At 39.9% G+C, this 70,064-nt stretch overlaps 1 protein-coding gene and 1 long non-coding RNA gene across 4 annotated transcripts; one reads left to right on the top strand and one right to left on the bottom strand.

Moving 5' to 3' along the window:
* Nucleotides 1–22,243: 22,243 nt before the first annotated feature.
* On the top strand, nt 22,244–56,959 carry LOC126994277 (acetylcholine receptor subunit alpha-L1-like). 2 transcript variants are annotated; one of them, XR_007748963.1, is made up of 9 exons: nt 22,244–22,284; nt 31,553–31,662; nt 41,922–42,102; nt 42,605–42,761; nt 45,508–45,851; nt 48,270–48,429; nt 49,202–49,506; nt 55,234–56,391; nt 56,511–56,959. XR_007748963.1 is itself a non-coding variant. In XM_050853567.1 (8 exons), the coding sequence occupies exons 1-8, from the start codon at nt 22,258–22,260 to the stop codon at nt 55,426–55,428; spliced, it is 1,479 nt and encodes a 492-aa protein (XP_050709524.1). In that variant the 5' UTR covers nt 22,244–22,257; the 3' UTR covers nt 55,429–56,959. The 2 variants fall into 2 exon arrangements, 1 of the variants encoding a protein (XP_050709524.1); XM_050853567.1 differs by having other exon boundaries at nt 55,234–56,959.
* On the bottom strand, nt 55,756–59,457 carry LOC126994289 (uncharacterized). Of its 2 annotated transcripts, none has more exons than XR_007748965.1 (3): nt 59,437–59,457; nt 59,069–59,114; nt 55,756–58,884 (listed from the first exon to the last, which is right to left on the bottom strand). It is a non-coding gene; the product is annotated as an uncharacterized LOC126994289 (long non-coding RNA). The 2 variants fall into 2 exon arrangements; XR_007748966.1 differs by having other exon boundaries at nt 55,756–58,838; nt 59,437–59,456.
* Between the last annotated feature and the right edge of the window lie 10,607 nt (nt 59,458–70,064).

The raw sequence follows: 70,064 nt of genomic DNA, 5'->3' as shown, positions 1-70,064 counted from the left end.
TTAGTGATGGATTACCTGAGTTCCATTACGTGATTCGCTGGCTGTTAATTAACCTGCCCTAAATATTACTACCTGTTGACCATGATAACAAGCAAGGTGAAAAAATGACAGGTACACAAATACACCTGGGTCTTTTCTTTGTTTTTGTTTGTCCGTTTGTTTTCCTTTCTATTTCCTTTTTTTTCTCTTTTCTTTCCTTTTTTTTAGTATAATTCATGATTCTGTTTAGTTTGAAATGTGTGCTTAAAATATGTTAGGCCTTTATTTGGAGAGAGAGAAATTGCTCTTGTATTAAATATAGTTTAGTTAATAGTTTCTCTTTATTACTAACTACCTTCATGATTCTTTGTGGCTTGAAATATGTGCTAAAAAGGTTATATATGGGAAGAATGGACGTTTGTTTTGTGTTATCATATTACGTAGAAGAGATGAATTACAGTATTTATGATTTAGATAGAGTCCAGTTAATTGATTTTAGTGTATTCATTTTGCTTCTCTGTCGTTTGAAATGTGTGCGAGAAATGTTATATATGGGAAGAATGGACGTTTGTTTTGTGTTATAATATTAGAAGAGATGAATTTCTGTATTTGTGATTTAGATAGAGTTCAGTTAATAGGTTTGTGTGTTCTTTATTTTGCTTCTCTGTCGTTTGAAATGTGTGCGAGAAATGTTATATATGGGAAGAATTGATGTTTGTTTTTTGTTAGAATATTAAGAAGAGATGAATTTCTGTATTTGTGATTTAGATAGAGTCCAGTTAATAGGTTTGTGTGTTCTTTATTTTGCTTCTCTGTCGTTTGAAATGTGTGGGAAAAATGTTATAAATGGGAAGAATGGACGTTTGTTTTGTGTTATAATATTAGAAGAGATGAATTACGGTATTTGTTATTAAGATAGAGTTCAGTTAATAGATTTGTGTGTTTTTTATTTTGCTTCTCTCTTGTTTGAAATATGTGCGAGAAATGTTATACATGGGAAGAATGGACGTTTGTTTTGTGTTATAATATTAGAAGAGATGAATTACGGTATTTGTTATTAAGATAGAGTTCAGTTAATAGTATTTTGTGTATTCATTTTCATTTTGCTTCTCTGTTGTTTGAAGTCTGTGCTGAAAAAGTTATATATGGGAAGAGTAGCCGTTTGTTTTGCTTCTTTTTTTTTTTTTTTTTGCTTACTTCCTTTTACATCTTCCCTTTTATTTATTTTTCTCCATTTTATTTTAAGGATATATGTGGGAAGAGTTGGCGTTTGTTTTGCTTTTTTTTTAATCCTTTTCACATGTTCCCTTTCATTTCTTTTCTATTTTTTCTTTTTTTCTACATGTTTTACATGATTCTTCTATTCCAGCTTTCTTTCTACATCCTCCTCCTTCTGCTCCGTCATTTTTCTCATTTTATATTAGAAGATAGATTACTTTATTCGTTATTTACATAGACCTCCGTTAATAGTTTTGTGTTATATATGGGAGGGAAGGATGTTTGTTTTGTTTTTCGTTATTCAGATTTTGTTCAGTTAATAGTTTTGTGTTATATATGGGAAGGAAGGATGTTTGTTTTATTATTTGTTATTCATTTTTGTTTAATAGTTTTGTGTTATATATGGGAGGGAAGGATTTTTGTTTTATTATTCGTTATTCAGATTTTGTTCAGTTAATAGTTTTGTGTTATATATGGGAGGGAAGGATGTTTGTTTTATTATTCGTTATTCAGATATAGTTCAGTTAATAGTTTTGTGTTATATATGGGAGGGAAGGATGTTTGTTTTATTATTTGTTATTCAGATTTTGTTCAGTTAATAGTTTTGTGTTATATATGGGAAGGAAGGATGTTTGTTTTATTATTTGTTATTCAGATTTTGTTCAGTTAATAGTTTTGTGTTATATATGGGAAGGAAGGATGTTTGTTTTATTATTTGTTATTCAGATTTTGTTCAGTTAATAGTTTTGTGTTATATATGGGAGGGAAGGATGTTTTTTTTGTTTTTCGTTATTCAGATTTTGTTCAGTTAATAGTTTTGTGTTATATATGGGAGGGAAGGATGTTTGTTTTGTTTTTCGTTATTCAGAGATAGTTCAGTTAATAGTTTTGTGTTATATATAGGAAGAATGGACGTTTGTTTTGCGTTATTAAATTAAAGGAGGTGTATTACTTCATTTGTTATTTAGATACAGTTCAGTTCATAGTTTTGTGTTTTCATTTCGTGTATAAACTTGTTAGTAAAAGTTATTCATATTAAAAGGGTTGTGTATCTTTTTTAACTGAGTGTGTAAAGAGCAGAAAATAAAAATCTCAATCTGTTTTTGTATTTTATTATTTTTTTTTATTAGAATCGAGTGAGGTAGAGAGGGAGAAGAGCGGACACTTATTTATTTTCATTGTCTTATATTTACTTATTGAGAACATTGTAATGCATTTTCTTCTTCTTCATCCAAAATTGATCTCCTTATTGAACTCTCTTTTATTTTTATTTTACGCGTTATCTTCCTCTACTCCATCTTGCTTCTTCTCAGTCTTTTTTTCAACTACATCTTTTTTTTTTCTCTCTCTTTTTCGTTTTACATTTTTTCCCTTTTTTTCCTTTTTTTTCCCTTTTATCTTTCTTGTTTTCATGTAACCTTTTTCTTCTTCATCTTTCTTCTACGCATCTTTCTTTCTACTCCTTATTTTCATTTTCATATCATTTTTTCTGTTTCCTTTTTTTCCTTTTTCCTTTTTTTCTTTTTTTATATGTTATCCTTTTCTGCTCCATCTTTCTTCTATTCCATCATTCTTTCTACTCCATCATTTTCCCTTTTATATGTTATCTTCTTATACTTCATCTTTTTTTTCACTTTTTCCTCTTTTAATCTTTTTCTGACCTTTTACTTTCTTTTGTTAACGTGGGAGATGTGAAGATGTTTAAACTCCCTTCCCTTACAGAGTCTTTCTAATTTGAAGTCTTTTGTTTACTCTTAATCACATCCTTGTTAGCTTATGAATAGACTTTGTGCCTTAGTTTAATCAGGAAAAGGGTCTGGACTCTCTTTGCCTTCTACTTTCTTTCATTTCCTTCCTTTCCTTTCCCTTCCTTCCCTTTCCTTTCTGCTTCTTTTCATTCCCTTCCTTTCCTCTCCTTTCCTTTGCTCTACATTCCTTTCCTTTCCTCACCTTTCCTCTCCTTTCCTTTCCCTTCCTTCCCTTTCCTTTCTGCTTCCTTTCATTCCCTTCCTTTCCTCTCCTTTCCTTTGCTCTACATTCCTTTCCTTTACTTTCCTCACCTTTCCTCTCCTTTCCTTTCCCTTCCTTCCCTTTCCTTTCTGCTTCCTTTCATTCCCTTCCTTTCCTCTCCTTTCCTTTGCTCTACATTCCTTTCCTTTCCTTTCCTTACCTTTCCTCTCCTTTCCTTTCCTTTCCTTTTCTTTTCTTTCCTTTCCTTTCTGTATACTTTTGTCTTCATATTTTCCTTTCAAACACACTTTCTTGCATCTCTCTCTCTCTCTCTCTCTCTCTCTCTCTCTCTCTCTCTCTCTCTCTCTCTCTCTCTCTCTCTCTCTCTCTCTCTCTCTCTCTCTCTCTCTCTCTCTCTATCTCTCTCTCTCTCTCTCTCTCTCTCTCTCTCTCTCTCTCTCTCTCTCTCTCTCTCTCTCTCTCTCTCTCTCTCTCTCTCTCTCTCTCTCTCTCTCTCTCTCTCTCTCTCTCTCTCTCTCTCTCCTGGATTACCTAAAGTCAGGGTCAGGAATCAAAACAATAACATGCAAATCTCAGTTTCATCTTCTCTTCTCTTCGCTTCGAGTCTTTTTCTATCAAGTTTTCTTCTATATTTAACTTTTGTGAGTGTGTGTGTGGGAGGGAGGGAGGCAGGGGGGGGTTGTGTGTAGGGGGGAGGGGGGAGGGAGGGTTATGTGTGTGTGTGGGGGGGTGTATATATGTGTGTGTGTGTGTGTGTGTGTGTGTGTGTGTGTGTGTGTGTGTGTGTGTGTTACATCTCTCCTCCTTCCTCCTTCTCTTCCTCCTCCTTCATTTTCCTTCTACTCCTCCTCCTCATTCTCATTCCTTGTTCTTCTTCTCTTCTTGTTTTATTCCCTCTCTTCCATTTATATTCTTTTGCTTATTGTTTTTCTTCTTGTTTTTGTTCCAGTTCTTCTTTCTCCTCCTCCTCCTCCTCCTCCTCCTCCTCCTCCTCCTCCTCCTCATCCTAGACCTCCTTTTTCTTCTAACTCTTTTCTTTTCCTCCTCTTCTTTTTCTTCCACTTTCAACACCACCACTACCCCCTTCCCCTCCTCCTCCTCCTCCTCCTCCTCCACCTCCTCCTCCTCCTCCTCCTCCTCCTCCTCCTCCTCCTCCTCCTCCTGCCACATGCGGGCGTACTGCAGTGTCAGGGAAGTTGCCAGTCGTGTGATGCTGCGACACTCATCTCCTCCTCATCTCCCTCTTCCTCCTCCTCCTCCTCCTCCTCCTCCTCTTCTTCATCTCTTCCACCTGTTCCCTCATTAGATCGTGATGGGAGGAAAGGTGAGGAAGGGAGGAATGGAGGAAGGGAGGAGAGGAGAGAAGGATGCAGAGGAGGGAGGGAGAGAGAGAGAGAGAGAGAGAGAGAGAGAGAGAGAGAGAGGGAGAGAGGGAGGGAGAGGACAGAGGAGGGATCAATGTAAGGCTGCCCGGGACTGATATCTTGTTGTCGTTGTTTGTTGTTGTTTTTGGGGTGGGTCTTTTTTTTATTTATGTTTGTTTTTTCTTTATTTTCTGCTCTTTGTTATCTATTTTGTTTTCTTTTCTTTTTTCTTCCTTTTATTTTCTTCCTTTTTTATATGTGTTGATTTTCCTCCTTTTTTTCTTCCTTTTTTATGTGTTGATTTTTCTCCTCTTTCTTCCTTACTCTGCCTCAGTTTTCCTTTATTTCCTCTTTTCCTCTTTTCTTTTCCTCTTTTTTTCTTCTTTTTGCTTATTTGTTGCGATCATAATTTTCTTTTTTCTTCGTTATTTTGTTTTTTCTTCTTTTTCTTGTCCTTTTTTTCTTTTCTTTCTTTTCTTTCTTCTTCCTTTTCCTTTTTCCTTCATCCCTTTTTCTCACGCTTCGCTTCCCAAGGTAGGATGGTTCACCTCTCTCTCTCTCTCTCTCTCTCTCTCTCTCTCTCTCTCTCTCTCTCTCTCTCTCTCTCTCTCTCTCTCTCTCTCTCTCTCTCTCTCTCTCTCTCTCTCTCTCTCTCTCTCTCTCTCTCTCTCTCTCTCTCTCTCTCTCTCTCTCTCTCTCTCTCTCTCTCTCTCTCTCTATATCTCTCTCTCTCTCTCTCTCTCTCTCTCTCTCTCTCTCTCTCTCTCTCTCTCTCTCTCTCTCTCTCTCTCTCTCTCTCTCTCTCTCCTGCTTATCCCTCAGCGCACCTTTAAACGCACACACAGTACACATGTCAAGGTACACACACGCACACACACACACACACGTACACGCACACGCACGCACGCACAAACATTAGCCAAATTTAGTTAGACACACGAACTCAAAAAAAGTAGATTGAGAGAGAGAGAGAGAGGTAATACTTTCCAATAGGTAACTTTCTCTAACTTTCCACTCAGCTACTTTCGCGACTGTCCTTCCTGCTAACTTTTCCAGTATTTTTCAGTCTTTTTTTTTTCCTCGTGACCTCTCGGGGAAAAAAAAGATCAGAGGGAAAATCGCAGGACATTAATTTTCCTTTGCTTGAGTTAAAAATTTTCCTCAGTTTTTCAAGTTCTTTTCCTTTTTTTTCATTTACAAACGTTGGATTTTCGAAGTCGTTGGTTACTGTCTTTTTTTTATGATCGTTTTTCCTAGTTTTATTTTTTTTCTAATAGTGGATTACAATAGTTTCTTTCATGCTTCTTATTTCCTATTTTCCTAATTTCTATTATATTCAGTTCCTACCTATAACTATTTTCCCATTTTCCTATTTTTTTATTTATTCCTTGTTCTATATCATTTTTTTCTACTAATCTCCTTTCTCCTATTTTCTCTCCTGTACTTTGTGGTCATTTTCCTCTTCTATTCTACCTCTACATTTTCAACTCTCCTTTTTCTTCTATATTATTTTCAACCTTTATTCTTCTTATTAAATATCATTCCTCCTCCTCCTCCTCCTCCTCCTCATCATCATCATCATCATCATCATCATCATCTCCTTCGTTTTCGGTCTTTCATACTTTCATTCTTCTACCTTTCTTTATCCTCTCCCTAACTCTCTCTCCTTATCTCTCACCTTTCTTATCATCTACTTCATCTCTGTCCACTATCTCTTATCCCTCTCTTATCTCTATCTTCTATCCCTATCTCTATTCCAATCCTTTCCTTAACTCACTCTACTTCTCCTGTCTTTCACAATTCTCGTCTAACTTAACTTTCTCTCTCCTTTCCTTCTCCTTTCATCTTTCTTCGTGCAATTTGCGGCCGGAATAATTTATCACCAGGCCTGTTCTCTGTCCAATTGTGATGCAGTTTAATTTAGTTCAGCTCTTGAAGGATTTGTGTATATTAAGTTACCGGAGTACAGAGAGAGAGAGAGAGAGAGAGAGAGAGAGAGAGAGAGAGAGAGAGAGAGAGAGGTAAATAATAAACAAAGAAAAACAATGATAATAGAAATAATGATGAAAACAATAATGGCGATTCTACTACTACTACTACTACTACTACTACTACTACTACTACTACGTTTTTCCTTGATACTCACTTGCTTTACTTTTCTGCTCATATTTTCTTTGTTTTCCTCTTTTCCTATTGTTAATTTTTCTTTCTTCATTTTTTCCTCATTTTTCTTTTGTTTTCTACTTTTTATCAATTGTTTTTTTCCTTTTTTAACTTTTTTCTCGATCTCTATGACTACTACTACTACTACTACTACTACTATTATTAATACAACAACAACAAATACAGTAATAACAACAATAACTCCTCCTAACATCTGCCATTACGGAACTCGATCGTAAAGTCACCCACCAGAACGTAACCTTTCGCAGCCTCGCCTCATAAAACCGGGTCGTGTAACGGAGAGAGAGAGAGAGAGAGGAGAGATGTAAAAGTGAACGGATTGATATATTGTTTAAAGAGAATGATAATGATAAGGAAGAGGAAATAAAAGAAAATAAGAAGAGAAAAGAAGAGAAGAGAAGAAGAAAGAAAGAAAGATAGAGAGATAGTAAGGAAAGTTAAAGATGAAATAGTAGATAAGGAACATAAGGAATAAAGAGAGTAGCAGAGAGAGAGAGAGAGAGAGAGACTTGTTTTCTTTCGATCAATGAAGGAAAATATCGAATCTTTGGGTTCCTTTGAAATACTATTTGGGGAATGTCTTCAAGAACAAATAAATTCTCTCTCTCTCTCTCTCTCTCTCTCTCTCTCTCTCTCTCTCTCTCTCTCTCTCTCTCTCTCTCTCTCTCTCTCTCTCTCTCTCTCTCTCTCTCTCTCTCTCTCTCTCTCTCTTATGCTGTTTATCTTCTTTTTTTCGTTCTTTAACTTCTTTATCTCTTTATCAATCTTCTTTCTTCTTTTCTCTTTTCTTCTTCTTCTTCTTCTTCTTCTTCTTCTTCTTCTTCTTCTTCTTCTTCTTCATCATCATCATCGTCATTCTCTTAAACCAATTCGTCGACCACTCAATCCCTCCTCTCCGGCCTCTCTCCCATGCCTCTCTCCTCCTCCTCCTCCTCCCCCTCCTCCTCCTCCTCCTCCTCCTCTAAATGATTCTCCGCTAAATGGTCCAGAGAGTCACCGTTTGCCATCATTTCCCCTCGCAGGAAGGACACAAGTGGAGCCTCCTTCCTCTTCCTCCTCCTCCCTCTCCTCTTCCTCCTCCTCCCTCTCCTCTTCCTCCTCCTCCGTAGACAGAGAGACGAACAAGGGAAGGAAGAGAAGCGAGAATGTGTTGGAATTAATAGTTTCCTAATATCCGAGGAGGAGGAGGAGGAGGAGGAGGAGGAGGAGGAGGAGGAGTGCCAGGTGGTTAGTGTAATGGAAAGGCAATTAGAGGAAGGAGTGGGAAGCGTGATTTAAGGAGATAAAAGAAGATTAATTAGAGTAGTAGTAGAAGTAGTAGTAGTAGTAGTAGTAGTAGTAGTAGTAGTAGTAGTAGTAGTATTTGTAGTAGTAGTAGTAGTAGTAGTAGAGGTCAAGAAAAGTAAAAAAAAATAAGGAAAGCAATGAAAGAAAAGGAGAAAACAAATGAAAAGTGAGAAAAGTAACCTGAATAAAAGAAAATAAACAATAAGAAAAGAGAAAAAGAAAGAAAATATGACAATAAAAACTTAAATCAGTAAAAAAAGAAGAAAAAGAAAAAGAAGAAGTAAGAGAAGCAGACGAAAAAGAAAAAGAAAAAAAGTAAGAGAAGCAGAAGAAGAAGAAGAAGAAGAAGAAGAAGAAGAAGAAGAAGAAGTTACCAGTGTGTTACCTGTCTATGGTTAATTAATGAGGGGAGAAAACACCTGTGGAAGACCTTTTTAGGGGCGTGGGAAGATAATCTGGAAGGGAGAAGGTGAGCTGAGGGAGAAGGGGGGGGTGTAGATCTCTCTCTCTCTCTCTCTCTCTCTCTCTCTCTCTCTCTCTCTCTCTCTCTCTCTCTCTCTCTCTCTCTCTCTCTCTCTCTCTCTCTCTCTCTCTCTCTCTCTCTCTCTCTCTCTCTCTCTCTCTCGCTCTCAATACTTATCTCTCTTCTTTACCTGTTGAAGAGTACGTTAATTAGCAAGTCCATGACCCCCCTTTCCCCCCTTCCTCCCCCCCCTCCCCCTCCCCCTCCCCCTCCCTCTCCCCTACCCCCCCACAGGGATCAATAGGCCGACAAAGGTAAGTGTCTACACCTCTTTGCACCTTAATGACTGACTCTCTCTCTCTCTCTCTCTCTCTCTCTCTCTCTCTCTCTCTCTCTCTCTCTCTCTCTCTCTCTCTCTCTCTCTCTCTCTCTCTCTCTCTCTCTCTCTCTCTCTCTCTCTCTCTCTCTCTCTCTCTCTCTCTCTCTCTCTCTCTCTCTCTCTCGTTCTCGTTCTCTCTCTCTCTTCTGTCACTCCTCTTGTCCTTCTATCCTCTTCTTTTCTCCTCCTCCTCCTTCTCCTCCATCTCCTCCTCCTCCTCCTTCTCCTCCTCCTCCTCCTCCTCCTCCTCCTCCTCCTCCTCCAATCAGGTTGCAGATCGGTTCTTGTTTGCCCTCGACGCCTGACCAATCACGTTCAAGGTTCGGTTCCCTTGGTGATGAGATTTTAGTGTTGATAGAACCTTTTATTTTTTTTTTTTTTGTATTTGCTTTTCAGAGATGTGCTTCTATTTCTTCTTCTTTTTTTCTTTGCTCTATTGAATGTTTTTTTCAGTCTTTTTATTCACTTATTTTATTTCTTCGTTTGGTTTCTTGTTTTCTTGATTGTTTTTTTTTCGGTTTTGTTTTTGTTGTTGTTTTTCTATTGCGTTTTTTTTGTTGTTGTTGTTTCTTATTTTATCTCTTGTTGTGTCTTATGGTTTGATGTATTTTATTTTTCTTATTATTTTTGTTTATTTGTGTTTATTTTCTTACATTGGGTTTTCTTTTTTTTCTTTTATTTTCTTTCGGATGGCTCAGTTTTCTCTTCTCTTTCTCTTTCTCTCTTTTTTTCCTCAAATTTCCCCTTCTACTTATTCCTGAAACTTAATTATTTTCCTATATTTTTTTTTTCATTTTTCTCTTCATTCTATTTTTTTTTCTATTTTTTACTTAATTATGCTTATTTTCATTCATTGTTTTCTTTTTTCTTATTTTTTTCCGTATTTTTTTTCGGGTGGATCATCTTCCTCTTCTTTTTTTCTTTTTTTGGGGGGACGGGTCAGATGATGTTTTTCTTTATCTTCTTGTTCTTCATTTTCTCGCCTATTTTCTTTCATTGTTTTCTTTTTTTCTTCATTTTTTCCTTATTTTTTTTCTTTCGTGTGGATTATCTTCCTCTTCTTTTTATCTTTTTTTTTTTTTTGAGTGGGAGAGATGATGTTTTTATTTATCTTCTTATTCCCAATTTTCTCGCTTATTTTCTTTTATTGTTTTCTTTTTTTCTTCATTTTTTCCGTGTTTTTTCTTTCGAGTGGTTTATCTTCCTCTTCTTTTTTTTTCTTTTTTCTTTTTTGAGTGGGGCAGATGATGTTTTTCTTTATCTTCCTATTCTCAATTTTCTCGCTTATTTTCTTTTATTGTTTTCTTTTTTTCTTCATTTTTTCCGTATTTTTCTTTCGGGTGGTTCATCTTCCTCTTCTTTTTATTCTTTTTTTTTTTTGAGTGGGAGAGATGATGTTTTTTATTTATCTTCTTATTCTCAATTTTCTCGCTTATTTTCTTTTATTGTTTTCTTTTTTCTTCATTTTTTCCGTGTTTTTTCTTTCGGGTGGTTCATCTTCCTCTTCTTTTTATTCTTTTTTTGGGAGGACGGGGCAGATATTTTTATTTATCTTCTTGTTCTTCATTTTCTCGCTTATTTTCTTTTATTTTTTCTTTTTTTCTTCATTTTTCACGTATTTTTCTGTCGGGTGGTTCATCTTCCTCTTCTTTTTATTCTTTTTTTGGGAGGACGGGGCAGATATTTTTATTTATCTTCTTGTTCTCCATTTTCTCATTTATTTATATCTTCCAATACCTCTTCTTATCTCTCCGGCTTCCTCTCCTCTTCCCTCCCTTCCTCCCTCCTCCTTGCTTCTCTTCTCTTCCTCTTCCTCATTTTTCTTCATTTCTTCCGTCCATCAGATTTCTTCTCACTTCATTTCACCCTTTCCATCCATCCCTCCTTCCTCCTCCTCTTCCTCCTCCTCCTCCTCCTCCTCCTCCTCCTCCTCCTCCTCCTCCTCCTCCTCCTCCTCCTCCTCCTCCTCCTCCTCGTCTTACTGAAGTGAAGATTAATGATGGAGAGAATTAACGAGAGTAGAAACAGGTGGTTGAGAGAGAGAGAGAGAGAGAGAGAGAGAGAGAGAGAGAGAGAGAGAGTAATCCACCACAAAACAGGTGAAACATACAAGGATTCTCCCACAAGAGGGACAAGAAAGAAGAAGAAGAAGAAGAAGAAGAAGAAGAAGAAGAAGAAGAAGAAGAAGAAGAAAAAGAAGTAAGGGGAAGGGGATGGTAGAAAGGGCAGAAGGGGTGACGAGAGAGAGAGAGAGAGAGAGAGAGAGAGAGAGAGATTACCTGCATGTCACCTGGTCCCCGATGCGGCCCTTCACCACCTGGATTAAACATGACAAATCCCTGAAGCTCATCTCCCACACCTGTCCTCCTCCTCCTCCTCCTCCTCCTCCTCCTCCTCCTCCTCCTCCTCTTCCTGCTGCTGCTTCTTCTCTACCTTGTTTTATTTTTTCTCCTTTTTTTTCTTTCATGTTCTTTTTCTTGTAATTCTCGTTTTCATTTCTTTTTATTTTTCTTATTTTTTTGTAATCTTTTCTTGTTATTTTCCTTCTTTATTTCATTTTTCCTTTCTTGTTCTTGTTTTTTATATCTATTTTTTCTTTTTTTTATCTTTTCCTCTTAATCTTCCTCTTCTTTTTCTCTCATTCTTCTTCTCCTCTTCTTTATCTTCCTCTTTTTCTCCTCTTTTCTCCACGTTTCATTCTCTTCCTATTCCTTTTCATCCTCTTCTCTTCCTTTTGCTCTTTATACCTCTCTTCTCCCTCCTCTTCGTCTCCATCCTCCTTCTCTTCTTCCTTCCGCCTGCAAGTCCGCCTGTAAGAAAGCCAATACAATGCTTGGGTTCATCGAGAAACTGAGACGCCAGGGAAGATATTCGTTATGTTATGTTGTATTCGCCCGCCACCTGGAATACATGTGCTGGTCTGGTCTCCTAATTTTCTGGTCTCATACAAATTAATTGACAGAAGGTACAGCGAGAGTACAGCGCCGCCCATCACCTGAGACCCAGCGCTATGAAGAAAGCGCAATCAAGCACAGCGAAAAGCTTCACGTTGGAAAAAGAGAGACATGATACAAGGGAGACGTACCCTGTCTTTAGTCAGCGAACAAGCTCAGCCAATTTGATCACGCTACCAATAACGCAAAACAAAAACAACGGAAAACAGACACAACAAAAAAAAAAACAAAGCAAGACATCGGAATAAGTTATTCGTCGAATAGAGTTTATTTCTGCTGGAACAGCTGCAACCACTGAATCAACCTTCCTAGCGCAGAAACTCCGCAGGAGACCATCAACTCCTTCAAAGTCGCCACTTTGCTGCATCTTGATTGAATCACTGAACGCGGGCAGCCTAGTAATGAGCCAACAGGCTTTCTGCTGCCTGCTAGTCCATGTGTTTCCATGTTTCCTCCTCCTCCTCCTCCCCCTCCTCCTTCTCTCCTTCATCACATTTCTTTATTCCTCTTTGATTAGATCTAAGTTCCTTCTTCCTCTCCTCCTCCTGACTCCTCCTCCTCCTCCAATACCCTTCCTCCTACCTCCATTTCTCATTCATTCACATTTCTCTCCTTAATGAAATCTTCCTCCTCTTCCTCCTCCTCCTCCTCCTTCTATTCATCTCCCTCCCCTTCCTCCTCCTCCTCCACCTCCTTACGTCTCATATCTTCCTTATTTTTCCTCTTCTCCCCTTTCTCCTTCCCTCCTTTCATTTCTTTCTTTCTCATTTAATCTTCCTTGAAATTATTCCTCCTCAGACTTGCTCACTTTTTCTCTTCCCTCTTTCTCCTCTTCCCTTTCGTTCTTTCCTCTTCGTATTATTTTTATCTTGTTTTTAGTCTCCTTGTCTTTCCCTCTCTTTGCTAACTCCACTTTTCTGTTTCATCTTTTCTTTTTCTTTCATTATCAAGTCTCTTTCATCTCTGTTTGTATTTCTCTCTCTCTCTCTCTCTCTCTCTCTCTCTCTCTCTCTCTCTCTCTCTCTCTCTCTCTCTCTCTCTCTCTCTCTCTCTCTCTCTCTCTCTCTCTCTCTCTCTCTCTCTCTCTCTCTCTCTCTCTCTCTCTCTCATCCTCATTCTTGTTAAATTTATCTCTATTTTCTTCATTTTCATCTTTTTATTCTTCATGATTTAGGTTTTTTTTCATTTTTCGTTTTTTTTATTTACTGAAGTTCGTATTTTTAGTAGAACATCCTTTTTTTCATCTTTTCTCTCTCATTCTTATTCATGTCTAATTTATCTCCATTTTCTTTACTTCTTATCTTCCCTTTTTTTTTCGTTTTCTTCATATTTTTGGCATTTTTTTTTTCATTTTCCGACATTTTTTATTTATTTTCTGAACTTCATATTTCTGAGTAGAACATTCACTCTTTTTTTTCTCATTCTTGACTAATTTATCTCCATTTTATCAACTTTTTATTTTCTCTTTATATTTCGTTTTCTTCATATTTTTGGCTTTTTTTTTCATTTTCCGACATTTTTTTAGTTATTTTTTTAACTTCATATTTTTTAGTAGAACATTCACTCTTTTTTTCTCATTCTTGACTAATTTATCTCCTTTTTCTCTACTTATTATCTTCCCTTTTTTTTCGTTTTCTTCATATTTTTGGCTTTTTTTTTTCATTTTCCGACATTTTTTATTTATTTTTTGAACTTCATATTTTTGACTAGAACATTCACTCTTTTTTTTCTCATTCTTGACTAATTTATCTCCATTTTCTCAATTTTTCATCATCATTTTTTTATATTTTAGTTATTTTTTTTCGCATTTTTCGAAGTTATCTATTTTTATTTAAGTTCATATTTTTAGTAGCACATTCTCGCTCTTCCCTTTTGCTTTTTCCCTTCCAAACTCTTTACTTCCCCACATTATTAGCTTTCATAACATAAATTTGGGGGTCCTTACATATTTTCTACTTAAGCTTCATATTTATTATCTATCTTATTTTACCACAAGCACCTAATTTTCTATCTCTTCTTTTAGTCTATAATTATGCACACACCCTTTATCCTGTTTAGCGTCCCTTCCTCTTCATTCTTATCTTTATTCTTCTCTTCTTCTTCCTATTTTTCTTCCTCTTCGTCCCCATCTTTTATATTCGTCCCTCCTTTCCTCTCTTCTGTATCCTTCTTGTTTTTCTTTCTGCTTTTTATTTTCTTTCTCTTTTCGTTTTCTTTATTCATATTTCTTCATCTTTTACCTTCATTTGCACTTTTTTTACCTGTTTTTTTCTTCCTCTCATTTATCTTTCCTTTCTTCTTTTCGTCTTTCCTTTTTTTTTCCTCCTTTCTTTCTTTCATTATACGTTTCCTTTTCTTCCTCTCCTTCGTCTTTCATTTCTTCCTTTCTTATCCATTCATTCTTTGTCTTCGTGTTTTTTTTCTTCTTTTACTTTTCATCATGTATTTCGTTTTTTTTTTATTCCTCTCCTTTACCTCTCTTTCTTTCCCTTTTTACCCAATCCTTCTTTTTCTTTGTTTTCTTTTTTTTTGTTTTCATCACATATTTATTTTTTCTTCCTCTCCTTTCATTCTTTTATTCCTTTCCTTCTTATCTATTCCTTCTTTCTCTTCCTCTTCCTTTCCTTTCCGTTTCTTTTACTTCTCTTCTTTTTGCTCTTCTTTCTTCCTTTCCCTTCAATTGTTTATTTCTTTCCTTCTTATCCTTTCCTTCTAATCCTTCCTATTTTTCTATTTTCCTTCCACGATATTTTTCATCCACATATTTTCCCGGACATCATATTTATTTCCTATTTGATAACATTTACGAAAACATACTTGATCATGTTGTTTTTATAGTTTCGTCTCAGTCACCAAATTGCTTTCACCTGTGCTGCCGTTCCTCAGGTGTGTCCAGTCAATTAGACCTCCTTACCTGTTGACGATACCTGCGAGAGAGAGAGAGAGAGAGAGAGAGAGAGAGAGAGAGAGAGAGAGAGGGAAATTCCTTATATCCACTATTCCTTAACTTTCTCTTTTTCCTCTTTATTTTCATTTTCTTCCTTTTCTTCTTCTTCTTCTTCTTTACTTTCATTTTCTTCCTTATCCTCTTCTTCCTTTTCTTCCTCTTTACTCTTTCTTTTCCTCCCAATCTCTCCCTTCTTTCTTCTTACCCTCTTCTTCTTCCTCTTTACTCCCTTTTACCTCCCAATCTCTCCCTTCTTTCTCATCCTCACCCTCTTCTTCTTCCACTTCACTCCTTTTCATCTCCCAAATTCTCCTTTCCTTCTCTCCCTTATTTTTTTTCTCTCCCTCCTTTTTAACTTTCCCTTCTCTTCTCTCCCTTCGTCTTCCTCTCCCTTCTCTACGCTTCCCAAACTTTCCCTTCTTTTCCCCCCCTTTTTTTCTCTCTCTCCCTTCCCTCCCTTCCTCTCCCTTCTCTTGCTTCTCTACTCTTCCCAAACTTTCCCTTCTTTCTCTAACTAACTTTCTTTCATCTTTTACCTCCATTTATACCTTTCTCCTTCTTTTGCTTACTTCCTCTTCTTTATCTCATTCCTTTCTTCTTTTCCTTCATCCTTTTTTTCCTCTCATCATTTATCTGTTCTTTCTTTCCTTTCCTTTCCTTTACCTCTCATTCTAACTAACACTAACTCAAGAAAATGACATCCCACAGTTTTGAGATATGAAGAAAAATTAAGAAAAAAATAGTGTGTGTGTGTGTGTGTGTGTGTGTGTGTGTGTGTGTGTGTGTGAAATCTCAGCTCATTAATGTGAAGAGTTACCTGGGCGGAATGAGGGTGAGGAAAATACCTGTGTGAAAAATTGGGTCCTTTCCTCCAGGTATTTCCAGGGGTAATTGTGGGTAGTTTATTGCGGGAGATTATGGTTAGTGTGTCTTCTCCTCCTCCTCCTCCTCCTCCTCTCTTTCTTTTTTGTCTTTCTATTTCCTTTTCACCTTCTTTTCTTTCATTTCTTCTGTTTTCTTCACCTCCTCTTTCCTCTTTTCCTTCTTCATGTTCTCGTAGTTGTTTCTGTTTGTTCCTCTTTAATCTTACTAGTCTTCTCTTCCTCCTCTTCCTCTTCCTCCTTCTCTTCTCTATCTCCTCCTCCTCTTCGGTTCTCTTTCTCTCGCTCTTCTTAATTTGGCAACGAGTGAGGCTTAAGAAAAGTGAGAAGGAAGAAAAAAAGAAGAAAAAAGGAGGAAAGGAGATGAAAGAAGAGGCATAGCATGAAAATCAAATAAACAAAAATACATAAAAATTAAAAGCAAATTGTCTAATCTCGTAGATATAAAAATGAATAAATACCAATAAAATAAAATAAATATAAAAAAAAACAAATTACTGATGGAAGAGAAAAATAATGTAAGTAAATAATAAAAAAAAAACATTAAAAAGAACGCGGGCTTTTTTTTCATTAATATTTCCTTTTTTTTTTACCTTGAGATGTTTCCTTTGCTGTAAAAAAAAAATAATACTTAAGAAGACAAATGTACTGAACAGGTAACTCAAAGATCATGAAATATATACCTGTAGTAGAAAGGTAAATCAAGTCACAGGTGCGTTCCTACAGGTAAATCGAAACAGGTAATTCGTCATTATAAAAAAAAAACTTAAGAAGACCAAATGCACTTAACAGGTAACACAAAAATCATGAAATACTTGTAATAGAAAGGAAAATCAAGTCACAGGTTCGTTCTTATAGGCAAATCGAGACAGGTAATACGTGATTATAAAAAAAATATATAAAAAAAGAACATACATAAAATAACAAATGAACTGAACAGGTAACAAAAATAACTAATGAAATACCTGTACTAAAAAGATCAATCATGTTAAAGGTGGGTTCCTACAGGTAAAAAGAAACAGGTAATTCGTGATTATAAAAAAGGAACATACTTAAAACGAATGAACTGAACAGGTAACAAAAATAACTAATGAAATACCTGTCCTAAAAAGATCAATCATGTTAAAGGTGGGTTCCTACAGGTAAAAAGAGACAGGTAATTCGTGATTATAAAAAAAGGAACATATTTAAATGAATGAACTGAACAGGTAACAAAATATAATTAAATGCCTGTACTAGAAAAATCAATCATGAGACAGGTGCGTTCCGACAGGTAAATAGAGACAGGTAGGTAATACGAGAAGTAGTTTCAATTAAGGGCAAAGCAATTAAGGGAAAGTTTCGTTGAAAAAAAAATAGTTTCTCCCGTTTCGTTTTGCAAGAGTCGCGTCGTTTCCTCTTTAAAGCGAGACTCACGACCTGTGTATGAGAGTGTATTTTCTCTCTCTCTCTCTCTCTCTCTCTCTCTCTCTCTCTCTCTCTCTCTCTCTCTCTCTCTCTCTCTCTCTCTCTCTCTCTCTCTCTCTCTCTCTCTCTCTCTCTCTCTCTCTCTCTCTCTCTCTCTCTCTCTCTCTCTCTCTCTCTCTCTCTCTCTCTCTCTCTCTCTCTCTCTCTCTCTCTCTCTCTCTCTCTCTCTCTGAAAAAGTCGTTTACATTTGGGTACGCACATGCCAGACGCTGTGTACGTGTGTGTGTGTGTGTGTGTGTGTGTGTGTGTGTGTGTGTGTGTGTGTGTGTGTGTGTGTGTGTGTGTGTGTGTGTGTGTGTGTGTGTGTGTAGGATAAGAAAAAAAAAGACTAGAATCGATGAACGTGAAATAAAGTAAGAGGAAGAGGAAATGGAGGAAAAGAAGGAGGAGGAGGAGGAGGAGGAGGAGGAGGAGGATAAGCTTAGGTAAAAGAGGAAGAGGAAGAGGAAGAGGAGGTGATGGATGAACCTTCCCTGTCTATTTTCACTACGCCGTGGATGAAGTATTTTCCGCAGTCTGTCCTGAAAATAGTGCGAAGAAAACGGAGGAGGAGGAGGAGGAGACGGCGAAGAAGAAGACGAAGGAGAAGGAGGAGGAGGAAGAGGAGGAGGAAGAGGTGGTGACTTACTGCAGCTGTTACGACGAAAGAGGAAGAAGCAAAAAAATAAAAAATAAATAATGTTGAAACGGAGTGAAAGGAATGGCAGGAAAAAGGGAAAAATATATAATGCTTGACTTTAGTTTTGATGGAGTGGTTTTAAATGCATACAAGTCTCAGGTTGACGAAAGAGAAGAAGAAAAAGGGGAAATGGAGGAGGAGAAGGAGGAGGAGGAGGAGGAAAATGAAGAGAAGAAGAAGGAGGAGGAGGAGGAAGAAGAAGAGGAGGAGGAGGAGAAATAAGCGAGGAAAAAAACGGAAATGAAGAAAGTAGAGAAGGTTGACAAACACGAGGATTAGAAGGAAGAGGAGGAGGAGGAGGAGGAAGAGGAGGAAAATAAAGAAAAGACATATTTGGAAAAGTATAAATGTAATATTCTTTTTTTTTAGTATTCGTTTCCGTTAAAAATACGAAGTGAAAGCAAAAATAGATTGAGGAATAAATAGATTCAAAGAAAACTTATATGTGAAACCTGATAAGCCTTCCTCCTTCCCTCCTTCCCTCCTTCTCTATGTCTCTCTTGACCTCCTTTTCCTTCGCCTTCCCTTTCCTTCCTTTAATCCATCACAAACTACGACTGCTCCTTCCATTTCATTTTCTCGCAACTTTTCTTTTCATTCCTTTTTTTTTGTTTCTATCTCAGTTTCTCTTCTTATTTTCCTTTGATATCCTTTCTCTCTCCCATCTCTTTCTTCCTTCATCTATCTATCAATCATTTATATATCTATCTGTCTATCTCAGTATGTCTCCCTATGTCATCCAATTCCTTTCCATATCTTTCTATCTATTTTACTTTCTCTTCATGTTTTTCTTTTCTTCCCTTTCTTTCCTTCCTCCATATCTACCTCATTTTTTCTCTCTACTTTCTTTCCTTTCCTTCCTTTCTCTCGCTCCCTCACTCTATCTTCCTATCTTCCTTTTCTTTCTACTTTCTTTCCTTATATTCCTTTTCTTCCTCTCCCTCTCTCTGTACCCAATTCTTTCTTCCCTTCCTAATTCCTATTATTTCCATTCTTTCCTTCCTCTCCTTCCGCTCCCTTTCTCTACTTTATTTTGTCTTTATCCCTCTTTCTAATTTCTTATGTTTCCTTTCTCTTCTTCGTCTCCCTTTCTTTGCCTTATTCAGTCTTCCAATTTTCCTTTCCTTTCTACTTTCTTTCCTTCCATTCCTTTCCCTCCTCTCCCTCTCTCTGTATTTCACCCTCTCCTTCCCTTCCTCTGCAAAACACTCACATCTCTCTCATTCTCAAATCTCTCTCATAAATCTTTGAAACACACTAAACACTACCTCTCAAAAGCTACCCTGAATGATGAATGAGTAGCCCAGGGTCGAAGGAAGGCAGGTATGGAGAAAGGGGCCCCCGGTAAGTGCAGGTAAAAGGGAGACCTAATTAAACCTGTCAATACCTGGAGGACGGCCGTTGAGGGTTACCTGGTGTGAAATTGGTTGAGTCTCTGCTTGAAGTTTTAATGAGATGAGGTAACCGTTTTCTTTTGAGGCCCTGATGGATTTTTGAAGGGGGAGAGAGAGAGAGAGAGAGAGAGAGAGAGAGAGAGGGTACTTTGAGGTCTAGTTTTCTTTATTATTTATTTCGTTTAATTAACAACCACTACCACCATCCCGTCCTCCTCCTCCTCCTCCTCCTCCTCCTCCTCCTCCTCCTCCTCTCACCTCAATCCACTTAATTAATCCATAACTCACCTGTGATTATTCTCTCTCCTCTCCTCCTCCTCCTCTTCCTTGTCCTCCTCCTCCTCCTTCTCCTCCTCCTCCTCCTCCTCCTTCCTCTGTCAGTTATTCCCACTCCTTCCCTTTCTCCATTCGCCTCTCATCTCCTCTTCACATATTTCACTCTTTACCTCCTCCTCTTCCTCCTCCTCTTCCTCCTCCTCCTCCTCCTCCTCCTCCTCCACACAAGTAATAATTAATCCCAGGTGTCCCTCTTTCTCTCCCCTCTTCCTCCTTCTTTCTCCTCCCTTCTTCCTCTCCTCCTCTCTTCTCTCCTTCTCTTCCCCTTTCCTTCCTTCCATTTCTCCTTCCCTTCAACCCTTCTGTCAATCTCGTCTCTGCGTCTCTTCCTCTTTATCCGTTTTCTCTTCCTCTTCCTCTTTCGCTTCTTTATCATTTTTTTTTTATCCACATCTTCTTTTTCTTCTTCTCTTTATTGTTTTGTTGTCTTTTCTTTCATCATTGTTTTCTTTCCCACTAATCTATTTTCATTCTTTACTTCCCTTCTTTTTTTTCTTCCCTTATTTTTTGCCCAACTTTCTTCTTTTCTTCCTTTTTTTCGTTTTCTTTCCATTCCTTCTATCTCTTTCTTTTCTCCTTCCCATTTTTCCTAATTATCTTTCACAATTTCTCTACCTTCCTCTCTTACATCGCTTCCTTTCTCTCTTCTTTCGTTCCTTCCTGCATTCATTCTTCCTTCTCTCCCTCCCTTACTCCCTCCCTTCCTACCTGTCTCATTTCTCCTTTCTCTACTCTCCTCTCTTCCTTACCTACTTTCCTCCTTCTCTTCCTCTCTCTGTATCTTTCTCTCTCCCTCTCTTCCCGTCTCTTCATCTCTTATCTTCCCTTCTCTCTCCCTACCATTCTCTCTCCCTTATCTACTTTCCTCCTCCTCTCGCTCTCCCTCTCCCTCTCTCTCCCTCCCTACTTACCTGGCCTTACCTGTTCTAAGTGACTCTAAGTAGCTGGCCAAATATTAGGTAAGAGGGTTGTGTGTGTTTGGTGGGAGAGAGATTGTGTCCACCTGTCCAAATTTACCTCTCTCTCTCTCTCTCTCTCTCTCTCTCTCTCTCTCTCTCTCTCTCTCTCTCTCTCTCTCTCTCTCTCTCTCTCTCTCTCTCTCTCTCTCTCTCTCTCTCTCTCTCTCTCTCTCTCTCTCTCTCTCTCTCTCTCTCTCTCTCTTTCTCTCTCTCTCTGTTTCTCTCTCTCTCTCTCTCTCTCTCTCTCTCTCTCTCTCTCTCTCTCTCTCTCTCTCTCTCTCTCTCTCTCTCTCTCTCTCTCTCTCTCGTTCTCGTTCTCTCTCTCTCTCTCTCTCTCGTTCTCTCTCGCTCTTGCTCTCTACCTGTGTTTCACCTTGATGAATTTACAACAGAGATAATTCAATTGCCTCCTTAACCTCTTTTCCTTCTTCTCCTCCTCCTCCTCCTCCTCTGGTGTGTTCAGATGTAAAAAAAAAAAATAATTGTATAGGTGAGCAAATTTTACCTGTGTTACTAGTGTCTGTTGAAGGTGATGTTTTGGGGGGAAAGTAAATATGAAAATAAATTGAGTTTGCTTATGATTGTTTAACTTTTTAATTTGTATTCTATTTTTACGTCGCTATGTAAACAACCCTTCTCTCTCTCTCTCTCTCTCTCTCTCTCTCTCTCTCTCTCTCTCTCTCTCTCTCTCTCTCTCTCTCTCTCTCTCTCTCTCTCTCTCTCTCTCTCTCTCTCTCTCTCTCTCTCTCTCTCTCTCTCTCTCTCTCTCTCTCTCTCTCTCTCTCTCTCTCTCTCTCTCTCTCTCTTTTATAATTGACTTTTAAAATAATCCGAAAACTATTTACCAAAGTCCGTTAAATTCCATCCGTTGTTTTATCGTCCCGTCATTTCATTCTCGTTTTTATTTATTTTTTTTTTACATTATTTTCCCATTTCCCGTTGAATAATTTGTTTTTCACTTTTCTTTAACCATTTTTTTTCCCTTTTCCATCATTTATTTTCCTCTCTGCACTTCCTGTTTGTCCTTTTTCCTTTTTATCTGATATTTTGTGCTTATCTATAATTTTTTTCTTTAATATTTTCTTTTTTTTTCGTCAGTTTCCTTTTTATACTAAGTAATTTCATTTATTTTCTACTCTACCTTGTCTTTTTTTTCTATAGTATTCTTTCTTTTCCTTCAGTTCCTGTTGTCTATCTATTTTCTATTTTATCAGTTTCTTATAGTTCACGATTTCTTTATGGTAGATTTTCCTTGTAGTGTGTCTTCCGTTTTCTTCAGATAATTCACTTGTCCATTTTCTAATCCTTAACTTTCTTCCTGTTTTCTTTCCCTCACCTTATGCTTCGGTTTCACTCTCTTAATCATCTTCCGTTTTCTTTCTCTTAACCTACCTCCCATTTTCTTTCTCCTAACTCATCTCCCATTTTCTCTTAAGTCGCCTCCGATTTTCTTTCTCTCAACTCACCTCCCGTTTTCTTTCTCCCAACTCACCTCCCGTTTCCTTTCTCCCAACTCACCTCCCATTTTCTCTTAACTCGCCTCCCATTTTCTTTCTCCCAACTCACCTCCCATTTTCTCTTAACTTGCCTCCCATTTTCTTTCTCCCAACTCACCTCCCATTTTCTCTTAACTCGCCTCCCATTTTCTTTCTCCCAACTCACCTCCCATTTTCTCTTAACTCGCCTCCCATTTTCTTTCTCCCAACTCACCTCCCATTTTCTCTTAACTCGCCTCCCATTTTCTGTCTCAACTCACCTTCCGTTTTCTTTCCACAGAACCTGAAGGAGCAGATCATGACCACGAACGTTTGGGTGGACCACGTGAGTACCTGTCCTTCATTAGTCCTCCTTTCCTTACCTTACCTGTTACCTCACCTGTCTGATGGGAGGGGGGACTTAATGAAACACCTGTATGCCTGTCTTCCATGGGTAACTTTTTTCTATCTGTTTTTTTGAAGTTTTCTTTGTTTTTTCTTCTTTGTTTTGTTATATTGTCGGTTTACTTTTTACTTCTCTACTTTTTTTGTACTAATTTCCTTCTTTCTTTTCTTTTTTAATTTTTCCTCTTTTTTTCTTTGTTTTAATTTTCTCCACTAACTATTTTTACATTTTCCTTTGTTTTGTCTTTATTTTTTGTCTATCTATTTTACGTTACTTTTCTTGTAAATATTTTGTCCTATTATTTTATTCTCTCTTATCCGTCGTTACATATTTTACTTTCCTACACCTTTTTATTAATACGTTTTTCTTTTGTTTTCTCTATTTTCATAAGTATGTGTATCTTGCATTTTAAAATTTTCCCTTGTTTTTTTCATTATCTCTCCATCTTTTATCTCTTTCTATCTCTTTATCTCTCTCCTTTGCCTCCCTATTTTCATATATGGTATTTCTCTGTATCTCTTTATTTATCTCTATCTCTCAGTTGCCTCTACATTTATCTAACGTTTCCTATCTCCCTTTCGATTATGTATGCATGTATGTATGTATGTATGTACGTATGAATGCCTGATAATAATTATGTAAGAATGTATATGTTTGTGAATGTATGTATATATGTATGATAATTAACGCTCCTATGTATATTCCGTCATCTCATTACTCATATCACCGGCAACATGGATTAAATGACCCTTTATTATGTGCCTGTGTGTCAGTAATTAAGGTCACTAATTGGCTCCACACCTGGCCTTATTAATCTATTTACCTGGCCGCTGCTGATTGTTAATTCCCTCGAGAGTGTAATTAAAGTAAACAACCGGGTCACGTGACGAAGATTAAGCTCACAATTAACCTGGGTTTGAGCGGGAATTAGGCTCAGTGTTACCTGGATGTTGAAAGGTAAATATTGACGTCACCTGTGGAAAATTAAGAATACTCAGGTGATATATTTTATTTGTTTTATTATTTATTTTATTGTTTTCATATTTTTTTTGTCTTTCTTGATTTCTCTCTCTCTCTCTCTCTCTCTCTCTCTCTCTCTCTCTCTCTCTCTCTCTCTCTCTCTCTCTCTCTCTCTCTCTCTCTCTCTCTCTCTCTCTCTCTCTCTCTCTCTCTCTCTCTCTCTCTCTCTCTCTCTCTCTCTCTCTCTCTCTCTCTCTTTATTTGTTTTCATGTATAGATTTTTTTGTCAATCTGTCTCTCAATCCGTATTTATCTCTATCTCTATCTCTCTATCTCTTTATCTCTCTCATCTGCATTCCCGTTTTCTTTCTTTCAACTCGCTTCCCATTTTTTTTAATAACTCCCTTCCCATTTTCTATTTTTTCAACTCCCTTCCCATTTTCTTCCTCCTAACACATCTCCCATTTTCTTTTTTCTCTCTTTCCCTTTTTCAAGTGTTTCAATATTTATCTAACTTCTTCTCTCCCTTTCTTATGCTCTCTCACTCTCTTCTTCCTTCTTCCATTCCCTCTCTTCCCCTTCTCTTCCTCCTTCCTCTCCGCTTTTTCCTCCTTCTCTCTTTTCCCTTTCCTTTCCTACTCCTCTTCATCCTCCCTCAGACCCTTCTCCAAACTTTTTTCTTCTCTTACTTCTCTCCCTCCTTCCCCTCCGTTTTTCCTCCTCCCTTTTCCCTTCCCTCTCCTATTCCTCTTCATCCTCCCTCAGACCCTTCTCCAAATTTTCTTCTCTCCCTTCTCTTTCTTTTTCTGCTTTCTAACTCCCTTGCTCCTCCTGTCTCCATCTTCCTCCTCCTTCTATATAAATCTTGTCTCTCCCTTCTCGTTCTCCTATTTAGATCCCCTCTCCTCCTCCTCCTCCTCCTCCTCCTCATCCTCCTCATCCTCTTCTTCTTCTTCCTCCTCCTTAGACATTATCCTCGGTTGTGTGGGCACGAAATCCTATTCTTGATCTACGCTATAAAAACTAGATTGACTTGGAGTGTGTGTGTGTGTGTGTGTGTGTGTGTGTGTGTGTGTGTGTGTGTGTGTGTGTGTGTGGCTCTAAGCTCTCTCTCTCACACACACACACACACAGGGGTCCCCAGGTGTTGGGTTCACCGTCGTTTCAGCTACTGGGAACTCGTTGGAACCAGGAACGTTTTACTCCAGAGTTTTATTTGTTTTAGAAAGAAAGAAAACGTGGAAAAGAAACTGGAAGGGAAACAGGAAATAAAACTTGTAGGAGAGGGAGAAGAAACGGGAGAAAAGGGAACACGGGGAGGACAATAGGGAAGAAACTTGTAGGAGAGGGAGAAGAAACGGGAGGAAAGGGAACACGGGGAGGATAATAGGGAAGAAACTTGTAGGAGAGGGAGAAGAAACGGGAGAAAAGGGAACACGGGGAGGATAATAGGGAAGAAACTTGTAGGAGAGGGAGAAGAAACGGGAGAAAAGGGAACACGGGGAGGATAATAGGGAAGAAACTTGTAGGAGAGGGAGAAGAAACGGGAGAAACGAAAACGGGGAGGATAATAGGGAAGAAACTTGTTGGAGAGGAGAAGAAACGGGAGGAAAGGGAACACGGGGAGGATAATAGGGAAGAAACTTGTAGGAGAGGGAGAAGAAACGGGAGAAAAGGGAACACGGGGAGAATAATAGGGAAGAAACTTGTAGGAGAGGGAGAAGAAACGGGAGAAACAGAAAACGGGGATGATAATAGGGAAGAAACTTGTCTTGTCTTTTTAATAACTCACCTCCCATTTTCTTTTTAGTAATTCGTCTCCCACTTTCTTTTTAATAACTCATTTCCCATTTTCTTTTTAATAACTCACTTCCCATTTTTGTAATAACTCACTTCCCACTTTCTTTTGTTCAACTCACTTTTCATTTTCTTTTTAATAACTCACTTCCCACTTTCTTTCGTTCAACTCACTTCCCATTTTCTTTCTTTCAACTCACTTCCCATTTTCTTTTTAGTAACTCCTTTCCTCTTTTTTTTCAATAACTCATCTCCCATTTTCTTTCTTTCAACTCACTTCCCATTTTCTTTTTAGTAACTCCTTTCCCATTTTCTTTCCAATAACTCATCTCCCATTTTCTTTATAGTACGTAACTCACTTCCCATTTTTTTTCTTTCAACTCATCTCCCATTTTCTTTATAGTACGTAACTCCCTTCCCATTTTCTTTCTTTCAACTCACCTCCCATTTTCTTTCTTTCAACTCCCTTCCCATTTTCTTTCTTTCAACTCCCTTCCCATTTTCTTACTTTCAACTCACTTCCCATTTTCTTTCTTTCAACTCACTTCCCATTTTCTTTCTTTCAACTCATTTCCCATTTTCTCTTTAGTGACACCTCCCATTTTCTTTTATATAACTCCCCTTCCTTAGTCTCCCTCTTGGTTAGTCTTGGTCTTGGTCTGAGCATCGGTACACCTGTTGGGAAGGGACGTCATTCGCATCACACCTGTACCATTAACGTCGCCATTAGTCGTGAGTCCTTTTGTTCGTGACTCATAAAAGTGCAATTACGCTAAATGGGCGGGACGAAAATAGCTCCCGCGACTTATTTTTCCGCTCTTTAAAATGATTGATTATTCGTGGGATGATGGAAGAGAGAGAGAGAGAGAGAGAGAGAAAGGAATTGAAAAGATAGAGAGATACGAGTAAGGAAAATTGGAAAAATGGAGGAAAAAAGAGGAGACAAGAAGAGAGAAACTATTAAGAAAAGAGAAGAGGGAAAAGAGAGAAGGGGAAAGGAAATAAAAGTGAGAATAGAGGAAAGAGAGAGGCTAGGGAAGATGAAAGAAGATGGAAGGAGAAACAAACAAATAGATAGACAGACAGACAGACAGACGGACAGACAAACTATTCCCAGCAAAATTTAAACTCCCAATAATTCCTTTTTTCTTATGATGTGAATCTCGTTGAAACTGATTTATTGCAGGTAATTTAAGCAGCTAAATCACACGCACCTCCATTGTTAATTAAGGCTGAAGATGATTAAGTGCCTCAGGTGTAATAAAGGTTCTTAATGACTGGGCTTCGGTAATTAATGAGGAAATTCTTAAGATAATGAGGCACTGAAAGCTATTTGTCTGCACACTTTTCTTTCAACTTTACTTTCATATTTAGCTTTACTTTCAATTTTACTTTCATCTTTCAATTTTACTTACATCTTTACTTTCAACTTTACTTTCATATTTAGCTTTACTTTCAATTTTACTTTCAACTTTCAACTTTAGTTACATCTTTACTCTGAACTTGACTTTCAACTTTGCTTTACTTTCAATTTTACTTTCAACTTTCAAATTTACTTTTAACTTTACTTTCAACTTTACTTTCATATTTGACTTTACTTTCAATTTTACTTTCAACTTTTAATTTTACTTTTAACTTTACTTTCAACTTTATTTTCATATTTAACTTTACTTTCAATTTTACTTTCAACTTTTAATTTTACTTTTAACTTTACTTTCAACTTTACCTTCATATTTGACCTTACTTTCAATTTTACTTTCATCTTTCAATTTTACTTTTAACTTTACTTTCATATTTAACTTTACATTCAATTTTACTTTCAACTTTCAAATTTACTTTTAACTTTACTTTCAACATTACTTTCATATTTAATTTTACTTTCAATTTTACTTTCAACTTTCAAATTTACTTTTAACTTTACTTTCAACTTTACCTTCATATTTGACTTTACTTTCAATTTTACTTTCATCTTTCAATTTTACTTACATCTTTACTTTCAACTTTACTTTCATATTTAACTTTACTTTCAATTTTACATTCATCTTTCAATTTTACTTTCAACTTTACTTTCAACATTACTTTCATATTTAGCTTTACTTTCAATTTTACTTTCAACTTTCAATTTTACTTTTAACTTTACTTTCAATTTTACTTTCAACTTTACTTTCAGTTTTACTTTTAACTTTACCTCCAACTTTAATTTCACCTTTACTTGAACTTTCAACTTTACTTTCACCTCTCAACTTTACTTACATCTTTACTCTGAACTTGACTTTCAACTTTGCTTTACTTTCAACTTTACTTTCTCTTCTTTATACTTTGTCAATTTGTATTTTTTGGGGGGAGGTTATTTTCTCATATTTTTTATTCACTTTTAATAAACTCTTAGGGCAAAAAGAAGATATATTTAAAAACAGATTATTTTTTTCACATTTCTCCTTATGAATTAAAATAGGTTCGGTTTTTTATTGTTTGTCTGTTAATTTTCCCCTCAAGAAAATCTACGGACATAAAAAGATGCATTCAAATATACTCATTTTATTTTATTTTTTCATCTATTGTCTTCTCCTTTTATTATTATTCAAGTTTTATATAGTTTAATTTTCCATACAAACAATTTCCAGTTTTTTTTCATCTATTTTCCCCTCATGAATATCTACGGACAAAAAAAATACATTCAAATATAAACTCAATTTTTTTTTTCATTTATTTTCATAGTTCATCCCTTTCTGCCTGACATGAAAGGGTTGCTCTGCTTGCCAGGTCGAGGGGAGACTAATGATTATTGGACAGCCACAGACAGACAGACAGGCAGAGAGAGAGAGAGAGAGAGAGAGAGAGAGATTAGGCGAGAGGAGAAGGAAATAGATAAAGAGGAGAAGAGGGAAAATGAAAAGAGGAAAGAGTAGGTAAGAAAAGGAAAGGAAAAGAAAAGAAAAGAAAAGAAAGGAAAGGACATAAAATAAAAAGATATATAAATGACAAGGAATAAGAACATAAGAACATAAGAACGCAGGAGTCTGCAAGAGGCCGGTAGGCCTGTACGAGGCAGCTCCTTTGACCCTAAGCTCCCGTGTATCTAACCCCACCTAATATCGCTGTCCATGAATTTATCTAGTCTATTTTTGAATGTGACAATTGTATTGGCACTCACCACATGACTGCTAAGCCTATTCCACTCATCCACCACCCTGTTAGTAAACCAATTTTTGCCTATGTCCCTGTTGAATCTGAATTTATCCAGTTTAAACCCGTTACTTCGTGTCCTACCCGGTTCTCTTACCAACAAAACCTTATGAATGTCTCCCTTATTAAAGCCCTTCATCCATTTATAAACCTCGATCATGTCTCCACGCACCCTTCGCCTTTCTAGAGAATGCAAGTTTAACTGTTTGAGTCTTTCCTCGTATGGCAAGTTTCTCAACCCCTGAATCATCTTAGTCATCCTCCTCTGCACCGATTCTAACATTTTGATATCCATTATATAATAGGGTGACCAGAACTGAACCGCATAGTCAAGATGAGGTCTAACTAATGCTAAATATAGTTTGAGGAAGACTTCGGGGCTTCTGTTGCTTACGCTCCTTGAAATAAATCCCAGTACCCTATTAGCTCGATTTCTAGCTTGAATGCATTGTGCCCTTGGACGGAGATCAGAGCTCACTAAGACCCTAAATCCCTCCAGACCTACTTATGAGAGTGTCATTTAAGCAATAGTTATGTGAGGGGTTGTTCCTACCTACACTCAGAATACTGCACTTCCCTACATTGAACTCCTGCCATTTATCCGCCCAGTCATATAATCTGTTGAGTTCACCTTGGAGAATACTAGCGTCCTGATCCGACTCAATTACTCTACCGATCTTGGTATCATCTACAAATTTACTAACATCACTACTAATTCCTGTGTCTAAGTCATTGATATAAATAATAAACAAAAGTGGACCTAATACCGAACCTTGTGGGACCCCACTCGTAACACATCCCCAGTCAGATCTTTTACCATTGATTTGCACTCTTTGCTTCCTATTGCTAAGCCACGCCTTGACCCAGTTCAAAACTTTACCCTCTACTCCGTGAGCCTGTAATTTAAGCAACAGTCGTTGGTGAGGATATAATAGGTGAGGAGGAATAAGAGAGAGAGAGAGAGAGAGAGGGGAATTATTGATGAGTTAGAGAAAAATATAATGAAGTAGAGAGTTTAGAAAAGATGAAAGAGTAGAGAGAAAGAGAGGAGAGGAAAAGAGAAAAAGAATGGAGAGAGAAAGACAGAAGACTATGATGGAAAGAGAAGATAGATAGATAAATAGATAGATTTAGAAAGAGAGAAAGAGAGAGAGATTTACTAACTAAGAATATTAAGATTGATGTTGGGATAAAACACGTAAAAGTGATTTGTAGAAACTGTCTGATATTATTGAACCCGATCTCAAGGGAAGAGGAAGGGAAGGGAAGGGCAAAGAAGGGAAGGGAGCCAAAGGGAAGGGAAGGAAAAAGAAGGAAACGGAAATGAAATGAAAGGAAAGGAAAGGAAAGGCAGAGAAGGAAAGGTAAGCAAAGGGAATGGAAAGAAGGGAAAGAAAAGAGAAAGGAAGGGAAGAGAAGAGCGGGGAAGGGAAAGGAAGGGAAGGGAAGAGCAGGGAATGAAAAGGAAGGGAAGTAAAGGGATTGGAAAGAAAGGAAAGAGAAGAGAAAGGAAGGGAAGGGAAGAAAAGGGAAGGGAAGAGAAGAACAGGGAAAGAAAGGGAAGGGAAGGGAAAGAAAGGGAAGAGAAGGGAATGGAAAGGAAGGAAACGGAGCGGAAAGAAAGGGAAGGCCAAGGAAGTGAAGGGAAGGGAACTGAAGGGAAGAGAAGAAAATGAATGGGAAGGGAAAGGAAAGGAAAGAAAGAGAAGGGAAGAGAAAGAAAGGGAACGGAGTGCAAAGAAAAGGAAACGGCGGGAAAGGAAAGGGAAGGGAAGCAAAGGGAAGGTAAGGGAATGAAAGGAACGAGAAGGAAAAAGAAGGAAATGAAACGGCAAGAAAAGGAAAAGAAAAAAGAAGGAAACGGGTACCAAAATTTAGTAATGAAAAAAAATGGAGGTAGAAAATGATGTATCGTTCACATTTTCATTCATATCCATTACTCCTTCCCTCTCGTCGATTACCTGTCCTTACCTGCCCGTCTTTACCTTGCCGTGCTTTAATTAGGCGATGCTTCAGGTAATTTCCTCCACTAATTGAGTTGTCATGAGCCGCCTTTCAGAGTTCAGTATTTTTTTTTCTTTTTTTTTTCGTTTTTGTATAGGTTTTGGCAGCAGGAACACGATTTGAAAAGATGTTGGTGATTTTTATTTTTATTTTCTCTCTCTCTCTCTCTCTCTCTCTCTCTCTCTCTCTCTCTCTCTCTCTCTCTCTCTCTCTCTCTCTCTCTCTCTCTCTCTCTCTCTCTCTCTCTCTCTCTCTCTCTCTCTCTCTCTCTCTCTCTCTCTCTAAATTGTCGAGTAAGGAGTTTATGTTCTTCCTAAAAATTCCGATAAACGAAACTTTTTAATTATTCTCTCTCTCTCTCTCTCTCTCTCTCTCTCTCTCTCTCTCTCTATCTCTCTCTCTCTCTCTCTCTCTCTCTCTCTCTCTCTCTCTCTCTCTCTCTCTCTCTCTCTCTCTCTCTCTTATTCTTTCATTATTTCATTTATTTTTTCTCTCTTTCTCTATATTATTATTTTCTTTCTTTTTTTGTTGTTTTGGGAATTCATGACTCGTGAACCGTTTAAATTGGAGGGGAAGAGAGAGAGAGTTCAGCTATTCAGTCTCCTTGGTTCTCTTAGGATTTAGATAAGGAGAGAGAGAGAGATAGGAAAAGAAAGGAAAAAGGAGGCAATGTCATTTTTTCCTTACTTTCCTTTCTTTCCTTTCTTCATTTTTTTCTTTTTTCTTTTTCTTTTTTTCTTTTTCTTTCCCCTTCTCACCCTTTTTCTCTTCTTTTATTCCCTTACATCATTTTTATTCTTCTAATTCTTTTATTTTCTCTCTCTCTCTCTCTCTCTCTCTCTCTCTCTCTCTCTCTCTCTCTCTCTCACCCAAAGCTCATTTCCGTCTCTCCTTACAACAACTGCCCTCATTACCTCCTCCTCCTCCTCCTCCTCCTCCTCTTCCTCTTCCTCTTCCTCCTCCTCTACCTCCTCCTCCTCCTTCTCAACCACTTAAACATTCCCTCTCTTTTCTCTTTCCCTATCTATCTATCTATCTATCTATCTCCCTCCCTCTCTCTCCCTTCATCTCTCCCCCTCTCTCTTTCTTCCTCTTACATGACCTATTTATCTATTTATCTATCTTTATCTATCGCTCACTAACTGTCACCACCACCACCACCACCACCACCATCAGCGTCTCCCTTCCTCCCCCTCCCTCCATCTTTCTCTCCATCCCTCCCTCCCTTCACTCACTCCCTCTATCTCTCTCCCCCCTACAGGAATGGTGTGATCATAAGTTTCAGTGGGATCCTGACGAATACGGGGGCGTTAAGGAGCTCTACGTGCCCTCAGAAATTATATGGCTGCCTGATATTGTCCTTTATAACAAGTAAGTAGATCTGTAAGTAAGTATGTAAGTAGATCTAAGTAAGTAAGTAAGTAGATCTCTCTGTATTATTTTGTGTTATTTCATTCTCTCCCATTTCTTTTCTTTTCTCCTCTCCTCCTCTTCATCTGTAAGTAAGTATGTAAGTAGATATAAGTAAGTAGGTCTCTGCATTATTTTTTTCTGTATTATTTCATTCTCCCATTTCTTTTCTTTTCTCCTCTCCTCCTTTTCATCTGTAAGTAAGTATGTAAGTAGTTCTAAGTAAGTAAGTAGGTCTCTGCATTATTTTTTTCTGTGTTATTTCATTATCTCCCATTTCTTTTCTTTTCTCCTCTCCTCCTTTTCATCTGTAAGTAAGTATGTAAGTAGATATAATTAAGTAAGTAGGTCTCTCCGTATTATTTTCTGTGTTATTTCATTCCCTCCCATTTCTTTTGTTTTCTCTTCCTCTCCTCCTCTTCATTCTCGTTCCCTGCTTCACCTCTCCTTTTTCTTCTGTTTCTTTTTTTACTTCTCTGCTTCTTCCCTTCCTCGGTAAGTTTTTTTTCTGTCTTCTTTTAATCGTTTTCATCTTCATTCTCTCTTATTTCTTTTCTTCTATCTCCCATTGCTCTCTTCATTCTCGTTCCCTGCTTCACCTCTCCTTTTTCTTGTTTCTTTTTTTACTTCTCTGCTTCTTCCCTTCCTCGGTAAGTTTTTTTTCTGTCTTCTTTTAATCGTTTTCATCTTCATTCTCTTATTTCTTTTCTTCTCTCTCCTCTCCTCCTCTTCATTCGCGTTCTCTGCTTCACTTTTTCTTATTCTTCTGTTTCTTTTTTTACTTCTCTACTTCCTTCCTTCTTCAGTAAGTTTTTTCTCTCCCCTTTTATTCGTTTTCATCTTCATTCTCTCTTATTTCTTTTCTTCTATCTCCCATTGCTCTCTTCATTCTCGTTCCCTGCTTCACCTCTCCTTATTCTTCTGTTTCTTTTTTTTTTACTTCTCTGTTTCCTTCCTTCATCAGTAAGTTTTTTTCGCTCTTCTTTTAATCGTTTCCATCTTCATTCTCTTATTTCTTTTCTTCTCTCTCCCCTTCCCCTTCTTCATTCTCGTTCTCTGCTTCACTTCTTCTTTTTCTCCTGTTTCTTGTTTTATTTCTCTACTTCCTTCCTTCCTCAGTAAGTTTTTTCTCTTCTTTTAATCGTTTTCATCTTCATTCTCTTATTTCTTTTCTTCTATCTCTCTCCTCTCCTCTTCGTTCTCGTTCTCTGCTTCCCTTTCTCCTATCTCTATCTTTTTTTCTACTTCCTTCCTTCCTCCTTTCCTTCGTTCCTCCTCCTCCTTCTCCTCCTCCTCTCTCCTTGCTTTCATTTCAATCGTTCTGTCTATTAATATCAGTTTTTTTTTCTTTCGGTAATGTCTTTGTTTTATTAGTGGTTAGTGGTAGTGTGATAGTACTTAGTTAGAGGTTAGTGAAAATATGAAATGATGTGATAAGGTTTTTCTCCTGGTTAAGTTAGGTTAGATTAGGTTAGCTTAAGTTAGGTTAGGTTAGGTTACCTTAAGTTAGGTTAGGTTAGGTTAGGTTAGGCTAGGTTAGGTTGGGTTAGGTTAAGTTAGGTTAGGTTAGGTTAAGTTAGGTTAGGTTAGGTTAAGTTAGGTTGCTCTCTCTTTTATTCTTTCTTTTTCTTTCCAAACTGTTGCACATGGCATTTAGAATTTACCCATTGTGTGTGTGTGTGTGTGTGTGTGTGTGTGTGTGTGTGTGTGTGTGTGTGTGTGTGTGTGTGTGAGTGTGTTGGGATGATTGATGACCCTAGGAATGGGGTCTCGTCTTGGGAATGGTTCCTGTGAGGGTTGGAATCTCTACAATAGGAATAATGGGAATGAGAGAGAGAGAGAGAGAATGAACGAATAATACAAAAGTGAGAAAGAAAAAAGAATAAAAATAAGGAAAAAAGAGAGGAAGAGAGAAAATTATGAGAGAGAGAAAGAATGTAAAAAGAAAAAAGAATAAAAAGAAGGAAAACAAAAAAAAATCAGAGAGAGAGAGAGAGAGAGAGAGAGAGAGAGAGAGAACAAAAAAATAGATAGGATGAAATAAATGGGGCCGCAATAGATGAAATAAATGGACGAAATAGACAAAATTAATGACGCAATCTTTTTTTTGTTACAGAGAGAGAGAGAGAGAGAGACTGTTCACGCTATATATTCGAAAAAGTCACCCCCATAAAAACTCTCAAAACATTACCTAGAAAACGAGAATCCCCTAAAAAATAAGGTGAAAGAAAACGACGTAAAAGAGAAAATGGGAAAAAATATCCTGCTCGACACGTGTCCAATACAGGTCAAAAACAGGTTCGAATACCTTTTACGATCCTTTTAAACGTGTCTGGAATTCCTTTAAACAGTTCAAATTCCTTCCAAAATTAGCTTAGTGTCCACTGTCAGCCTGTTGAACTTTTTTTTTTTTTTTTTTACCTCCGTTTTCTCTCCTCTTTATCTCTTCTTTATCATTGTTTTCTCTCCTCCTTTCCTCCGTACTCTTTACCTCCTTGCTTCTCCTCTTTATGCTATTTCAAACCTTCTTTTCTCCTCTTTCCTCTTCCTCTTTCTCTTCCTCTTCTTCCTCTTTCTCATCCTCTTCCGTTCCTCCTCTTCTTTATCTACGTTTCCTCCATCGCTTCACCTCTTCTCTCTTCTTTTCTTTCTCTTTCTCTTCTTTTCCTTGTTCTTTATCGCTTTCTCTGTTTCTTCATCACTTTCCTCTCTTTGTCTTCATTTAAGCCTGTACTTCTCTTTTTTTTTCTTTTTCCCTTCGTTTCCTCTCCTCTTTGTCTCCTCTTTATCATTGTTTTCTCTCCTCCTTTTCTCTCTGCTGTTTCCTCCATCTACCTCTTGCTTCTCTTCTTTTTGCTCTTTCAATCCTCTTTTTTTCTGTGTGAGGAAGAGAAAGGGGGGAGAGAGAGAGGAAGAGAAAGGAGGAGGAGGAGGAGGAAGAGGAAGAGAAATGAGTTTGTTTCGCAAATAAAACAAGAACAATAAATAGAAGCGAAGGTTAAACGTAGGTGTGTGTGTATGTATGTGTGTGTGTGTGTGTGCGTATGTGAATGTGTACCTTTGCCATGCGTACATCACAACCTCACACACATACACACACACACACACACACACACACACACACACACACACACAAATACCAAAGAGAGGAAGAGAAGGCGAACACAGAAACACAAGAAGAAGAAGAAGATGAGCAAGAAAACGAATAGCAGGGAGAGAAACGAAGAAGAAGAAGAGAAGGAGGAGGAGGAGAAGGAGGAAAAGGAAGAGGAAGAAGAAGAGGAACCACGGCCCATTCCCTTTACTACTGGTCCTATATCCAAGCCTACAGGACCATTTAGAGGGCAGAGTGAGAGTCCCGCCGAGGTCATAGATTAGCATAGTGCCCCCTACATGCTACTTTCCCGTCCCCCTGAGCTCCCTACGTTACTGTTGATGGAGAAGATCGAGTGTTTCGTTCCCTGTAAGACGTCCATGGCTGCTTAGTGACTTATTAAAGGGGAGATATGGTAATGAGGAAGGTAGATAGGTGTGAGGGGAGGAAGGGGGGAAAGGGGAAAGGGGGAGTAGATGTGATGGATATGGTAGTAGTAGAAGTAGTAGTAGTAGTAGTAGTAATAGTAGTAGTAGTGTGACGAATAACTTCTATGTATAAGTTAAGAAAGAAAATAAAAGAGAAGAAAAGAAAGAGAAAGAAAAAAAAGGAAGAAGAAAGGAAAGAGTTGTAGTAGTAGTAGTAGTAGTAGTAGTAGTAGTAGTAGTAGTAGTAGTGACACCAGTCGTAGCTGTCGCAATAAAAAGTAGTATTAAAAGTAGCAGTAATAGGTTTTATGGTTACTAATGCTACTACTACTACTACTGTTACTACTACCGCTACTACTACTTCTACTACTATAAAATGATATACTACGATTACAGAAAAGAACAGAAACACATAACAAACATTGAGGGAAGAAGAAGGAAAACAGAAAAAGAACAAAAAAAAATACAAAAAAAAACGATTACGAAAAAAAGCAAAAATCTGAAAAAGAAAACAGGAAAGACGAAAGAAGAAAACGAGAAGACAATACTAAGAAAGACAAAGATAGGAAGACAAAAAACAAGAAAAAAAATAAAGGAGAGAAGAAGGAAAGGAAAAGAACAGAGAATAAAAAGACAAAAAACAACAACGGCGAAAGAAAATAAAACAAGAAACACATAACCCCAAAACAAAAGGAGAATCGAAGAAAACAACAACAACAACAACAACAAAACAACAACAACAAAACAAGAACAACAAAACAACAACCCCATTACTTTCCCCATCACCATCTTAAGTGCAAATCGTCCTATCTCCTCCTATTGTGATTGCTCAGCCCATTACCCACCGAGGAAGGGGAGTGAGGGGAGGGAAGGGGTGATTAAGAGAGAGTGGAAGGGGAGGGGAAGGAGAGAAGGGGAGAACGTGAAAGGAAGGAGGAGGGGAAGGGCGGGAATGGCTCTAAGGGGAGGTAATGGAAGGGGGAGTGGAAAGGGGAGGGAAAGAAAGGGATGAGGGGAAAGGGGAGGAAGGGGTGACTAAAGAAAGGTGAAAGGGAAGGTGTGAAAGGGGATGAGGGAAGGGGGGAAGAGGAAGGAAGGAGGCTGAGAAAGAGGAAGAGGAGAGGAGAGGAGGTGAAAAAACGGAAGGAAGGGAAAGGGAGGATGAGGAGAAAATAGTTAAAGGGGAAGGGGTTGAAAGGGGGAAGGTGTGAAAAAGGGAGGGAAGGGGAGGAAGGAGGCTAAGGAAAGGGAAGGGGAGGAGAGGAGGTGAAAAACGGAAGGAAGGGGAAGGAAGGATGAGAAAAGGGTTAAAGGGGAAGGGGTGAAAAGGGGAATGAGGGGAAGGAAGGGAAGGGGAGGCTAAGGAAGGGAAAGGGGGGAAGAGAGAAGGTGAAAGACGGAAGGAAAGGGTATGGAGGATGAGGAGAAAATGGTTAAAGGGGAAGGGGTGAAAGGGGAATGAGGGGAAGGGGAGGGAAGGGAAGGGGAGAAAGGGGAAGGGGGGAGGAGAGGAGGTGAGAAACGGATGGGAGGGGAAGGGAGGATGAGGAGAAAATGGTTAAAGGGGAGGGGGGTGAAAGGGGAATGAGGGGAAGGGGAGGGAAGGGAAGGGGAAGGGAGAAGGAGGTGAGAAACGGATGGGAGGAAGGGAAGGAGAAATAAAGAAGGGAGTAGAACGGATAGCTAAGGAATGGTAAAGGGAATAGGAATAGGAATAGAGAGTGGGAATGGATGAAATGAATATGAATGGTAAAAAAAAAAATAGGAATGGGAAGGGAGGGGGTGGGAGGGAGAGCTAAGGAAATGGGGTGAAGGGGAGAAAGGGGAGTGATAGGGGCGTCTCCTTATCTCTCTCCCCTTGATAAATGGATTCTTACGTCTCATTAATCTACCCGCGATGAGAGTGGCTGCTCCTGGGAATGGGAATGGGAATAGGAACAAAGGAATGGGAATAGAGAGTGGGAACGGGAACGGGAATGGGAACAAAGGAATGGGAATAGAGAGTGGGAACGGGAACGGGAATAGGAACAAAGGAATAGGAATAGAGTGGGAACGGGAACGGGAATAGGAACAAAGGAATAGGAATAGAGTGGGAACGGGAACGGGAATAGGAACAAAGGAATGGGAATAGAGTGGGAACGGGAACGGGAATAGGAACAAAGGAATATGAATGGAGTGGGAACGGGAACGGGAATAGGAACAAAGGAATAGGAATAGAGTGGGAACGGGAACGGGAATAGGAACAAAGGAATGGGAATGGAGTGGGAACGGGAACGGGAATAGGAACAAAGGAATGGGAATAGAGAGTGGGAACGGGAACAGGAATAGGAACAAAGGAATGGGAATAGAGTGGGAACGGGAACAGGAATAGGAACAAAGGAATGGGAATAGAGAGTGGGAACGGGAACAGGAATAGGAACAAAGGAATGGGAATAGAGTGGGAACGGGAACGGGAATAGGAACAAAGGAATGGGAATAGAGTGGGAACGGGAACGGGAATAGGAACAAAGGAATGGGAATAGAGTGGGAACGGGAACGGGAATAGGAACAAAGGAATAGGAATAGAGAGTGGGAACGGGAACGGGAATAGGAACAAAGGAATGGGAATGGAGTGGGAACGGGAACGGGAATAGGAACAAAGGAATAGGAATGGAGTGGGAACGGGAACGGGAATAGGAACAAAGGAATAGGAATGGAGTGGGAACGGGAACGGGAATAGGAACAAAGGAATAGGAATAGAGAGTGGGAACGGGAACGAGAATAGGAACAAAGGAATGGGAATAGAGTGGGAACGGGAACAGGAATAGGAACAAAGGAATGGGAATGGAGTGGGAACGGGAACGGGAATAGGAACAAAGGAATAGGAATGGAGTGGGAACGGGAACGGGAATAGGAACAAAGGAATGGGAATAGAGAGTGGGAACGGGAACAGGAATAGGAACAAAGGAATGGGAATAGAGTGGGAACGGGAACGGGAATAGGAACAAAGGAATAGGAATAGAGTGGGAACGGGAACGGGAATAGGAACAAAGGAATGGGAATAGAGTGGGAACGGGAACGGGAATAGGAACAAAGGAATAGGAATAGAGTGGGAACGGGAACAGGAATAGGAAGAAAGGAATAGGAATAGAGTGGGAAGGGAAAGAAAGGAAAAGGAATGGTAAAAAAGAATAGGAATGGGAAGTAAGTTTTAGGAATGGGTGAAAAGATATAGGATTGGGAGGAAAGGAATGGGAATGGATGGGAAGAAAGGAATGGGAATAGGAATAGGAGTGCGAAGAAAGGAATGGAATGGGAAGAAAGAGGCAGGAATAGGAAGGAAAGGAATATAAGGAAGAGGAGGAATATTGAAGAAAACGAAGACTGTAATTAATGAGAAAAAAATGGAAAGGAAAGAAGAAAAATATAGAAGAAAAAGAAAAATAAGAAAAAATAAGAAGAAAAGAAAGAAAATATTAACACCAATACAGAGAGAGAAACACGAAAAAAATGCGAGTAGATGCAATTAGTACACACACACACACACACACACACACACACACACACACACACACACACAGACACGGTTCTCAATGGATGAACGACAAGCGACTTAGTGTTTTATTTTTTATTTTATTTTTTTTTTGCTATCATTTTCCTCCTCGGCCGCTTCCTTCACCCCGCTGCACAAACTTCACCCAAAGACAAGTTTCAAGTTTCAAGTTTCCCCTCAGAATATCCTCCCGAACTTGAGAACTTACAAATGTCTCCACTGGTCCCCCTCTCTCTCTCTCTCTCTCTCTCTCTCTCTCTCTCTCTCTCTCTCTCTCTCTCTCTCTCTCTCTCTCTCTCTCTCTCTCTCTCTCTCTCTCTCTCTCTCTCTCTCTCTCTCTCTCTCTCTCTCTCTCTCTTCTCCCTCCCGTTTCCTTCTTTCCTCTCCTTCCCTTCCCCTCCTTTTCCCCTTCACCTGTCTCTCTTCATATCTTCTCTCCCTCCCTTCCCATCCTCTTTCTCTCTCTCCTCCTCTTTCTTTCGTTTCCCATTCTCTCTTTCTCCCTCCCTCTCTCCCTCTCCTTTTTCCCTCTCTTCCTCCCACTCTCTTTCCCTCTCTAATTTCTTCCTCTTCCTCTCTTCCTCTATCCAGTTTATTCATTATCTTTTCCCCTTCTTCCTCTTCTCCTTTCCTTTCCTTCATTCTTCCTTTCCTTCCTCCCCCCTGTCCTTCCTTCCTCCCCCATTTCCTTCCTTCTTATCTCTCCTCCCTCATTCTAGTTTATTAATACGTCTATCTGTTTTTTTTTGCCTATCTCTCTGTTTCGTCTCCTCTCCCTTCTCACCTCCTCCCTTTCTCCCTTTTCTCTTTTATCTCCCTCCAGTTTATCTTTTATCTCTTATCTGTGTCTCCATTTGTCTATAAGTCTGTCCCTTCCATTTCTCCTCCCTAATATTTTTTACGCTTTATTTTTTTTCTTCTTCTCTGTCTCTCTCTCTATCTCTCTATATATCTCTCACAAACTTTCTGACAGTGTAATCTATTGCCGCTTTTTGAGTGTGGAAGGAGGAGGAGGAGGAGAAGGAGGAGGAGGAAGAAGAAGAGGAGAAAGAGAATAAAGAAAAGAAGAAAAGTAGGAATAAAGAATAATAAATTGAAAAGAAAATAATGATAGTACTAGTAGTAGTAGTAGTAGTAGTAGTAGTAGTAGTAGTAGTAGTAGTAGTAGATTAAGAAGATCACCCCTTAAACAAACAAAAACTTAACATTCACTCAATATTATCTTCATGTTTGTGTAGAGAACTTATTACTACGGAGAATAACAAACACACGAGAGTTATGTTTGTGTGTGTGTGTGTGTGTGTGTGTGTGTGTGTGTAGCGTATAAGTTTTGATTAGTCTTCCTCTTAAAGCAGGAGAATGTAGATGACTGTATTAGGGTCATGGAAGAGGAGGAGAAGGAGGAGGAGGAAGGTATATGAGCAGAGATTCATATAGTTAACCATTCTATTATATATTTCTCTGTTTTTTTTTTTCCTTTATGATTCTGATGTTACCTGTTACTTGTGGTCACTTTTTTTCCTTTTACTATCTCGCTCTCTGTCTGTCTATTCCTTCCATTTATCCTCCCTAATATTTTCTACGCTTCCTTTTCTCTCTCTCTGTATCTCTGTTTTTCTCTTTATATCTCACAAACTATCTAAAATGTTTTGCTCTTTTTTGCATCGTATATTGTTTCTTGTATGCTTCGCCCTTTTCGTTTTCTTTCTTTTATCATTCTCTACCTCATTTTTTTCCGCTATTTGCTTTATTCTTTTCCTCTTCCTTGCTCTCTCTCTCTCTCTCTCTCTCTCTCTCTCTCTCTCTCTCTCTCTCTCTCTCTCTCTCTCTCTCTCTCTCTCTCTCTCTCTCTCTCTCTCTCTCTCTCTCTCTCTCTCTCTCTCTCTCTCTCTCTCTCTCTCTCTCTCTCTCTCTCTCTCTCTCTCTCTCTCTCTCTCTCTCTCTCTCTCTCCGTTCTCTTCTCCACTTCTTCGCCCTCTGCATTAGTTTTCCTTCCTTCCCTCCTTTCCTTTTTCTCCTTTCCTTCCTTTCCTTTCTCTCCTAGTTCGGTCATATTTTGCTTTTTTTTATATCTCTCTTTGTCTTTTTATTTATCTATCTGTTTATCCCTTCCATTCTTATTCCCAATTTCGCTTCCTCTCTCCCTCCTTTCCTCCCCCCTTTCTCCCTTTTCTCTTTTATCTCCAAACAGTTTATCTTCCATCTCTTATCTGTGTCTCCATTTGTCTATAAGTCTATCTCTTCTATTTCTCCTCTCTAATATTTTCTCTATCAGTTATTTTATGTTTTCTTCAATTCCATACCTTTCTACCTCTTTCCTTTTACTCTCTTTCTCTTAGTCTCATCACCCTCTTCTTCCTCCATCTCTCTATCAGTTAGTATATGTTTTCCTCCCATTCTCTTTTAGTTCCATTTTCTTTCTCTCTTCCCTTCTCCATTCCTTCCTCCCCTTCCTTCTGTATCACCCTCTTCCACTCCCTACTCCTTTCCCCCTCACCCACTTCCCTCTTCCACCCCTGATACAGCATTCCCCATCTACCCTTCGCTTTTCCCTCTTTCCCCTTATTTTACTCTCTTTTTTTACGCTCTCTATCAGTTATTTATTCTGTTTTCTCTTCCATGTTCATTTAGTTCTCTTGTTTCCTTCTCCTCTTCCTCTCAGTCTATTTATAATTCACGTTTTTCTTCCTACCATTCTCCTTTGGTTCTTTTGTATTCTTTTCCCTCTTTTCTTGTCTTCGTTCCATCCTTCTCTTCCTCCCACTCACTATCAGTTAGTTTTCGTTTTCTTCTCTACCTTTTTCCTTTTGTTCTTTTGTTTTCCTTTCTCCCTCTCTCTGTCTCTTCGTTCTAGTTATTTTCCTTAACCCCCTTTCCCTGTCTTAGTTTCATCATCCTCCTCTTCATCCCACCCTCTATCTATAATTTCCGTTTTCCTCCCTTTCATTCTCATTTAGTTCTCTCCTTTTCCCTTTCCCTTTATCCCTCTTCCTGTTTCTTCATTCTAGTTATTTCCCTTTCTCCGTTTCCCTGTCTCTTCGTTCCATCCTCCTCTTCCTCCCACTATCTATAATTTCCGTTTTCCTCCCTCCCATTCTCCTGTTGTTCTCTCCTGTCTCCATTTCCCTGTCTCCTCGTCCAGTCACCTTCCTCTTCCTTCCCGCAGCGCTGACGGCGAGTACATCATCACCACCATGACGAAGGCTGTCCTCAACTTCAACGGCCTCGTCAGATGGTCGCCTCCTGCTATCTTCAAGTCCTCGTGTGTCATCGACGTTCGCTACTTTCCCTTCGACCAGCAGGACTGTTTCATGAAGTTCGGCTCCTGGTCTTACGACGGGCACCAGGTAAGGCTAATGAGACAGGTATATGTGACTGGGGAGGTAGAATAGGTGAGGTAAGGAGTTGGGTAAGGTTATTAGATGGGTAGGTAAGGTTAAACAAGGCAATGAGAAAATGTAGGGTATAAAAGAGAAATAGCAAGGTGAGATGTATTAAGACAGGGACAGGTGGGTAAGGTAAGGTAAGGTAAGGAAGACACAAAGCACGGTCTCACCTATATATATATAATTAACAAAGGAGAGAGAAAAGGTAAGATACAGATAGCAAGGTAAGATGTAAGGTAAGGTAAGGTAAGGTAAGGTAAGGTTAGGTAAGGTAAGGCAGACAGGTTAGATAAAGTATGCTCGGTAAGGTAACCAAGCCACAAACCACAGATACAGATAGCAAGGCAAGATGTAAGGTAAGGTAAGGTAAGGTAAGGTAAGGCAAGGCAGAAAGGTATGATAAAGTATGCTCGGTAAGGTAACCAAGCCACAAACCACCTAATTAACCTTCTCTCACCTGCAGATCGACCTCAAACACCTGGACCAGCACGAGGGCACAAACGAGGTACAGGTGGGCATCGACCTGGTGGAGTACTACCCTTCGGTCGAGTGGGACATCATGGGAGTGCCGGCGCAGAGGAACGAAAAGTCTTACCCATGCTGCGTCGAGCCCTATATAGGTGAGGTGATGGGAAGGGTAGTGAAGGGAAGGGAAGGGAAGGGTAGGGTAGGGAAAGGAGGGGAAGGGAAGGGAAGGGAAGGGTAGTGAAGGGAAGGGAAGGGAAAGGTAGTGAAGGGAAGGGAAGGGTAGGGAAGGGAATGGAAGGGTTGGGAATGGAAGGGTAGGGAAGGGAAGGGAAGGGAAGGGAAGGGAAGGGAAGGGAAGGGAAGAGTAGGTAAGGGAAGGGTAAGGAAGGGAAAGGTAATGAAGGGAAGGGTAGGGAAGGGAAGGGAGGGGAAGGGTAGGGAAGGGAAGGGAGGGGAAGGGAAGGAAGGGTAGGGAAGGATAAAAATGCTGTGAAAAAATAAATTATATAAAGAGAAAGGAGAGAAAGAAAGTGAAGAGAAAGAAGAGTTACAAGGGGAAAAAGAGACGGGTTCCTGCTCTTGCTGTATAGGTGACCCGTTGGAGAGCCAGGCCTTCACATCGGCACAACCTGTAAGAATAAAGACAAAAACAGCAGTATCCATTAAAAAACTTCCTATTCCCTATTTCTCGCACACCACATCTTTTCCAGAAAACTCCTCATGGCTTCTATAATTCTTTCATTTGCCTCACCACTCAGCCCCAGCAGCAGCAGCATCCATTCCCTCTCCGTTCTTGCAATCCTCCCATCCACATCCCAGTCCTTTCCCTCCGGTACCTCCCACACACCAGTATCACATGCGCGACAGTTTCACCCACACCCCTGTCACACATCTGGCTTGCTTTGCTGCGGGACTCGACCACCTGTAACTTCTTGCATTCACATTCATACACTGCGCTCGAGCTTGGAAGAAGATGGGTAAATGGGTTGGAAAGGGGAAAGGGGAGAAGGAAGACGGGGAGGAAGGGGAGAAGAAAGAAGGGGAGAAAGGGGAGACGTTTATTTCCTCTCCTTCATCTCCTCACATTTTTTTTTTCTCTCTCTCTCTTTCCTGCTCTGTCACATTTCTCTTCATCCCTCTCATTAAGATTCTCCTCTCTTCCTCCTCTTCCTCCTCCTCCTCCTCCTCTTCCTCTTCCTTCTCCTCCTCCTCACGTAATATCTTCAGGGTCTTTTTTTTCCTCCATAAATGTTCTCTCTCATTTCTCATTTACACACACACACACACACTTTCTCTCTCTCTCTCTCTCTCTCTCTCTCTCTCTCTCTCTCTCTCTCTCTCTCTCTCTCTCTCTCTCTCTCTCTCTCTCTCTCTCTCTCTCTCTCTCTCTCTCTCTCTCTCTCTCTCTCTCTCTCTCTCTCTCTCTCTCTCTCTCTCTCTCTCTCTCTCTCTCTCTCTCTCTCTCTCTCTCTCTCTCTTCATTATATATTCCACACACAACTTCGTATTTCACATTTTCCATTCGTCATTTTTCACCATCAACCTCTCCTCCCCTTCTTCCCTTCCTTCATTCCTTCCTTCCTTTAACCTTCCTTTCTTCCTTCATCCCTTTCTCCTCCCCCTTCTCCTCCTCCCCTCTTCCTTCCTTCCTTCGTTAGTTATTCATTCAGATAATCCATTTTTTACTCCTATCTACCTTTAACCTTTCTTAGTTGCAGTTCAGACCACCAGAGGGACTAGATATATACGGCCGGTGGTCTCAGTCGCTTCCTACTTCTCATATCAACTATTCCCAATGCCAAAAAGGAGATCAGTTGGGTTCTAATGAGTCTTGCTTGAGGCTCACGGTACAGAAGAAGGGTCAGACTACCACCAGGGCCATAAAACAACCACTTCAAAGGCTCAAAAACACCTACGAAAGCCTTGTCAAATATGTGAGACTAGGCACCGTAATGTTGAAGGGTCATATTTTTTAACATTTCGTCACCCAAGCACTCACACATTTGACAAGGCTTTCGGCGGAGTCTTAGGCATTTCCAGGGTTAGTTTTATGGCCCGAGTGGCAGTTTGGCCCTTCTTCTGTGCCACTAACCTGTAAAAACACTCATTAGAACCCAGCTGATCCCATTTTCGGCATTTGGAAGTAGTTGATGCGAGTGATGGGAAGCGTCTGAGAACTGACCTAAGAATATGACCCAAGACTTAACCCTTCTCCTCCTTTTCCTTTCCTCTTGTACAACGTCGACTAGAGACTTCATCCTAATTAGAGGTAGTTTTGTGACCCGAATGGTAGTTTGGCCCTTCTTCTATACCACTTACCTGTAAAAAACACTCATTAAAACCCGACTGATCCTCTTTTTGGCGTTTGGAAATAGTTGATGTGAGTGATGGGACACGTCTGAGAACTGACCTAAGAATATGACCCAAGACTTGGCCATTTTTCTCCTTTTCCTTTCCTCTTGTACAACGTCGACCAGAGAGGTGGGAAGCGTCTGAGAACTGACCTTAGAGTATGACCCAAGACTTAACCCTTCTCCTTTTCCTTTCCTCTTGTACAACGTCGACCAGAGAGGTGGGAAGCGTCTGAAAACTGACCTTAAAGTATGACCCAAGACTTACAGCTTCCTTTTTTCCTTTGGCAACGTCGACCAGAGACTTCCGACCGATTTCTGTCCACACAGCACAGCGTCTTCAGCCCTGTTCCAAATAGAAGAATCCCTTACAATCCAAAATGTTGAGGTTTAGATGCCATAAATACCTGAACTTTTCTGTTATAGTTTCATTTTACCAGACACTATACAAGGAAATTTCGACGGCTCTGGTATTGGTTTGGGAGCTTACTAACCCATCATGGGGAACTGTGAAACTGGCTCTTGATCCCTATTTTCCTTCCCGCAGATATCTACTTCAACATCACACTTCGGCGGAAAACACTCTTCTACACCGTCAACCTAATCATCCCGTGCGTGAGTCTAGAATACCTGTCCGTGCTCGTCTTTTACCTGCCGGCCTACTCAGGTGAAAAGGTGGCCCTCTGTATCTCCATCTTGCTCTCCCAGACGATGTTCTTCCTCCTCATCTCCGAGATCATGCCTTCCACGTCCCTGGCGATGCCCCTCCTGGGAAAATACCTCCTCTTCACCATGGTCCTCGTCGGCCTGAGCGTCATCGTCACCATCATCGTCCTCAATATTCACTATAGAAAGCCCTCCACCCATCGCCTCGCGCCCTGGGTCAGAAAGGTAAGGAGTGGGGGATGGTGAGTGAGTCTGTGTGTGCGTGTGTGTGTGTGTGTGTGTGTGTGTGTGTGTGTGTGTGTGTGTGAAGAGTTGAAAGGTTAACCCGGTAGCTGCGGGGATCATGTTTCTTAATGGTCCCTCTAACCGAGAAAAATGAGAAAAAATCATCACTCACGCAAATCATTTAATAATATATATCAACGCATTTCTGATCAGCTTATGCATCATCTATTTTTTGGGGGTTTATATCATGGGAAAAACTTGGCCCGTCGCTGGTACACGGTAAAGCCACAAATTTGGTCCGTCGCTGCTTATGAGAGAATGAGTGAAGGGGTGATGAAAGTGAGCCTAGGTGTGGAAGGAGTAGAGAGAGAGGTAGAAAGGTGGAGAAGAAATGAATAAAAGGTACGAAAGAGGGAATAGGCAAATAAGGAAAGAGAAGCAGGTGGAAAGGAAAAACGAGAGATGATGCAAAATATGAGGAAAAGATCATAAGGAAAACAGATAATTGAAGAAGATAGAAAAAGGAAGATGGAGAGAAACGGAAGAGAGGAGAGAGAGTAAGACAAATAGACGCAGAGGGAATAGGAAGAATGGAAGGGAGATGGAGGAGGAGGAGGAGAAGAAGAAAAAGAAGGAAAAGAAGATAAAATGATATGGAAAAAACGGAGAAAATGAGAGAAAGTACGGAAGAAAGAGGGAAACAAAAGATAGAAAAAGGGAAGCAGTGAACAAAAAGTGAGATAGGAAAGAAAGGAAGAAATTAGAGATAAAAAAGATAATAGGGAAAGAAAATAAGAAATAGGAAAAGGAAGAGTAAAGAAACTAGTGGAGAAAAGTAAAGAGAGAGAGAGAGAGAGAGAGGAAAAAAATACGTTAAACACAGACTTTTTTCCTCTCTCTCTCCCTCTCTGTCTCTCACGAAATTTTCTCACATCCTCATATTTTTCTTTTTTTCCCTCCCGCCGAAGAGATTTTGGGGCGAGACGTGAATTTTTAATGTTCCTCAAAGTCAAATTTCCCTCCGTCCCTTGGTGGCCTAAATCCCTTGTTTATATACTCTCTCTCTCTCTCTCTCTCTCTCTCTCTCTCTCTCTCTCTCTCTCTCTCTCTCTCTCTCTCTCTCTCTCTCTCTCTCTCTCTCTCTCTCTCTCTCTCTCTCTCTCTCTCTCTCTCTCTCTCTCTCTCTCTCTCTCTCTCTCTCTCTCTCTCTCTCTCTCTCTCTCTCTCTCTCTCTCTCTCTCTCTCTCTCTCTCTCTCTCTATTTTTCCTCATCCTTTTCATTTTCTTCTTTCCTTTCTTCCTTATTTCATTTTCTTGCTTTCTTTTTTAATTTCACTCATTTTTTTGTTTCCCGTGACGAAGCAAACATGAACTCTATTTCTCTCTCTCTCTCTCTCTCTCTCTCTCTCTCTCTCTCTCTCTCTCTCTCTCTCTCTCTCTCTCTCTCTCTCTCTCTCTCTCTCTCTCTCTCTCTCTCTCTCTCTCTCTCTCTCTCTCTCTCTCTCTCTCTCTCTCTCTCTCTCTCTCTCTCTCTCTCTCTCTCTCTCTCTCTCTCTCTCTCTCTCTCTCTCTCTATCTCTCTCTCTCTCTCTCTCTCTCTCTCTCTCTCTCTCTCTCTCTCTCTCTCTCTCTCTCTCTCTCTCTCTCTCTCTCTCTCTCTCTGCTTCTCTTTCTTTCTTTCTCTCCCTTTCATTCTGTCTATCTATTTCTCTCATTTCTATACCTTTCTTTCTCTTATCTATCTGCCTCTTCTTGTTCTTCTCTCAAACTTCCTATTTCCCCATCTCCTCCTTTCTTAGTTTCTTATAATCTATTTTTCTACTTTCCATTCTCTCTCTCTCTCCCTCTTACATTTCACTCATATCTCCTGCATCTCTTTCAATGTCACTTTCCATCATCCTTTTTCCTCTTCCTCGCATTCATCTCTGTCCCTGCAATCCATCTTCTTCTTTCCTACAATCCACACTCTCTTCCTCTCCTCCTTACATTCACGCATATCTCCTTCTGCTTCTCTTTCAACCTCGCTTTTCTTCATCCTTTTTCCTCTTCGTCTCTCTCATGTCTGTCCCTGCAATCCATCTTTTTTCCTACTTTCCACGCTCTCTTCCTCTCCTCCTTAGACTCACTCACATTTCCCTTCTGCATCTCTTGCCTCTTCGATTTTCTCCTCCTTTTCCTCTCCCTGGCATTCACTCACCTCCTTATTCATCTCTGTCCATGCCATTCTCCTCCTCCTCCTTCTCCTCCTCCTCCTCCATCTCACCTCACATTACCTCCTGCATCTCTTTCCTCTTCGATTTTCTCATCCTTTTCCTCTCCCAGGCATACACTCACCTCTATATTCATCTCTGTCCATGCCATTCTCCTCCTCCTCCTCCTTCTCCTCCTCCATCTCACCTCCTTCACCGCCTCCGTCAGGTCTTCATGGACATGCTGCCGCCCATGCTGCTGATGCGCGTGCCCAAGAAGGAGGAGATCAAGGGCAGCGTGCATGAGCTCCCCGGGTCACGCCCTCGGGAGAACGGCAGCAGCGCAAACCTCAGGGACCGCTTCAGGGACAGGCCTCTACACTTCCCAGGTGGGTGGAGAGGGGCGAGGAGAAGGGGAAGGAGGGAGGGGCAAGGTGACAGGTAGGGGTAATAGAAGGAAGGAAAGGGTTGAAAGAACAGCTCCCCTTTTATCAACTTCAAGGATAGGTCTCAACACTTCCAAGGGGTGAATAAGGGATGGATGGGGGGGGGAGGGAGGTGCAGGGTGAGAGATGGAGGTGACGGGAGGAATGTAATGATAACTTTAATAAGACGTTCAAAGGCCACACAGGACTCTCTAGGACTTCCCAAGACTATCTAGGATGTAAGACCTCACGGGACACAGAACCCAAGGACTTCTCTGTAGGACTTCCACAACCTTGCTATATCCTTTCAAGACTTCTCAGGACCTAACTACATCCTTCTAAGAACTCCCTCGACCTGTATTCAAACCTTTCTTAAGCCTGGGAGGACCTATATGGGACCTAGGACTTCCAGGGCCATCCTATAGGACTTTTAGGATCCCGGGGTCACCTAGGATTCCCAGCACCATCCTATAGGACTTTTAGGATCCCGGGGTCACCTAGGACTCCCAGCACCATCTTATAGGACTCTCAAAATCCCGGGGTCAGCGCATCCTTCCACCTCCTTCTCAGGCCTTCCATGACCCAATCGCATCCTTCTTAAGCCTCCCACGACCTTTTCAATGCATGCAAGGACCTGTATAAGACCTAGGACTCCCAGGGCCATCCTAGGAGTCTCAGGATCCCGGGGTCAGTGTGAGGCAGAGGGCCGGGGGTCAAGCGGCGTGTCTGCCCCCAGGGTCCTCCCACAATGGTTTCCGTCCCCCTGGCGGCGGCGGCTGCCTCCCGGTGGGCATCCGCATGGGGTCCCTGTCTGGCCTGGGTCCTCCGTGCGCTGCGGGGGCCGACGACGATGGTCTTGGCCCCTCGTCGCCGGGCATCGCGGGCAGCAGCGGGATCTTCGAGGCGCCGTACGGGGACCTGCCGGAGTGCTTCCACATCTCCCCCGAGGCGCAGACGCACTACCCGGCGGAGATCCAGCGCGCCATCCACAACGTGAAGTTCATCCACTACCACCAGATCCAGCAGGACAAGTTCGACGAGGTGGGTCACGTGGGGGGAGCTTACTAAGTGACTCTTCCTCCTTCTCCTCCTCCTGTCGCTTTCTCGTCTCCTTCTTCTTCCTCCTCCTCCTGTCTCTTCTTTCTCTCTCGTCTCTCTTCTTCCTCCTCCTCCTGTCTTTTCTTTCTCTCTCGTCTCTCTTCTTCCTCCTCCTCCTGTCTTTTCTTTCTCTCTCGTCTCTCTTCTTCCTCCTCCTCCTGTCTTTTCTTTCTCGTCTCTCTTCTTCCTCCTCCTCCTGTCTTTTCTTTCTCTCTCGTCTCCTTCTTCTTCCTCCTCCTCCTGTCTCTTCTTTCTCTCTCGTCTCTCTTCTTCCTCCTCCTCCTGTCTTTTCTTTCTCTCTCGTCTCTCTTCTTCCTCCTCCTCCTGTCTTTTCTTTCTCTCTCGTCTCTCTTCTTCCTCCTCCTCCTGTCTCTCCTCCTCCTGTCTCTTCTTTCTCTCTCGTCTCCTTCTTCTTCCTCCTCCTCCTGTCTTTTCTTTCTCTCTCGTCTCCTTCTTCTTCCTCCTCCTTCTGTCTTTTCTTTCTTTGTCGTCTCCTTCTTCTTCCTCCTCCTTCTGTCTTTTCTTTCTCTCTCGTCTCTCTTCTTCCTCCTCCTCCTGTCTTTTCTTTCTCTCTCGTCTCCTTCTTCTTCCTCCTCCTTCTGTCTTTTCTTTCTTTGTCGTCTCCTTCTTCTTCCTCCTCCTTCTGTCTTTTCTTTCTCTCTCGTCTCTCTTCTTCTTCCTCCTCCTTCTGTCTTTTCTTTCTCTCTCGTCTCTCTTCTTCCTCCTCCTTCTGTCTTTTCTTTCTTTGTCGTCTCTCTACTTCTTCCTCCTCCTCCTGTTCCTTCTTTCTTTCTCGTCTCTTTTTCCTCTTTCTCCTCCTGTCGCTTTCTCCTCCCCATCTTCCTCCTCCTCCTCCTTCTCTTCTTCCTTCTTCCTTCCTTCTCCATCTTTATACAGCAGGACAAGTTCGACGATGTGGGTCACGTGGGCCTTGCATTTTCCTGTCGCATCCCATTTTCTTTTGGTGTTTTTCTTCCTTTCCTTTTTCGTCTTTCTTGCTTTTCTGTCTTCATTTCTCCTCCTCCTCCTCCTCCTCCTCCTGTTTCACCCTTCTTCATTTTCCTTTATCCTCCTATTGTGTGTTTCTTTTTTGTTTTCTTCCTTTTTCTTCTTTCCTTCATTCTTTTGTGTCTTCCTTTGTCTTCATTCTTCCACTTTCATTTTTTCTTCTCCACCTGTTTCTTCCTCTTTCAACGTCCTTCTTCGTCCACTTGTCTTCTTTCATCTCCATTCCTCCTCCTCGTCTTCCTCCTATCAGCATCCTTCTCCTCTTTCCCTCTCCTCCACCTCTCTCTCTCTCTTTCTCTCCCTCTCTCTCCTTCACATAAATTAGCATTCCTGTCTCCTTCTCTTCCGTCTTTCTTCACCTTATTTCCTCTCTCCTTCCTTCCCTTCGTCTCTTTCCTCCTCTCTCCATTCCCTCCAATTGCATTCCTCCCTCCTCCTCATCCTCCACCTCCTCCTCCTCTTCCTCCTCCTCCTAAATTGATGCCTCTCTCTTGTAGTCTTATAAGCCGATTCTCTCTCTCTCTCTCTCTCTCTCTCTCTCTCTCTCTCTCTCTCTCTCTCTCTCTCTCTCTCTCTCTCTCTCTCTCTCTCTCTCTCTCTCTCTCTCTCTCTCTCTCTCTCTCTCTCTCTCTCTCTCTCTCTCTCTCTCTCTCTCTCTCTCTCTCTCTCTCTCTCTCTCTCTCTCTCTCTCTATCTCTCTCTCTCTCTCTCTCTCTCTCTCTCTCTCTCTCTCTCTCTCTCTCTCTCTCTCTCTCTCTCTCTCTCTCTCTCTCTCTCTCTCTCTCTCTCTCTCTCTCTCTCTTCCTTTCTTCATTCTTTCTTCTTTTCCTTTCCTTCTTCCTTTTTCTCTTCCCTTCCCTTCCCTTTCCTTCATTTCCCTTTCCTTCATTTCCCTTTCCTTTCCTTCCCTTCCCTTCCCTTCCTTTCAGTTCCCTTTCCTTCATTTACCTTCCCTTCCCTACCCTTACCTTACCGTACCTTCCTTCCTTCCTTCCTTCCCTTTCCTTCATTTCCTTCCTTCCTTCCTTCCTTCCCTTCTTCCTTTCCTTCCTTCCTTCCTTCCCTTCCTTCATTTCCTTTTCTTCCTTCCTTTTCCTTCCCTTCCCTTCCTTCCTTCCTTCCTTCCTTTCCTTCCTTCCTTTCATATCCTCGTTCATCTGCTCTTCCCTTTTTATAATCCTTTTATAACACACACACACACACACACACACACACACACACACACACACACACACACACACACACACACACACACACACACGCACACAATGTAACTCTTACCTGGTTCTCACAAATTGACTTACCTGTAGCGTGACGGAAATGGGTGAACGAAAGGGAAAGGAAAGTTTTTTTTTTTATATATATATATGTATTTTATTGTATCTTTTTTTATATTTTTGTTTTCTGATTTTATTTTTCCTTTTATTCCTTTTTTTTCTTCATTTTTGTTTTGTTTGTTTTTCATATTTTCTTTCCCATTCCTTTTTTCTTTTTCTTTTTTTTTCTAATTTTAAGTTTTTCCATTTTTTTCTTTTCTTTGGTTAATTTTCTTCATTCTCTCATTTCCATTATTTTTTTTCTTTTTTGTATATATAAAGAGAAAGGTGTTTTTTTTGTTATTATTATTTCATTTTACTTTATATCATTATTTATTTTGTCTTATCATTTTTTTTTTGTATTTTTCGTATTTTTTTCTCATTCCCATTCCCATTATTTTTGAGTGTGTGTGCGTGTGTGTGTTTTAAGTAATGTTTTTTTTTTCTATTTCCTGTGTCTTTCCTGTTTTGAGTGGTTTCTCGTGTTCCCATTTTTTTCCTTTCTGTTTATATTTTCCTCCTTTTCGTCCTCTGTTGCTTCCCTTCTTTCCCTTCTCATGTTTTTCCTTCCGTTCCTTTTCTTCACTGATTCTTTCTGTGCATATTTTCTTCCTTCTTTCCCTCATCAATTTCCATCATATCAGTTTTTTTTCATTTCTCTTTTCTTTCCTTATTTTCGTCCCATCTATATTGTTTTCCTTCTTTTCCTTCTCATGTTTTTCCTTCTGTTCATTTTCTTCACTAATTTCTTTCTATGCATATTTTCTTCCTTCTTTCCCTCATCAATTTCCATCATATCAGTTTTTTTTTTGTCTCTTCTTTCCTTATTTACGTCTCATCTACATTGTTTTTTCCTTCTTTTCCTTCTCATTTTTCTCTCCCGTTCTTTTTCTTCCTTATTTTCGTCCTGTATTGTTTTTTCCCCGTTTTTTCCCATTTCTCTTTCTATTAAATTTTATCAGACTCTTTCTCTTCTCTCATCTTTATCATTTCTATTATCCATTTTACGCTTTGTTTGTCCTTCGTTTTTCCACTGGTTTTCTCTCTTCTTTCTTTATTTTTGTCCTGTATAGTTTTCCCTTCCTTTCCTTCCCAGTTTCTATCATATTATCAAGGATTTTCTTATCTTCATCATCTTTATCATTCTCTCATCTTTAGCATCATCTTCTATCTGTATCTTCTGTCTTTTGGTCGTATTAAAAAAAGCCAGTCTCCAACATCTTATTCTTCCTTAAATACTAATTACTTCCCTTTTAATTGCTTTCCTCTAGGACTATTTACGCCATACTAATTCTACTATATAATGAATAGATTAGATTTAATTGTAATATAGAAGAGAGCATTAGTTTCTCCTTTTCTAATTCTCTCCCTCACCTCACGTCCAAAAGATAAGTGTAATATATATAGATCAAAAAACAATTAAAAGGGATTCAGAAAAGGCTCTTAGGAAACGGTGTCTGGCATGGTGATAGAGTTGGAACCGATCTCAAGGAATTGGCTGAGGAGAGCTTGTAAATTGGAGGAGGAAGAGGAAGAGGACGAGGGAGAAGATGAGTAGGGAAGAGGAAAAAGAGGAAGAGGGATAATGGGTATGTCTTTTATCATTTCTTTGTGCTTCTAAATTTGGGAAAGGAAGAGGAAGAGGAAAAGTAGGGAAGGAAGAAGGAGGAGGAGAGAGAGAGAGTTAGTTTTATTTCTTCTTCTTTATTATTTTGGAGAAGGAAGAGAAAGAAGAAGGAGAGGAAAAAGGAGAGAAAGGGTACAATTTATATTTCATTTCTTCATCTTTCTAATTTGGAGGAGGAAGAGAAAGAGGAATAGGCAAAGAACAGGAGAAACAGGAAGAGAGAAAAAGAGAAATCAGGTATATCTCAATTTTCATTTCTCCCTATCTATTTTCCTATTTTCATCAGCTACTCTCCCTCTCATTTACTTTGTGTGTGTGTATTTCCTTCTGTTTATCCTTTGGTCTTTCCCCTCACTCATTCCCTCTGTCTCTAATTCCCTCAATCTATCATTCTCTCTCTCTTCTCCCCTCTCATCAACCTTCTCTTTAGTCCTCCCTTCGAAATCTCTCATCCCACGTTTTCATTATTTCTTGTCTTCTTAACCGTCGACTTAATATTGGAACTTGCCTCGCCCCCTCGTCCTCCTCTTCCTCTTCCTCTTCTTTTCCATATATTCGTTACTCTCTCTCTCTCTCTCTCTCTCTCTCTCTCTCTCTCTCATTTAGCTTTTTTTCCTTATTCCTCTTTGTTCTCCTTCGCGCCAATAAATCGTTCAGTCCATTTCCTCCGCCTCTTCCACCACTCTCTTTGTCTCCTCTTTTTTCTCCTCTTCCTCCTCTTGTTACCTTCCTCTTCATTGGCTTGTTGGCGCAGTGGCTGAGGGTGGCGACTTCTGGTTCTATAGTTATGGGTTCGAGTCTCCTTTCTGTGGTGTCATTTTAGGAGTAACTAACGTTTTCTTGTTTTTTTATTTTTATTGTTAGGTTGTTTTAAAATAGATTCCCATTGTGTTCATCTTCTCCTTATTTGTTTTCTTTGATAACTTATTTATTTCATATGATTTTGTGTTTATGTTTTGTCTATTTGCCTTCTCATGACAGAAACACAACACAAATTTTAGTCTAATCATCTATTCACACAATTACAAAACCTTTACCTATCTTTATTTTCTCTTTATTGCTCTTCAAAGCACACCTTCATCAATTTTAGTCATTTTTCATTCATTTTTCAGTCAATTTTTCATATTTCCAAGTCTCTCAATTCATCTTTATCATCTTTCTCTCCCCTTTTCTCCCCTCCTTTTCATAACACACTTCATCAAGATCACAAAACCAATCAAATCCTACAAGTTTCAATCCCATACATTTCCTCCAATCACACGCTTGCAACACCATCTGGCATCGGATCCTAAAACCTAACACCCAACACCTCTGGGGGCTTCGTCGTGCAGTGGTTAGTACACTCGGCTCACAACCGAGAGAGCCCGGGTTCGATTCCCGGGCGGAGTGGAAAAATTTGGGCGGCTTTTCCGATACCCTGCGCCCCTGTCCACCCAGCAGTGAATGGGTACCAGGTGTTAATCGGGGGTTGTGTTCCGTCTCCTGGGATCTGTTCCCTTCTCCTATAATTCCTTCCCCTTCTGTCTCTCTCCGGCATATGACCACAGATGTTGCGCCGACTAAACGAAACTTTCCAACTTTCCCAACACCTCTTTCCGTCACAAAAGAATCGAATCCTACTTCATATTCTCCAACCAGACGCTTCCAACACCACATGGCATCGAATCCTATTACCTAGCACTTAACACCTCTCCTTCCCTTCTTGATCCGCTTCTTCAGGAGGACGATGACTGGGCGTTCGTGGCCATGGTGTTGGATCGTCTTCTGCTCTGGATCTTCGGCGGCATCTCCGTCTTGGGCACGATTCTCATCCTGTTCGAATCCCCCTTTCTCTACGACTACACGTCCCCCATCGACATGCAGTACAGCAAAGTCGGCCAGCAGTTGTTCCAGCAAGACGCCGCGGACCTCTAAGAAAATGGGAAAAGGTTGCCCTCGAAAGAAAACGGAAGAAGAAGGATGGACTAATGTAAACTGGAGGAGGGCTTGCTGAGTAGAAAATGGAAGGTGGCTATGTGTGTTTGTGTGTGTGTTTAGGTGTTTGAGATGTGTTTGTGCGTGTGTGTGTGTGTTTGTGCGTTTAAAGGTATTAGGGTTGTGTGTGTGTATGTTTGTGTGAGTGTGTGAGTGTGTGTGTGTGTGTGTGTGTGTGTGTGTGTGTGTGTGTGTGTGTGTGTGTTACCCCCGTCATTTCACCTCTTCCTGTTACTGTTCTGCATCGTCTAGTTTCTCCTCTTCCTCCTCCTCTTTTTCTTCCTCCTCCTCCTCCTCCTCCTCCTCCTCCTCCTCCTCCTCCTCCTCCTCGTCTTTGTCTCTTCTTCTTTTTCTTCCTTTTCTCTTCTTTATTCTTGTTCCGAAAGTGTTTAACGTTAATACAAGTTTCGCTCAATTAACCGATAGTGTGTGTGTGTGTGTGTGTGTGTGTGTGTGTGTGTGTGTGTGTACAGAGCTTTTGTACTGTGGAAGCTGTTGCTTTCTCGTTTGTTTTGCGCCATCCCTCCCTCCCTACCGTGTGTGTGTGTGTGTGTGTGTGTGTGTTTCGGTTCAAGTTTTTTTTTCTGTATTAGTGAAGCAAAGTTAAGAATCAATCAAGAAAGTATTTAGGAAAAGAAGGAAATCAACAAAATCAGAAAGTTCAGAAAGAAAAAAATATGTAAGTGACTGAAAAAAAGAAAATATATAAAAAAATACTTGAAAAATCTTACCTATTACCTTGAAAACTCCGAAAAAAATTAACACAAAGCTCGACATCAACACTAAAACGGGAACTTCGGAAAAACGTAAAAATAAAAAAAAACGTCCTATCGTCAACCAATTCGCAATTAACCAATAACAGAGAAAAATATCATCCATGTGTTAAACCGTTAAAGGAAAAAGGTAAAGTTTGGGGCATACGCAATAGCTACGCGAGGCCTCGGTGCTCATCTCCGTAACTTTGACCCTGGAGCACATGAGAGAAAAAAATCATCCATGTGTTAAACCGTATAAGGAAAAAGGTAAAGTTGGGGGCATACGCAATAGTTACGCGAGGCCTCGGTGCTCATCTCCGTAACTTTGAACCTGGAGCACATGAGAGGAAAATGAAAGGAAATTGAAGGATATAAATAAACCACAAACCCACATTTTCTGGCCCTCCACATCCCTTCCACCAGTGCCAAGGACGAAGAGGAGTGCCAAGTGGTTAATCAAGGTGCCAAGGAATTAATCAAACCACCTGGGCAACACCTGATCACCTGTGTTTGTTGTGTTGCTTGTGTTGTGTGTTCCAAGGGCCAAAGAATCCCTGACGTAACACACAGAAGCTTCATCAGAGGTAACACGTGTGATTTAGCAGAAGTTGTGTGAGTTAGTTAATTGTTTCTACCTGTGTGTTCTTGTTATCCAGGTGTGAGGTTTGGTGTGCGTATGTGTGTGTGTGTGTGTGTGTGTGTGTGTGTGTGTGTGTGTGTGTGTGTGTGTGTGTGTGTGTGTGTGTGTGTGTGTGTGTGTGTGTGTTTGTGTGTTTTTTTTTAATGAGCTAAGTAAGTGTTGATTTTTCTTTTGTATATTAAAATGCAATGCTATGCCGAATTATGAAGTGCGACAGTATGTATAAATTTGCCAAAATACAACAATAGTACCAACAGCAACAACAACAACAACAACAACAACAACAACAACAACAACAACAACAACAACAACAACAACAACGCATTCACCAATCAACCTACAGCTACCCACAACTCAAAACAATTTAATAGTTCATAAATGCAAAACAAAAACAACAAAAACAAAAACAATAACTATAATCAGCCTAAGCACACAGTCACCACAGATATTTAATTACTCTAAAGAACTTTGTCCAATGAGATTAAGGTCTTGAAAACGTGAAAGAAGTCGTATCCAATTAGAATAGAGTCTTTCAAGGGTCAGAAGGTCTTCATCCAATTAGAATCCAGCTCTGGTTGGCTTCTTGAGAACTATTTTAGGATTCCTTGTTTTTTGGAAATGTTTAAAGAACTTTGTCCAATCAGAAGGAAGATCTTGACGGCGCGAAAAAATCCGTATCCAATTAAAAAAGAGCCTCTATGTCGTCAGTAGGTCTGTAGCCAATTCGAGTCCAGCACTGGTTGACTTCGTGAGGGTTAGTGGTAAATGTCTTTGGAAGTGTTTAAAGTACCCTGTCCAATCAGAAGGAAGGTCTTGACGGCGCGAAAAAATCCGTATCCAATTAAAAAAGAACCTCTATGTCGTCAGTAGGTCTTTAGCCAATTAGAATCCAGCTTTTGTTAACTTCGCGTAAGCTTCATCCAATCAGAAGAGAGCTGCTAGGCCCGTCACGAGGCTTTACCCAATCAGAACTCAGCAGTGACGTCATGAGAGCTTCGTCCAATGAGAGACCAGCTTGGGGTTTACTTCACACTTTTTATTGGTCCACAGGCTTTCCTTTGCTCAGTAACACTACGTAAAAGAGAACTGATGAAAAATAAACATGTTCTCTTACTCGCTTCGTTCATTTCATTAGTTCGTAAAAAAGGGGAAGAAAATAAATGAGAAAACGAGGGGCAGGTGTGAATTTGATATTAATTTTGAAGCTCAAGTATTTTTCTACCTCTAAAGCCTCTTAAGGTCTCAGCATCAGAGGCAGCATCCCACCTCTTCTTGTGTGTGTGTGTGTGTGTGTGTGTGTGTGTGTGTGTGTGTGTGTGTGTGTGTGTGAGTGAGTGTGGGTGTGGGTGTGGGCGTGTTAAGCTGAGAAGGTTAAAGGGTAGGTTTCTGTGTGTGTGTGTGTGTGTGTGTGTGTGTGTGTGTGTGTGTGTGTACAGGTGTGTGTGTGTGTGTGCGTACAGGTGTGGGTACTCAAAGCCCTCACCTGTGTACTATATCAAAACGAACTCGGAATCAAATATCGCTTCGTTACTGTGCAGCGCAAGTCGATGGCTGTCGCTCTATCGCTTAAGTTTCAGTTCCCGTTACGCGTCTCAGTCCTGTATTCTCTTTCGTAAACGTGTATGCATCCCTGACGATACATGCGGTTGTGTATTATTTATTTTACAGCGAAGGAGGCAGCTCAAGGGCGGAAATACATGGGAATAAACGCCCGATGTAGTGAAAGCAGATTAGTGAGACGGTTTTAGAGTGGGTTCCCGCGGGTCCTTTCCTCGACAACATGAATCTCGTCCCCTCATATGTTGGCTATAAGTAACCTCCCCAACATGAATATCTGCCCCTCATATGTTGGCTATAGTCGACCTCTCCAACATGAATCTCTTACCCTCATATGTTGGCTATAGTCGACCTCTCCAACATGAATCTCTTACCCTCATATGTTGGCTATAAGTAACCTCCCCAACATGAATCTCTGTCCCTCATATGTTGGCTATAGTCGACCTCTCCAATGTGAATCTCGTCCCCTCATATGCTGGCTATAAGTAACCTCCCCAGCATGAATCTCTTACCCTCATATGATGGCTATAAGTAACCTCCCCAACATAAATCTCTGTCCCTCATATGTTGGCTATAAGTAACCTCTCCAACATGAATCTCTTACCCTCATATGTTGGCTATAAGTAACCTCCCCAACATGAATCTCTGTCCCTCATATGTTGGGTATAAGTAACCTCCCCAACATGAATCTCTGTCCCTCATATGTTGGGTATAAGTAACCTCCCCAACATGAATCTCTTACCCTCATATGTTGGCTATAAGTAACCTTCCCAACATGAATCTCTGTCCCTCATATGTTGCCTATAAGTAACCTCCCCAACATGAATCTCTGTCCCTCATATGTTGGCTATAGTCGACCTCTCCAACATGAATCTCTTACCCACATATGTTGGCTATAAGTAACCTCTCCAACATGAATCTCTTACCCTCATATGTTGGGTATAAGTAACCTCCCCAACATGAATATCTGCCCCTCATATGTTGGCTATAAGTAACCTCTCCAACATGAATCTCTTACCCTCATATGTTGGCTATAAGTAACCTCTCCAACATGAATCTCTTACCCTCATATCGTCACCCTCATAAAATAATCGCCTAAGTAATTTTTCAGAGATTTCCAGGTTTTTGTTTACATCAGTTTTTCATCATGTGACGCCCATTTCTGTATAGTTGCCTTCGTCATTCAGGGTTTGAGTGTTCTAGAATTGGCCCTTTCATTCCTGCCTAAATCTTAAGCCGAATGAGATGATGACAGTTATTTTCTGATTTCCTGTAAAGTAGAAAATAATGACTTAGGCGGTTTCTTTACGAAGGTGACGATATGTTGGCTACAGGTAAAGGAAGAGACAGGTGTTGCAATGGAAGGAACTCGCGGAGACCAACACTAAAACGGGTCTCGTCATTCTGGTTTCATTATAATAACTGCTCCCAAAATACACTGACCCCCCCATCTATTTACTATGTTCTAAGTATACATAAAACCAGTGCTGTGTGTATCGTTTCCGTTTACCTGCACGCATATTCAATTACCTTCCGACAGGTGTGTGTGTGTGTACGGTTCATGACTCCGGATGTTTAATTATCAATACAGGTTTAACTCGTGTTTTAAGTATATACCAAGAAGATACGTGTATGATTTGTGTGTTATGCTTGTAGAGGTATTGAGTAAAACCAAACAGACGGGAATATTAATGATGTAACGAAAAACGGAAATAAATAACATATAACAAATACCCCCAAATAGTTATCTTCGGCATCTGTATCTTTAAGTACCTCGTTGTCTCGTTACGTTAGTCGCCATTACGCTATACACTGTACCGTGAGAGGTTGGTTTTGTGTTGCCAGTGTTTCGAGTAAGTTTTTTTTTTTTTTTTTGGTTGTGTTGCGGAGAAGAAAGTTTTGTGTTGCCAGTGTTTCTAGTCGGGTATTTTCTTTTCGGTTTCTATTGCTGAGAGGAAGATTTGTGTCGTCATTTTGTGTTGCCAATGTATCTAGTACGGTTTATCTTTATCGGTTGTGTTGCGGAGAGGAAGATTTGTGTTGCGGAAGTGTGTCTAGACCGCTTTTCTCGTTCGATTGTGTTGCGGAATTGTGTTTAGCCAAATTTCTCTTTTTCGGCTGTGTTGCAAAGAGGACAGTTTTGTGTTGCCAGTGTTTCTAGTCGGGTATTTTCTTTTCGGTTTCTATTGCGGAAAGGAAGATTTGTGTCGTCATTTTGTGTTGCCAATGTATCTAGTCTGGTTTCTCTTTTTCGGTTGTGTTGCGGAGAGGAAGATTTGTGTTGCCAGTTGTGTCTAGACCGTTTTATTCGTTCGATTGTGTTGCGAGAGGAAGATTTGTATTGTCATTTTGTGTTGCCAATGTATCTAGTCCGATTTCTCTTTTACGATTGTGTTGCGGAGAGGAAGATTTTGTGTTGGCAGTTTGTCGACGGTGTTTCTGTTTCGGTTTGTGTTGTGGAGAAGATGATTTTGTGTTGCTAGTGTGTGTAGACTTTCGGTTGTGTTACGAAGAGGAAATTTTGTATTGCGAGTGTTACTAGTTCGGTTATTCATTTGGTTGTGTTGCGAGAGGAAAGATTTGTATTGCCATTGTGTGTTGCCAAAGTATCTAGTCCGGTTTTTCTTCTTCGGTTGTGTTGCGGAGAGGAAGATTTTGTGTTGCGGTAGTGTGTCTAGTCAGGCTTTTTATTCGGTTGTGTTACTAAGACGAAGATTTTGTGTTGCCAGTGTTACTAGTCCCGTTTTTCTTTAGGTTGTGTTGCAAAGAGTTTAGTTTTGTGTTGCTAATGTGTCTAGTCCGGTGTTTCTTTATCGGTTGTGTTGCGAAGAGGAATGTGTTGCAGTGTTACTAGTCCCGTTTTTCTTTAGGTTGTGTTGCAAAGAGTTAAGTTTTGTGTTGCCAGTGTTACTAGTCCGGTGTTTCTTTATCGGTTGTGTTGCGAGAGGAATGTGTTGCAGTGTTACTAGTCAAGTTTCCCTTTAGGTTGTGTTGCGGAGAGGACAGTTTTGTGTTGCCAGTGTGTCTAGTCCGGTGTTTCTTTATCGGTTGTGTTGCGAAGAGGAATGTGTTGCAGTGTTACTAGTCAAGTTTCCCTTTAGGTTGTGTTGCGGAGAGGACAGTTTTGTGTTGCCAGTGTGTCTAGTCCGGTGTTTCTTGTTCGGTTTGTGTTGCGAGAGGAATGTGTTGCAGTGGTTCGTTTTCTTAGTGCTTACGATCGCCGCTGTTTTAGGTGGCGCCACTGGAGGTGCTGATGTCTGTTATTATGTAGTTTCACCCCTCTATACCTCCTCCTCCTCCTCCTCCTCCTCCTCCTCCTCCTCCTCCTCCTCCTCCTCCTCCTCCTCCATATCCTATCCTCATCCTCCTCCCTTTCCTGTTGTCCTAATTTTCTTTACTTTCCTTTTCCTCTACTTCGTTTTCGTCTTCATCCTCCTCCTCCTTTTCCTTTTCCTCATTCCCATCTTTCGTATCCTCCTCCTCCTCATCCTCATCCTCATCCTCATCCTCCTTTCCTCCTCCTCCATACCCTATCCTCATCCTCCTCCCTTTCCTGTTGTCCAAATTTTCTTTCCTTTCCTTTTCCTCTACTTCGTTTTCGTCTTCATCCTCCTCCTTTTCCTTTTCCTCATTCCCATCTTTCGTATCCTCCTCCTCCTCCTCCTCCTCCTCATCCTCATCCTGCCTACCCAAGTGCTCTTTCGTTTTCTTTCCCTCTTCTTCATCTTCTCTTCGTCGTTTTCTTTACTTCTTTTTTTTTCAATCACTATATCTTTACTTTTCTTTCCCTCTTCTTCCTTCTCTTTCTCTTTCGTTTCTTTTTCTCTCTCTTCCTGCATTTTCTGTATCTTTCCTTTTCCAGTCTTTCATTCCCTATACCTCTGTCGCATTTCTCTCTTCTCTTTTCATCATTCATTTTAACCTTCCCTTTCCACCTCGTCCTCTTCCTCCTCCTCTTCTTCCTCCTCCTCCTCCTCCTCCTCCTCCTCCTCCTCCCCTCGTTTCATTAGTATTAGCAAAACAGTTTATAGTTTCTAGTGATATTATTTTTTTGCTGAGATAAGATTCAATTTACCTTTTTTTCTTAATTAATTGATACCTTGATTTTGGCTTCACCTGTGCGGGTAATAATTAGTCAGGTGAGATTTTTGTTTGTTTGTTTGTTTGTTTGTTTTCGTGTGTCTGATGTTGATGAATGGAATGTTACTCTTTTTTTGTATGTGTGTGTGTGTGTGTGTGTGTGTGTGTGTGTGTGTGTGTGTGTGTGTGTGTGTGTGTTTGTTGCCAGCTGTGTGGTGATAGGTGTTCGGTGTCCCTGGTACCTGTAGCGCCCTTTTCTCCTCCCTTGTCATCCCTTTCTCCCTTTTCTTCCCTCTTTTCTTCCCTTTCATCCACCTTTTTCTAACGGTTTTCTATTCATTAATTTTTTCCTTCCCTTTTTTCTCTATTTCTCTCCTAATGTAGTGCCCTTTTCTTCCCTTTATTTTCCTCACTTTCTCCCTTTTCTTCCCTCTTTCCTCCCTTTTTTCCTCTTCTCTTAAAATTTATCGTGGTTTTCACTCATTCCCTTTCCTCCTATTCCCTTTTTTTTACCTTCATTGTTTCCTCCATCCACCTTCTCTCACTTTCTCCCAACCAGTTTCCTTTCTTTCCTCCATTCTCTCTCTCTTTCTCTCCATCCCTTTCTTTTCTTTCCCTCCCTCTCTCTGTCTCCCTTCTACCCTCTCCTCCCTTTATGTGTTGCTTCCCTCTCTTCCCTCCCTTTCCTCTCTCCTCCCTACCCTTTCAGATTTACGTTTTCTCCTCCCTTTCTTCCCTCCCTCCTCCCTTTCTTTCCTCCATCCCTTCACGTTTCCTCCCCAGGTAGAGAAGATCGCTTTCGCTAGGCATAACCTCTCCCTTTCTCTTCCCTCCCTTTACCTCCCTTTCCTTCCCTCCCTTCATCCTACTCCTTTACCACTCCCTCCATCCCGTCTCTCTCTCTCTCTCCCTTTACTTTTCCTCCCCTCCCATTTTTTCCTTCCTCTTCTCTCCTCAATCCCCCTCCCCTACCTCTTTTTTCTCCTTCTCTTCCTCCCTCTCTATTTCCTCCCTTCCTTTACTTTCCCTCTTCTTCCATCTCCCTCTCTCTCCCCTTCTACATCTCCGGCTCCTCCATTCTCCTCTCCTTCTTTCTCTCCCTTTCTCTTTTTCCTACCCTCTTTCTTCCTCCCTTTCTCTTCCCTCCTTCTCTTTACTTCCCCTTCCTCTTCTTTCCCCTTTCCCTCCCGTCCCTCCCTTCCTTCCCTTCCCTACTTCTCTTCCCCTCTCCTTCCTTCCCATTCTCTCCCCCCTCTCCTCTCCCCCTTCATCTTCTCCCCCCTCCACCTCCCTTTCCCCCCCTCTCCCCCCCCCCCCCCCCCAGCCTCCCGCAAGATAGCTAGGCCACCACCCGAGTTGTTATATTCGCCGGCAAAATAAAAAAAAGAATACAAAAAAAAAACATTCTCGGCTCCCTCGAAATGTTGTTTTAGATTTTAATGTAACAAATAAATAACAATAATAATAATAAAAGTTTTGTATCACGTGTTTGGGCTCTTATTAATCAAAGGGGGGGAGGGGGGGTTGGGGGGTTGGGGGGGTTGTGTGTTTGTAAGGTTGTTTGTGTTTTGGTTGTTATTGTTTTCACCTCATGTTGTTTTTTTGTGTTTTTGTTTACGTGTGTGATTATCGAGTTGTTTGTTTTGTTTTGCTTATAAGTGCTTGTGATATTGTTTTTCTTTTTTTGCAGCGATGGAAGTAGTGGAAGGAGATTGTTTTCTTTTGTTTGTGTGTGTGTGTGTGTGTTTGTTTTCTCAGGTTAATTGTGTTTTTTTATGTTTATCTGTTGGTTTGGTAGTTGTTGTTTTCTGTGTTTAATGTTTTTCTTCTATTGTATTGTTTTTATAAGCATCTTTTTAGTTTTAGTTTCTTTTATTTTGGTTCATGTTTTTTTAATGTTTTTGTTGTGTGTGTTTCTTTATTACATGTTGCTGTGTCTTGTTTTGTTCTTGATTTCGTTTTCTCATTTGCTTGATTATTCCCTGCATTCCTGTCGCACCTTTTAGTGTTTTAATGATTTACTTGCATGGTATTGTTTATGAGCACTTTGTTATTATTTTCGTTTATTTTGGCTAATGTTTTTGTGTGTGTGTTCCTTTATCGCGAACCTGAATTTCCATGTTCTGATATTTTTTCTATCTCATCTTTGCTTCATTAAATTTCGTTAGTTAGTGATTTGCTGTTTTGTATGTTTAATTATTCGTTGTTTGTTCTTACTTTCATTAATTTTAACTCATGTCTGTTTTTTTTTTGTTGTTGTTTTTTTTGCGTGTGACTTTATTATAAGCCTGAATTCCATGCCTTGATTTTTTTTTCTACTCTTTTCTTTGATATATTAAACTGCGTGTGGATTTTTTCTTCTCATCCTATTAATCTTTGTTTTACGCTTCATAATTGTTGCTCTTTATATTATCTGCCTTGGGTTTATTTGATTTTTGTATCGTTGTATGTTCTTTTTTTTTAATATTCACGTTTACATTATTTTTCTTCTTACAGGTGTGTGGTTGTTGTTGTTGTTATTGTTGTTGTTTTATTTTGTCGATGAGTTTGTTTATGCTGCTTTTTATTTTTCTAGCGTCTATTTTTTTTTTATAAGTTACTTTGCCTTTCAGTTTTGTGTGATATTTAAATTTGAATACAACATTTTTCTCTATTTTTCTTAACGCTGTCTCGCCTTTCCAGTCATTTATGTAACACTTTTTTTAATTGCGCTCATTTGTGAAGATTCTTTTTGCATATATTTATCCCAGAATTTGCATTTCAGCCTTGTAACAGCCTTTTAGTCATGCTTTTTTGTTGCCTGTCATTTTTTAAACTATTTTTTTAGCTGTATGTTGCTGTCTTTCTTATTTTGTTCTTGATTTTGTTTTACTATTTCCTTTATCATTTCCTGCAATTCACTTCAGCTTGTATATGTGTTGCTGTTTATCAGTTTACTTTAGATGCAATTATTTTTAGCGTTTCTTACCGCTGACTCACTTTTCCAGTCGTCTATTGGATATCTTTTTTAATTATGCTCATTTGTCTTGGATTCTTTTGCATATATTTACCCCCACAGTTCCAGTTCAGCTTCCTAACAGTCTTCATTCGTTGCTTTTCCTGCTGCCTCGCTTCTGCTTAAACTGCTCCTTTTAATTATATGTTTTTATCACCCTCTCTTCCTCCATCTCCCTCCTCCCTTATCCTCCCTCTATATGCAGCTTCCCTCCCTCCCCTCCCTTTCCTCCCTTCTCCCAACCCCTTTTGATATAGGTTTTCTCCTCCCTTTCTTCCATCCATCCATTTTCATTACTTGCATTTCATTTCAGTATTTTAAGTCTTGGGCGGTTGCTGTTCCTGTTGCCTTGTTTTATTATTTTCCAAAACCCAAACACGAAATTTCCATTGTTTTTGCTTTTTACAATTTTCAGTTTTATCTTTAGTTCCGCTTTCTTGCTTTCAGACGCAAAGAAAACCTGAAAACAAAGACGGGAAAAAAAACTACAGGAACATAAACGGATGGAAAATGATGAAAAAAACAGGAAAAATATAAAGGAAATAACAAAACTTTAGACGTCAGAACCAGGACACGTAGCGAAGCGGATGACGATGGAGCAGCAGAGCCGACAGACAGTGCGCAGGTGAGTGATTCGTATTGTATGCAAACGACAGGTGTTCTTGCGTGTATTAATTAACGGGCAACAGGTAAGGAAAGCATAGGTATCATGAATGGGAAAAAGGGAATGTTAGGGAAAGAGAAGAGAAGATACAAAGGAGGAAAGCAAAGTGAGAGGAAGAAGAGGCAAGAGGAAAAGGAGGAAAAATAAAATAAATGATAGGGAAAGAGAAGACGCAGAGAGAGGGAAGCTACGTAAAGGGAAGGGGAGACTAAAGGAAATAATGTTAGGGAGATAAAGAGGAGAGAAATTAATTAACGGCCACGACAGGTAAGGAAAACATAGGTATCATGAATGGGGAAAAGGAAAGAAAGCATAAAAAGATGGAGTTAATAGCAGTCGAAAAGGGGAGCGTGAAAGGAATGAAAGTGTTAAAAAGGGGGAAAAAAGGAAAGAGGGAAAACATAGGAGAACAAAATATTAAGAAAGGAGAGAAAGAACGGGAAGATGGAGTTAATAGCAGTCGAAAAGGGGAGCATGAAAGGAATGAAAGTGTAAAAAAAGGGAAAGAGAGAAAAGAGGGAAAAATAGGAGTACAAAATATTAAAAAAGGAAAGAGTCGAAAAGGGGAGCATAAAAGGAATGAAAGACTAAAAGAGGGGAAAAAAAGGAAAGAGGGAAAAAATAGGGGTACAAAATATTAAGAAAGACTCGCAGTGGGAAGGATTGGAATGACGAAAGATAGAGAGAAAGGAAAAAATGGAGATTGGAAGTGCAAAAAATGGAAGTGCAAAAAAATGGCAAGAAGAGGAAAAAAGATAGAATTGAAGAAGAAATTATTAAAGACGACTTAGGAAAGAATATTTAGAAAGAAAATATATATAAATAAGGAAGGACGAAAGATGGAAAGAAAGGGAAACATGGATACTAGTAGTGTAAAAAATGGCAATAGGAAAAAAAAGATAATTTTGAAAAAGAAATTAGTAAAGACGATATAGGAAAGAAAAGGAAAAAAAAGAAAAAATATATAAATAAGGAGAGACGAAAGATGGAAAGAAAGGGAAACATGGATACTAGTAGTGTAAAAAATGGCATGAATAGAAAAAAGAATAGGGTTGGAAAAGAAATTATTAAAGACGATATAGGAAAAAAAAAGAAAAAGAAAAATATATAAATAAGAAAACAAATATACAGAAGACAAACCTTTCCTATTTGATAACCAGGGACGGCTTCACCTTTGTCAGCGGGTCAACTACCTGTCCAATACCTGCTTACGTTTACCTGATTTCTTGTTAATTAATTTCACGTAAGCTTCATGGTAAGGAAATTGATAGATCCTTACGGCCTTTTATTTATTTTTTTTTTTTACAACAAAGGAGACAGCTCAAGGGCATAAAAAAAGGAAAGATTAATAAAAAAAAAGCCCGCTACTCGCTGCTCCCTGTTTATTCACTATCTTTAAATATTCTTCAGTTTCCTTTATTATATTCACGTCACTTACCTTTCTTCATTAACGAGTAAGGTAGACAGACACCTGCGTAAGACTGACAGCTATTTTTCTTTCTCTTTTTTTCCTTTTTCTTTTTCTGTCAATAAATGTTCATGAGATTATTTTTTACTCTATTCACGTCACGCACCTTTTCCTCATTAACGAGTCAGGTATAGACAACAAACACCTGCGTAAGATTGACAGCCATTTATTGCGGTCTCATACATATCTTTTTTTCTTTTTCTGTCAATAAATGTTTTTGGGATTATTTTTTTTATTCCATTCACGTCACTCACCTTTCCCTCATTAACGAGTCAGGTATAGACAACAAACACCTGCGTAAGATTGACAGCCATTTATTGCGGTCTCATACAAATATAGTATATACATCGACACCACTGGATATAGTTTGTCATCTTATCAGCGAAGAAATACTATGACCCGTGAGAAAGAGGAGCTGGAGGAGGAGGACGAGGACGAGGAGGATGGAAGGGAAGGGAACAATGAATAACGAAAAGAGGGAAGAGAAAAAAGAAAGGAGTGGAGGGAGTGAAGGAGAGAAAAAGAAAAGGAAAGATGCAGAAAATGAAGGAAAGAAAAGGGAAGGAAAAGGGAACGAAAGGTATGGAAGAGGAAAATGAAGAGGAGAGGAAGAAGGGAGAGGAAAGGAAGGGAAAAATGAATTACAAAAAGAGGAAAGAAAAAAAGAAAGGAGTATAGGGAGTGAAGGAGAGGAAAAGGAAAGGAAAGATACAGAAAATGAAGGAAAGAAGAGGAGAGGAAAAGGAAAAGGGAACGAAAGGTATAGAAGAGGAAAATGAGGAGAAGAGGAAGAAGGGAGAGGAAAGGAAGGGAAAATTGAATGACGAAAAGAGGAAAGAAAAAGAGAAAGGGGTATAGGGAATGAAGGAGAGAAAAGGGAAAGGAAATATACAGAAAATGAAGGAAAGGAGAGGGGAGGAAAAGGAAAAGTGAACGAAATGTATTGAAGAGGAAAATGAGGAGAAGAGGAAGAAGGGAGAGGAAAGGAAGGGAAAAATTAATTGCAAAAAGAGGAAAGAGAAAAAAGAAAGGAGTATAGTGAGTGAAGGAGAGGAAAAGGAAAGGAAAGATACAGAAAATGAAGGAAAGAAGAGGAGAGGAAAAGGAAAAGGGAACGAAAGGTATAGAAGAGGAAAATGAGGAGAAGAGGAAGAAGGGAGAGGAAAGGAAGGGAAAATTGAATGACGAAAAGAGGAAAGAAAAAAAGAAAGGAGTATAGGGAATGAAGGAGAGAAAAGGGAAAGGAAATATACAGAAAATGAAGGAAAGGAGAGGGGAGGAAAAGGAAAAGGGAACGAAAGATATAGACGAAAGATATAGAAGAGGAAAATGAGGAGGAGAGGAAAGGAAGGGAAAAATGAATGACTAAAAGAGGACAGAGAAAAAGAAAGGTGGATAAGGAATGAAGGAAGGGAAAAGGAAAGGAACGGTACAGAAAATGAAGGAAAGAAGAGGAGAGGAAAAGGAAAAGGGCACGAAAGGTATAGAAGAGGAGAATGAGGAGGAGGAGGAGGAGGAGGAAGGGCTAAAAAAAGTAACGTACAATAATTAGAAAGATATCGTATGCGGGAAAGAAAGAATGAAGGTTAGAGGAATAATTTAAAAAGAGCCAGAGGGAAAAAAAGAAAAGAGAATAATAAAGAAGAGAACACGCAATGATCATAAAAAAAATAGCTTGATAATAAAGTCAAATGGATGTAGAAAAAGGTAAAGAAGGGAAACGTAGGAAACACAGAGAGAAGAAGGAAAAGAAAATGTAATAAAAACTCGATGATAAAGTAACTGTTAAAGAAAAATTGACTATAGAAAAAGGGAAGAAAGGAGAGTTAGGGAAAAAAAGAATGGTCATAAAAAGTGTCAAGGAGTTAGACTTAAAAAAAAAGATCATAAAAGGTAAAATGAAGTTAATAAGGAAAAAGAGGGTTAAAAAATGAGGGAAGGATCCAAATGAGTGAGATTGAGGACCATAAGAAGGATCTAAGCCTACAGAAAGGGAGTTAAGAGGGGATTGGATTCTCTTAAGCTAGCAATAAACGTTAAAACCTTCCCATTGAATTGATTGTATGAGCATTAGGAAGATTAAAGCCTACGGGAGGAGTTAGGAAAGGGATTTTGTGTTCTAAGATACCGATAAACGTAATAAACAGCCTCCTATATATCCATGGTTCAAGGTATACATTGTTAGAATTTTGGGGGGCATAAAACGTTTCCACCATTTTGTACGCAGTCTTCCCTTTAGTACGCATTCTAGGATAGCAAAAGAGAATCGTCTGAAATTTTGAGTCTGTGATGTGAAGATTCACTCCTCAAAAAATGGTTTCAGAATCGATATCATTTGACAGTCGTTTAAAATTAGTCAAAAAAGTTAAGAAATTGATCTACTTTGCCAATATCTCATTTTTTTTTTTTTTAATTTT

The sequence above is a fragment of the Eriocheir sinensis genome, chromosome 7 (genome assembly GCF_024679095.1).
Source record: "Eriocheir sinensis breed Jianghai 21 chromosome 7, ASM2467909v1, whole genome shotgun sequence".
NCBI lineage: Eukaryota > Metazoa > Arthropoda > Malacostraca > Decapoda > Varunidae > Eriocheir > Eriocheir sinensis.
This window is presented reverse-complemented; position numbering and strand designations above follow the sequence as displayed.

Bases quoted from the DNA above. Each gene is read 5' to 3' on its own strand.
- LOC126994277 (XM_050853567.1), top strand. From the start codon at position 22,258: ATGACCACGAACGTTTGGGTGGACCAC. The intron at 22,285-31,552 runs GTGAGTACCTGT...TCCCCCCTACAG, and splicing joins CGAACGTTTGGGTGGACCAC to GAATGGTGTGATCATAAGTT. The intron at 31,663-41,921 runs GTAAGTAGATCT...TCCTTCCCGCAG, and splicing joins GATATTGTCCTTTATAACAA to CGCTGACGGCGAGTACATCA.